Consider the following 51,411-nt stretch of genomic DNA (forward strand, 5'->3'; position numbering starts at 1 on the left):
TGTTCTAATATTTGGGGGGGGGGGGGGGGGGGGGGGGGGGGGGGCTGATGAAACTGACAGAATCAGAGAGTGTTTCTATTGAGAGTGAGAATGAGCGTGTTTCTATTGAGAGTGAGAATGAGAGTGTTTCTATTGAGAGTGAGAATGAGAGCGTTTCTATTGAGAGTGAGAATCAGAGCGTTTCTATTGAGAGTGAGAATGAGAGCGTTTCTATTGAGAGTGAGAATCAGAGAGCGTTTCTATTGAGAGTGAGAATGAGAGCGTTTCTATTGAGTGAGAATCAGAGAGCGTTTCTATTGAGAGTGAGAATCAGAGAGCGTTTCTATTGAGAGTGAGAATGAGAGAGCGTTTCTATTGAGAGTGAGAATCAGAGAGCGTTTCTATTGAGAGTGAGAATGAGAGCGTTTCTATTGAGAGTGAGAATGAGAGCGTTTCTATTGAGAGTGAGAATGAGAGCGTTTCTATTGAGAGTGAGAATCAGAGAGCGTTTCTATTGAGAGTGAGAATGAGAGCGTTTCTATTGAGAGTGAGAATGAGAGCGTATTTCCTGAGTGAGAGAGCGTTTCTGTTGAGAGTGAGAGTGAGAGAGTGCTTGATGCAGGTTAGCAGCACCAGTTTCAGTGCTGCAGCACATCACACTGACAACCTTGCACTGAATCACATTCGTTAATCGCATGGAAAATGATGTATTTCTGGAAGCTAATCTATTTAACTACAATAAAAAATTAAAAAATCTATTCAAAATGAACCTAGAGCCCTAGTAAAATAAGTGACCCTCGCAGTAGCGTGGCACAGCAGCAATCAGATCAGAGCCAGCTCAGTACATCCATCTGAACTAAAGCTGGGTCAGTCCCATCACGTATCACCCTTCATCTGCCCTGCCCCCCCCCCCCCCCCCCCCCTCCGTTTGCCCCAGTCCCCCCACGTATCCCTATGCTGCTTCCCGTACAAAAGTTTCCCATAGCATGGGGGGAACACCGCAGAAATTCAGCGGAAAACGTTTATAAGAATTCAACACAGGGTTAATCCGGACAGTTAACGACTCCTGCGGCTGTTTTGGTTTCCATGGATCATTTCCTCAGCAGGTTGAGCCCAGAAGCTCAATCATGTCCTAATATGGCTGAATGAAACGCAGCAGGCATTTGCACTGAGGATGAATCAACAGAGCGTGGCATATTCAAATTAAACAATCTGATCAAACAAAAAGCTTAAAAAAAGAACTCCTGGAAACGGCTTGCAGTGCTGTGTACTGATCGACTTCGTTGAGTTTCCTCTTTCACTTTAGTTGAAAAACTGGTTTGTTAAACCCGTTGGGACCGGTTCATTTAGTTCAATTCATACAGAGAACTCCAAAGCACTTTTTAATATCTATCCATCTATAATCACACCTTGCTCACCCCCTAAGAGAAAGGGTGCTTCCTCCAGTCCAGGGCAGGCTTGAGGCATGGAGACTGAACTGCTCCCTCACCCCCTAAGAGAAAGGGTGCTCCCTCCAGTCCAGGGCAGGCTTGAGGCATGGAGACTGAACTGCTCCCTCACCCCCTAAGAGAAAGGGTGCTCCCTCCAGTCCAGGGCAGGCTTGAGGCATGGAGACTGAACTGCTCCCTCACCCCCTAAGAGAAAGGGTGCTCCCTCCAGTCCAGGGCAGGCTTGAGGCATGGAGACTGAACTGCTCCCTCACCCCCTAAGAGAAAGGGTGCTCCCTCCAGTCCAGGGCAGGCTTGAGGCATGGAGGCTGTAGGTCAAACCTATTGTTTGTACTATCCATGATCTGTAAATTAAGTGTTGGCAATTCATCACTTTTAATGGGCCTCAAAATACCTTACAAAATGGATATATAGATTGACCGGTTGAGTTAATTACTTAATGTTATTAGAACAGTGGGAGACCTCCTCAGAACCTACATGAAACAGTTACCAGCCATGCTAGAATACATGTTTCAGAAAGCATAGAGGGGTCTTAAATACAATCCTCTGGCGGCACTCATTCTACTAACTCTATAGTTACCCCAGCAAAAACAAGAGAATTCTACACTCAAAATCTCATTCCGGGATCTATAAAAACAATTTCCTTGAACGATTCCCATTACGAATCATCCCAGTACCGAGCAGGGCACCGTTTCTGTATCGCATTGCGCTTAATGGAAACAACATTAAGAAGCTTGAGCTGTGTTGTAGAGCACTGCTTTCTGATCTTAATGCACCGACAGTGTGGCTAACGTACAGTGCTATTCCCTTAATTATTCAGCAGAAGGGCACTTTAGGGAGATCGATACAGCCAGGGGAGAGAGAAAGCAACTCCATATAGTGAACCACACACCAGCCTCCACCTCCTTCTCCTTCTCCTCTCCTGCCACTGCTGCTGTGTGTGTGTAATTTGCTTACCTCCCCCCAGGACCACACCTCGCCTGCTTTGAATACAAGCTTGTAAATCCTTTCTCTTTATTTGCCTGCGAGGTTGCAGTCGGGCAGTGGCAGCGTAACGACTGAAGAAGGGGGCGCACAAAGTTTAGAGCGTGCAAACACATTCAGATATCCCAAGTGCAAGACTGGAGCTCGTCAGACTGCTGTATTAGTTGCTGGGTAGCCTGCTGGATTGCTGGGGATCCTGGTCCCAGGGAACGCACTGGGGGTTTGTGGAAGAGACGCGGTTTTGGAATCCAGACTTGAGGTAGTGTGGTTTTAGCTTGTTTTGTCTTTTTATATTGCTACTCCCGCTTTGCCCGTCACTTCCCATGCACTCCAGCACAGTTTAACACATAAACCTGAAGCTTTGTCTTTGTACCAGAGAATTGAAATGTACCAAAAAAAATAATGGATTTGGCATACAGCAAACTTTCAGAGGATGGCTTTGTTGCTGTTTATTTCGCCTGATCTCCCCCTCCTCCCTCTTCCTTTTCCATTCTTTTAAAGGCAGGACAATCTGCCAAATGTTTCAAGATTTCTCATCTGTGTATTTTTAATCCCCCTTCTTTAATGTTCACAGAGACTGTACCACTCCAGAAATATATCAAGGCAATGCTTCTGTGCTGAGAGAAAGGTGGGCCAACGGAATGATGCCACCATTGGCAGAATGGTACCACTATCAGTGGCAACATGTTTATATAGAGAAACTCCATTGGCTTCACAATGATCTATAAACCCATATTGCTGCCAGACAGACTGTGCGCTACTGTATCAGGGTCTCCGTAGTGTTGGATCCCAATCCATTGCCTTGCTAGTATTGCCGTGGTCTGCTGGTGATTCTGGTCTTGGGGGGTTTTTCAGGGTAATACATCAGGGTTATAATGGGAGTTTTGAAACGTTTCTGTATACAGATTAGTGTAAATTATAAACTGCAGCACCATATTGTGTCTTTGATAAAGGACAGCGAGAATAATCCAGTGTAGCTTGCTGTGTCATTGCCCATCTGATACAAAGTGTCCGATACAAACCAAAGAAATTTCAGACGGCTGTACCTCATCAAAACCAGCCTCCGGCTGTATTATTAGTGGAGCTGGGCGCACGCATGTCGCACTTTGCCAGATATCTAGAAGAGCGCCTGTCCAGTCCTCATGAAACTTACTCTGCACTTGGCTCTTAGATTTCTGTATGCATCAAAAGACATGCTGGTCTAATTGTCACAATGCTAGTGTTGAAGTGAACAAACCCACATTTATATGGTAAAGTGCAATTGTTTTTTACTGATGTTTATCACACTCCACCCCCCCCCCCCAAAATTCCATCCGCTGTACATCGTTACCAGTGTTTATCAGCATGTTTGTTGCTATGAAGATGTATTTGATGTGGTTAAAGATGATTGCCTTTTGTTTTTCATTCTATAGCCCTGGTTGCTTTCCGACATTGCATGCAAATATTGCTTGTAACATGAACCAGATCTTTGCACACATCCAGCCCCTTCACGTGTCCAAATAGTCAGTCATGTGATTTTGTGGACACTGTGTCATCACCTTTGATCCAAAACCAATCCTTTTTTGGTCATTGCTAGACTGCCGCATCACAAATTGGGGTCCCTTACGCATGGATTGTGTCCGTCCGTCCACCTGTCCCTCTGCGCTTGCTGAACACGAACTGCCTTGTTTTTTTTTAATCTTTCATACACTCCTAGCCTCCAGCAGATGTTTCGGATTGCATTTGTCTTTAAACCGATAAACTCTTGATTTTTAAACTTAGTTTAACATTTCCGGCACTGTGCTATTTTTATGCGATTATGAGGATCCTCTGTGTGTGTGTGTGTGCGCGCACGCTGGTTTGAGTCTCCACAAACTGGATATAATTAGATTTCATCAATATTGGCCAAATGTTGTTGTTTTAGTTAGCGAACTGTAATGTAGAAATGACTAATGCATATTGATCATAAGTCAAACTGTGTGAGCGGTGGATGGCAGTGTGTTTTAAGGGATGGGCTTGCGTCTGTACAGTAATGAGTGTGCATTTCTGCAGCTGCTGGTTGCAGTGTACTGTGTACTGGGCGTGTTTCACGCTGCTGCAAACCTCCACTGTCCCGCAGTCTTACTCTGAAACGCACAATCCCTCAGTGTCTCTTCACTCTTCCACAGACTGGTGCGCATTCTGTTTGATCAGGGAAATCAGACTATATCTGTTCCTGGTTTTACTGTGCATTTGAGATGGTTTGAGCTTGTTACCTGTACACCATGGCACAGTGCTGTGCAGCAAGAGTCTGATTTCACTCCCTGTCACCACACCTTAACCAATTTGCCTCAACTTTCTTTATTTACCTTCCCTCAAAGGCGGGTTTTAGCTGCGTGAGTATTTTTATTCAAATTGATGATTTTGTTCAACTGAACACTATAAAAAAAATGCTCTTGTACAATAAAAGGGTTACCAGTGTAGTGGTAGTTTTGCAGTTTTCCTGTTACACTTTGCTGTGTTTTTACTAACGGGTATTCCCGTGATCTCTTACTAACTTGGCTCTCTTTAACGGTTTTGTTTATTCATCTGTTGATTTTGTAGAGATTTCTAGTTTCATCGCTAAAGGCTTCACTTTTCGGTCGTTGCCATGGCGGTCGCATTCAAAGCCATAAACAACACTCCCGGAATCATTATCTGGAGAATCGAGGTAAGTCAAGATCTCTGCAGCTGTCCTCTTCCCACTTTTGGGATAATCGGTATTTTTTTAGGCACGTAACCTTTTCACTGCCAAGCTTGCTGTGCCCTGACGTCAACCAAATTCTGAATATATTTGAAAGAATAAGTAGCTTCATTGTAGCCGTTGTGTCTGGTTCTGATTGCACTGTTATTGCATGTGGTTTTATTTATTTTATGAACGTGCTTTTGCATGAGGTCAGGAGCTGCTACTCGGTTTTAGTTGCCTGCCATAGCCATGCAAGCTGGACTAGATCAGCCAAACAGGCTCTACATTAGTAAGAACCAGCGCCACCTAGTGTTCATCTGTTTCAGATCAAGATCCCTCGATGTCACTGGCAGTTATTTATTATTATTACAGATAATAGCAGTTATAGAATACAATACACTCGCTAGTAACTAAGAGCAAATGAGAAAGTAGATTACAGTAAATAATTACATTTGAGAGCGATTACAATTAAGAGCAGTTAAACTTAAAAAAACAGTTGGTTATAAGACTAAATTACATCACCAGGAATAAGTACAGTAAATGGATAAGAACGGCTTCAGACAAGAGCAATTACAGAAAAGCGTGAACACGGTTACCTTTAAGAGTAAAATCAAGGACAGGATACAGCAAGTATAATGATGATTGAGAGCAGTATTATAATGCAGCAAACTGTGGAGCATGTTAGTGCAGGTGCACGATGATTCCAGTGCTGATGCAGGTTGGTGCCATCTAGTCCAGTATAATGGAGAGTTGTGAGGCTTACAGATGTTAGACCCTTTGGCTGATCTAGCTTGCACGCTTAGCATTGATTCGTTGTCCAGTTCGAGCTTATTGTTAATCTCTTCTTTTTCTCAGAAAATGGATCTCGTCCCAGTGCCACAGAAGGCGTACGGGAGCTTTTTTGAAGGCGACTGCTACATTCTGCTCTCTGTAAGACCCCCAGCCCCCATTTTCTATTTTATTTAAAGTCTCATATAAAATATGACAAGTGGAATCTAACCCTAACCCCTAACCCGTATCCTGCTATCCTGCGATTAAACTGATGCAACTTTCTGATGGATTATTATTTTACATCCAGTGTTGCAGGGGGGACAGGTTAGCAGTTGCGCTCTGGTGTACCAGCTACACTTAGAGGTTAAAGGTGATTCTGATTGTGGTGGTCATAGTAGCTCTTGAAACCTGTTTAAAATATGCCAACTCTAGCAAAAAGAGTACCTCAGTTAACTGTGATTTCATACTTGTACCCCGTTGGTCTTTATAAGTACATGGAAATTACAGTGTGGCTCTGGGTAAAGCTGTGATTGGCACCCTTGGTGTACAGACTCGTTGCCACGGCACCAGGCTAAACTGAACAACTAGCTAACTCTGCAGGTTAACCAGAGGCAATGCAGTGTGTGCTCTTTAATGAGCAGGTCTCCTGAGAGATCTCAATCCCTAATGTAATGAACAGTAAGAAACAGAGCCTGCCTTTTAGCTCCTCCAATCAGTTTTAAGTGGAGTTGGCAGGGGTCAGATTTTAGCCACCACTAAATACAGTAAGCGTTTGGCTCCAGCCCAAAAAACCTAATTGCAGTACTAGACCTCGCAAATCATCTGGTTGAAAAACAGAGCCCATTGGCAGTGTTGGGTACAGCTTCCCTTGCTTTGTATTTTTAACATGTTGCATGCAGTAATTGGGCAGGGAACAAAACGTTGCAGGAAGCTTTAACACTGGGCATTCTGGGTACGTTTACTGGAATTACACTGGTGCTAGGGGTAGCTCGGAAAAAGTGAACTGCTGAACTAATCGCACGCTTTCATTTCAAAGCAGCAGCAGCGTGTGCATTTAAAGTGTAGAGGAGCAGTTTGCAGGAACGGGCAGAAGTGCAGTTGTGGTTTGCAATCCATGTGTCCAAAGCTCCACTCCTGGTCTTTGTTCCAACCCTGTTCTAAATTGTTTAATTGAACCAATCCTGGAGTGGAATAATGGTCCTCCAGGACAGTGATTGGACACCCCTGGTCTACCCCTAGCTGTATTTTAATATTGCTTTCAGTGCTGATGGCTATGTCTCTGTGCATTTAGACAATGAAGTCAGGCAACTCTTTCACCTATGATATTCACTACTGGATCGGTCTGGAGTCCAGTCTGGATGAGCAGGGCTCTGCTGCCATCTACACCACGCAGCTGGACGATCACCTGGGGGGCAGCCCGGTGCAGCACAGGGAGGTCCAGGGACACGAGTCGGACTGCTTCCGAGGCTACTTCAAGCAGGGCATCATGTGAGTGAGCTGCAGGCTCTGCTATCGGAGATTCTTACTCGCCAGGTCTGATTGTGCACTGCCGTGTGATGTACCTTCATAGTGTTCAATATATATATATATATATATATATATATATATATATATATATATATATATATATATATATAATATGCAATTTTACAGTGCATTTAAAATCACGATCGTGGCATCTTCTACTGCTTATATTCAGAATTGCCTTGCAGGAGTATATATCGGCAGGTGTTCGATAAATCAATTCGTTTACGAGTGCATTTCAAAACAAGGAAAGCTCCCCTCCCCTCACGTTTACAATCGAGTACCAGTCGACTGTTCTAGAATATTTTAAAGAATATTTTCCTCTCGCCAGAAGCGCCGATGTATTTTTGCGGCCATGCCGAGGCCAGTAAACGGAGGTTTCGTTTTTTTAACACGATGTTCGTTTTGCAGCTACAAGAAGGGGGGCGTTGCCTCAGGGATGAAGCACGTGGAGACAAACAGCTACGACGTGAAGAGGCTGCTGCACGTGAAGGGGAAGAGGAACGTCACGGCCAAGGAGGTGCGTAAAGAGGCAGCTGTTTTCCTGCCCCTCTGTACGTGCCAATGGGGAGAGATCTTGCCGCGGCAATGCCAGATGAAGAGTTCATCAATGTAAAGCTAGTAACAGGTATAAAAATGTGGTCTGTTTAAAAATGTGGTCTTTGCGAAGTAAGATGTCAAAGCCAATTGCAGGGATGGAAATGAGACTCCTATTGTGTAGCAGCTTCCCCCATTCCAGGTTTGCCAATGGGGAGAGATCTTGCCGCGGCAATGCCAGATGAAGAGTTCATCAATGTAAAGCTAGTAACAGGTATAAAAATGTGGTCTGTTTAAAAATGTGGTCTTTGCGAAGTAAGATGTCAAAGCCAATTGCAGGGATGGAAATGAGACTCCTATTGTGTAGCAGCTTCCCCCATTCCAGGTTTTGTTACACGCTTGATCAGCCACAGTGTGCAGCTCAGATGTGTCATATTAAACTCCTAGTAAAACCAGGAGTGGATCATATTGTTATGCAATGGGAGTTTTCTTCCCATCCCTGCACTGGGTTGCATGCTAAAATACAAACACATTTATTTTTCATCTACTTATGAAATAAAAAAGTATGAGACGAAGATGAATACACTGAGTTGCGTGCAGGGCAGATTTCAGACAATCATTTCTTAGATATGTTTGCTAGGCATGTAAGTTTTCATTTATATGAAACCAATATAAGTCAATAGAGCAGAGTGGCATTGCTATGCAGCTGGATGTGAATAGGTGGTGTTATTTGCATTGCAAAACTGACAAGCCAACACAGGGAAATGTTGTTATTTACATGTGTGACTCCTATTTTAAACCAAACCTAGCCTTGGGATGTATCTGAAATTCACACTCAAATCTATAACATCACGCATTTTTTCTACAAACACTGTTTTTAGGCAGCGATGTGCATTTTCTTGCAGGATCTCAGCAAATGTTTGCTGACTCGAACTGCTGCCATCTGATCATTTCAACTTTAAGAAACAAGGCAGTTTTTACACAGGAAGGCAGCCACTCTGTACAGGAGTGTGGACACAGTACCTGCCACATGTTAATGACAGGACGCTCCATGCAAACTCCTGTGTGCAAAAATAACAACATCTCCTAATGCTCAGGGCCTGCCGCACACCGGCAGTCTAGCCCGCTGTCCTCTCCAGTCAACTCTTCTGCAGGTAAAACTGCAGATTTTTAAGACTTGCAAAGGCATTGGAATATTGTTTGGTTTTACGGCGTGAAGTTGTCATGGCATTTTTGTCAGAGGCTATCCTGATGGCATTCAATGTTTTGAAGCTTATCTGGTTTTGCTAATCATTATGAAATCTTGATCAACCGCCTTGCTCCTATTTTGTAGTTTTTTTTTAGTGGTTTTTGTTGATGACTGCATTCATTCTGACTGACTCTTATTGCAAGGTGTTTGATCTAGCCTAAGGCAATTCAGAATCGCTCTGGCTAATCTCACCTACTGGACATCTATGGCAGCCAACTGGAACCGAAGATCTTGACAATTGCTTAATGCAGACTAATCTTGTCTGCTTGTCTTCTTATCCTGTGACTCCAATGATCGTATCTACTCGTGTATTTAGTTTCCTTCCTGAAACGTGCCTTGGCTTTACATTCTGCGTCGCTGTCTAATCAAATCCTTCATCCAAGAGAGCTGGAGAGACAGACCATGCTGGGCCAGCTGGGTGCTCATGGAAACGGCCGGGACTGAGTTGGGAGCACTTTGAGCTCAGTTTCGGTTGTGTGCTGGCATGGAGGCTCACTGGGCGCTGTGTGTCTGTCCCAGGTGGAGATGTCCTGGTCAAGCTTCAACCTGGGGGACGTCTTCCTGCTGGACATTGGGAAAGCCATCATCCAGTGGAATGGACCGGAGAGCAACAGACAGGAGCGGCTCAAGGTACCCGAATTCAAACTGTGTTAGGATAGACAGCCACCACCACAAGCATCCTGGGCTTGCCATTAGCTTGGTACGGATGCAGTCAGTGTAACTTAGACTTGAAAGATGTCTCGGCAGAGGAATATGCCCTCCCAGCCCAAGCCCTGCTCCTGGCAGTGACAGGTTTATTTACAGTGTTTGCATTGTGATAACGAACAGCTGATGATATGGAAATGAGTGCATTTCCCTATCTTAAATCTCGAAAGCACCTCATTTTCCCTGCTCCTTCATTTGAATGTGTATCACAGCTCATTCTCTTTTGCATCAGAGAGCATTTAAATAAATAAGAGACAAAGAGGGCTTGTCTGTTGTGTTAAAAAGCTAAAAAAAAAAAAAAGCAACACATTCATTGTATGCAGATTTTTTTTTTAAATCAAGCTTACAATTGAAATGTCAATGTTATAAACAGAGCGCTTTATAAATCCTAAGCAATATCGTATATTATACAGATTAGGATGTATTGATTACCTGCATAAAGAAACACAAACTTTGTGAGGAAGCATTTGAGTCTTCAAGTGTCATTTTAATTGCTTTTTTTTTTTTAAACTTCTATATATTTCCCTTGCTATTAGATATTGTTTACAATGACAGTTCTGTTTCTCCAGTATTGAGTTCATTTTTCCTCCTCTTTCTGCTGTGTTGGCTCCTTGCTCTACTATTATAAACAGAGAGAGAAGGTGAGGCAGGCAGAGTTACACAATGCACGCGATAACGATTTTCATTCTGGACTCTCTCTGGCTGAAATGTCTTCCAGGGGATGCAGCTGGCCAAGGATATCCGAGACAGGGAGCGCGGGGGCCGGGCGGAGATCAGAGTGGTGGAGGGAGATGAAGAGGGGAAGTCTGCCGAGCTTATGGCCGCCCTGAACAGCGTTCTGGGGCAGCGTGCTGGAACTTTACCCCCAGGCACTTCAGACGAACAGGCTGACCAGCAACAGAAAGCCAACGTCACACTCTACCAGTGAGTTTGGAGCCTATTAGAAATGCTCAAGAGTTCCCATTGTAATCCCAGAGCGATTCCCTTAGTGTCGTGGGTGCACAGTGGATCTGGTATAAGGGTTTGCGCAGGACAGCAGCACACTCTCTCTCTGGTATTGATTTGGGACAAGCGTACTCTAATGCTTGTCATTACTGGGATTCTGTTGGCACTGGGGTCGTTCCAGGTCAAATTCTTTATTTGTGATCTTTGTTGGTCCGTTTGAGCTGAAATCTTACTCCTTACCTTTTTTTCTGAGGCTTTGTAAATCAGTCTGCTCTAAACGTCTAAAAAATCCCTTTTCTCTGTTGTTTCCTTGTGGGCTTGTGTAGTTTTCTTGCTTCCTGGATTTGAATAATCATGTGCTGATGTGACCTTTCAACTCTGACTCCTCCTCTTTCTGCAAGTGAAGCCAGAGGTTAAAAAGGTCACAATAGCATACCTTTAAAATCAAAAACAAACAAGGTAAAACTACTCCCACAATGCAGTAGAAAGTACTTAGGACTAGGAGCAGTTCCTAAGATGCTGTCAAAAACTCACAGGGAAACTTGGAGACAGGGACCTGATGCTGGGTATCAAGTCAACAGCTTGTTGCCACAGTGAAATGACATTAGAATCTATTGTATAAAAGGGGAAGCGTGTTTTGATTTGATTTTGATTTTGAATCCCCCAGTGTTTCGGACGCCGACGGTCAGATGAAGGTCACAGTGGTCGCTGCCAGGCCACTGGTCCAGGATCTGCTGAATCATGATGTGAGTTCAACAAGGGGTTTGTCTGAGCCCTTTAGAAAGAGGTTCGTCAAGTCACGGACCCCGATGTAGAGCTTGTGTTCCTCTGTCTATCTGTGTGCACCGGGGGAATGTTTTATATGCATTTGAACCTATACGTCAGGTCAAGCACAATTGTAATTGCGCAATTTGCAATTCGTTGCAATTATAATGTGATTGAAACCTGGCACACAATATATTGTAATTGATAGATTACAGTTCAATTCCGATTTTATTTGTCATTTGACACTTCTGGTGACCCCGTTTTGTCCTGCAATCTGTTTCTGTGTCTGTATCTGTGGTTATTGCTAATTGAATATTGTTGCTAATTGTAATTGAATAATTGCACTGTAATTTTAATTTCAGCCAAATATTCTGCTGTAGTTGTAATTTAATGACACTGAGCCCAGCTCTGCTGTATATGATTCCACTCCTGGGTTGCAAGGACCCTCAATACAGTGTGCGTGCACACAGGGGTGGTTAATTTTTTTCTGTCCACATTTTAAATGAACAGTTTGTAATTTGCATTGGTTTCCAGGACTGCTACATCCTGGACCAGGGAGGAGTTAAAATCTTTGTGTGGAAAGGAAAACGAGCCACTAAAGAGGAGAAGCTGACTGCCATGAGACGAGCTCTGGTGAGTGGCTGTCCTCTATCTATCAGAATACGTTGGAGTAGACATGAGGTGTTTAAATGAGGCTTTGATGGATCGATGCATTTCGAGACTGGGCGTGTCGAGTTAGTGAGCCGCTCAGAGCAGCTCAGTGAAAGAAGCCCCTTCACGGCACGCTCAGCACCGCTCCTCCAAGCAGCTCGGTGCTGCAGAGCGGATTCCATCTGTGATCCGAATGAAAGGAAAAATTCTCGCTCTGAACCGCTCACTAATTTAAAAGTAAAAAAGCAATTTAAATGTAGTTGGAAGCTCCTTACTCCGAAGCTAATAAGAGGTACGACTGTAAAGCCCTCCTTCTATTCGATTGGCTGCAGGAGTTCATTAAGCTGAAAGGCTACCCGCGCACCACCAACGTGGAGGCCGTGAACGATGAGGCCGAGTCCGCCTTGTTCAAACAGCTCTTCCAGAAGTGGACAGTGAAGGACCAGGCTGCAGGCTTAGGGAAGACTTACAACGTCGGCAAAGTGGGTAAGCCAGAGTCTCTTCCAAGCGGAGAATGCAGAGAAGGGTGAGAGTTACCTTATCAACCACCGGGATCCCATCGCGGAGAGTCAGGGTGTGGAACTATTTAAGATCATCACCCCTTAAGTTTGACCAGGAGTACGGTAGTCTTAGGTTACCTGGGAAATCCAACCCCAATACCTCAGAAGCTCAGATTTATTTGACAGAAGTTGTAAAGTTAAGCCATTTGTCCCCAGACCTTGCATTAGGATGTAGATGTTGGGATACAATGTCCTATCAGCTTTCTCTCTTTTAAGACTAACCTAGCTACTTTTTGTGAGGTGTATGGAAAATCCAGAGTTTTGGGGGGGCAAATGTAATACCTTACATTTCCAACACACAGAAAATACTTCCCTTTACATGAGCTACTGGTCAAACCTAATTTCAGAGTGCTTCTATTACATTATTCCAAAGACCTGTTCTAGAAAGACACGAAGAAGGATCTTGCAGATCCACAATATTGAGTCTAAGAGAGTGGACTGTTGTATATAACTTGGGTCCTGTTTTATTTATTTTTTAAATAAATGACAGCGGTGTGTTAAAGACTGCTTTGGAATCCGGCCCGTTCTGGTTTACGACTCTGTCGTTTGCATCAGTTTTACAAGAGAATGCACAGCGGTGTAGTCAGCTTCCATCTGACCCCATTTGCGTAACTTGGGGGGGAAAAGTTTGCATAGCTGTGGAATACATTACCAACACAATAAGCCAGTCTGTGAGGTTTCAGTACAGCTGAGTGAGTTAACTCTTTCAACACTGCGGACCTGCACGCATGCAGAGGAAAGAGAACTCCACTCAACACTGCTGACCAGTTCCGCAGGAATGAGAGCGCCACTCTAACCATTTATAAGGGGGCTCTCGTCTCGTATGGGATGCTTTAGTCCCCCGACCCCCTCTTTTGGTGTGCAAAGTTACTGGCGTATCCTGTTAAGAACATATGACAGCAGGTTCGGACATGTGTGCATTGCTACAGGAAGAGCCTGAAGGGTTTTGCTCAGTGTTTTGAGACCCAGTGTTGATCATACAGGCTGTACTGTAGTACTGTTGTCACCACCTACTGGATTTCACATGCTAGTGCAGAGTCTGTACACCACTTGACTCTTCTAGTCTTGATGCGGTCATTCTAGGATCATTCCTTTTTAATCTACAGCTATGACCAAAAATGTTGCATCACCCTGTAGAATTAACTAATTTTGCTTCATGAAGTGGTATGAAACCTGCTGAAGAATGTTACATGAACATTTTGAATTACACACCACTTTGCAGTTTTCCATATACAGTACTTTACTGACAACAAATTGAAGTGTGACATTCCAAAACAGAACATGAAATACTGTACTAGGATAACCGCTTGCAATATCATTTTGTAGTTTCTTTGATTTACATGATGTTAAATAAAAGATCTAAATCATATTGCATATAGTTTTTTTAAAATGATGTCTCAGTCCTAAAATTCTAGGTGATGCAACACTTTTTGCCATAGCCCATGGTCTGGGACTTGGCTTGTAGTGTTTCGAATGTTTAAAATAGCAATCCCGTTCATGAAGGGTTGTCAAACTTGTCTTGAAGGAATGCTCCTGCTTTGATTTCCAGCTAAAATCAGCCAGGAGAAGTTTGACGCGAGTCTCATGCACTCAAAGCCGGAGGTAGCAGCCCAGGAGAGGATGGTGGATGATGGGACGGGCAAGGTTGAGGTGAGTCCTCCTCTCCAATCTGTCATACACGTACAGAGTTCTAGAATTAGGGTTTAATCCAGACTGATTTGTAATATGTGCCAGCTGTGATTTTATTAAACTGGAAGACAATTTTACAGCGATGGCCAAATGTTTTGCAACACCTAGGAAACTATATGAACATAATTTAGATCTTTTGTTTAACATCACGTAATCAAAGAAACTACAAAATGAGATCGCAAAAGTCTACCGGAAGCCATAATAGTTTTACGTGTTAGATTTCGAAATGTCACATTTAATATCTGTATACACCTTCTACCTTCTAAAGCATCCATCTGTGATGGAAATGACTCCTATTGCATAGCAGTTTTACCAATTCCAGATTTTAGTATGAGCTTGATTTAGCTATAGTGTCTAGGGAACAAGCTCAGGTGCGTCTGATTAAACTCCTAGTAAAACCAGGAATGGATCAAACTGCAGTGCAATGGGAGTCTTGTTTCCATACCTGCGCAACTTAAACGCTCACCACAATTCTAAGAAGCTAAGTGAAGGTGTAGAAACGATGGTCCTGCTCTCTCCCTCTCTGACTGCCCCAGTTTCCTGTCTCTCTCCTCAGGTGTGGCGGATTGAGAATCTGGAGCTGGTGCTGGTGGAGCCCCAGTGGCATGGTTTTTTTTACGGAGGAGACTGTTACCTGGTGCTGTACACCTACGAGGTGAACCGCAAGAAGCACTACCTGCTGTACATCTGGCAGGTGAGCCCTGGGCCAACTGCAGATTCATTCAGTTTTGTTAGCTGGTCAAAGTAACCCAAGTCAAAGCTCATTTCAATCGTTGTGCTGGATTTCTTATGGATCATGAAGTTGCAAATGCATGATAGCCTCATACCAGGAAGCTGCCCCCCCCCCCCCCATGTTTATTACATGTCCAGACCAATGTAGCTATTTTCAATATTTCATGAACGAAAGGGTTCAAGGAATGAATCGTACACAACCAAAACATCCCAAATCATCTTGAATCCTTCCCGACCTGCGACCCCTTGACCTCCCCGCAGGGTCGCCACGCCACTCAGGACGAGCTGGCAGCCTCCGCCTTCCAGGCGGTCGCTCTTGACCAGCAGTACGGAGACGAGCCGGTCCAGGTGCGAATCACTATGGGCAAGGAGCCGCGACACTTCATGTCCATGTTCAAGGGAAAGATGGTCATCTTCGAGGTGGGTGGAAGAGAGCGGCAAGAAAGTCAGACAAGCTGGTTTTACAGACCCCGATTAGCACTAACTCTGGGCTGCCAGGCGTCACCTTCGGCAATGCCGTGCTAGGTCTGGTTATAATCAGTGGTCTGTGAGGCAGTTTTGTGATGCTCTGCAGCAATGATCAAAAGTTTTGTATTGACTACAATTTTAAGATTGAGACATAATTAAAAAATATGAACATAATTTAGATTTTCATTTAACATCATGTAGTCAAACCTCAAAAATGATATTATTCAGCAGGCTTCCACTGACTTTACGAAGCGAAACTAGTTCATTCTATAGATGCTAAACTTTAAGTCATAATTGGATCAACCAGCTGGTGCTTACTAATTTTAAATACAATTGGGCTGCTCTAGCTTACACTAATCAGAGAAGGCGTTGAGCGCTACCTGATCCCCGGCTCTCTGACCCGGACTGTCCCTGCAGGGCGGCAGCTCTCGGAAGGGTAACAAGGCCCCCGAGCCCCCAGTGCGGCTCTTCCAGGTGAAGGGGACCGAGCCGTCCAACACCAAGGCCATCGAGGTGCCAGCCTTCTCTGCCTCGCTCAACTCCAACGACGTCTTCATGCTGAAACACCAGGCGGGCTGCTTCGTGTGGTGCGGCAAGGTGAGGGGGGGTGGACAGCAGACTGCAGAACCAGGGAAAGGGAGGGAGCAGAGAGTGGGCTCCCATCATAAATATACGGCGCAACGTAAAGATTTTAAATAAACAACCAAATAAACAACACGCCGTCCTCTAATCTGGCCTCGTGGGGTTTTTGATCTAGTTGGGAAGCTTACATGTTGGGAGAGAGCTATCCGGATTCAGTGGAGATGGCCTTAAAGTAGATACACAATGGCAGTGGTTCATTTGATGTGTTGTTTTTCAGCAATCAACCTAAAACATGTTAGAAATCGCCTTTCTTACAAAGTAAGTTTGTTATGTAGATACTGTAAGCCTCTGACAGTCAGAAACTCTGCAGTTGCTCCAGATTTTTGATCTCCAGTGTTTTCTCCTGGGTCGTACTGACAGTTTGAGATTCGTGTTTATAAACCAGGTGTTGGTAGGTGTACGTTACGAGACACTATGGTGAGCTCCTCTGTGTGTCTCTGCTGCCCAGGGCTCCAGTGGTGACGAGAGGCAGATGGCGAAGCAGATCGCCAGTGTGATCTCGAAGGGGGCGCAGGAGACCATCGCCGAGGGCATGGAGCCTATGGAATTCTGGGACCTCCTCGGAGGGAGAGCACCCTACGCCAACGACAAAAGGTACCTCAAAGAGGGGGTGATGAGGCGGGGGGAATCGATCCCACACAATAATTGAAGGGCTCAGGGCAAGAGAACGCTAACCCACATTTTCATTAAAGTTGAGTTAATACATATCAATCCCACAGCACTTGCATCAGTCTGTTGTCAGTTTGCATCAGCATTGCACAGCCGTTGCTTTGACTTTCATTTTAAAACGCTTTTGCTTGCAGCAGCATAGCTAACCCACAATGCCTCTTATTTATTTAGACAAGCCAGGATGGGTTACCATTTTACTGCTGCAAAAAATGAAGCCCTTTTCCATTTTGTTCTATAGTAACTGGAAGCGCAAACCCATTTTACTGTGATGGGTCAGTGTGCGAGCCTAAACCAACATGCTGGCGCTGTAATTTACTGTTTGGTTTTAGTCTCTATTTGAGGGAATTGATGGCTGTACCAATACGATCCAAACAAATCAGGATTTTCCAGTTATAATTGTCTCAGAACGGCAGCTGTGTGGGTTTCCATTATTTTGCCCCACTCCCTGTGTAACAGTTTTCCGATTGTTTTTGACCGGATCCAGAGCGATTCTCCGTCACAATGTGTTTTTCATTCTTCCCTCCCAATTGGTAGATTGCAACAGGTGGAGCCTGACCACCAGCCCCGCCTCTTTGAGTGCTCCAATAAGACCGGCCGCTTCATCGTTACCGAGGTGACGCAGTTCACCCAGGATGACCTCAGCGAGGACGATGTCATGCTCTTGGACACCTGGGACCAGGTAAAACTCAGCCGGCTTGTTGCCACCTTCATCGGTCCCCACTTTTGAACGACATCATCATAAACTGCCACATGCGTTTATAAAACACATTTGAAATCAGTGCTGGAAATGAGACTCCTATTGCATAGCAGTTTCAACCAGTCCAGGTTTTACTATGAGCTTGATTAGCCACAGTGTGTAGGTAACAAGATCAGGTGTGTCTTATTAAACTCGTAGCAAAACCAGGAATGGATCAAGCTGCTGTGCAAGGGAGTCTTGCTTCCATCCCTTTTGTTATATGGATGTGTGTGAGCGATCAGGGATTGGTAACACTGTTTCTAAAACAGACAGCACAGTTAGTAATGTCTCAGTTTCGAATGCACCGGTGGAACAGTGTCACTGTATCGGGGTGCGTTCTCTTGGGTAATGTTAAGCCAATGTTACCCGTTTGTCTGACGGGCAACTACAGCAGCAACTCCTGAACTTGGGTGAAAGCCCCTTAAGAGACACGAGACGTAAAACCGAGGTCCTATTGTAAGTGACTCTGTAGCAGGAGTTGCTGATGCATAGTTCACCCCCTAGTCCAACTCTGGCCCTCGAGATTTATTCCAGTCCTGGTCTTTATTCCAACCAGGTCCTAAATTAGTTAACTGCCTCTTAACAGCTTCAATTAACTACATCAGAACCTGCTTGGAGTAAAAACCTGGACTGTATTGGATCTCGCAGGGCAGAGTTGAGTACCACTGCCCTAGTCTCCAAGTCGCTTTGGATAACTGCAGTAATTTGAGTTTGAGGCGCTGTAGATATTATTAGTCTTTTTCTCGTCTCAGATCTTCCTATGGATCGGACAGGAGGCGAACGACGTGGAGAAGAAGGCGGCTCTGGTCACCTCTCAGGAGTACCTGAGCACCCACCCCAGCGGCCGGGACCCGGAGACCCCCATCCTCATACTCAAGCAGGGCTTCGAGCCCCCCACCTTCACAGGCTGGTTCCTGGCCTGGGACCCCCAGAAGTGGAGCGTGAGTCTCTCTGCAACCCAACCAGCATTCATTCAACAGATAGACAGACAGAGAGAAACAGAGATATGTATCTGTCTCTCTCTAGATTGATTGAAAGTGCCTATGCATGATAATCAAACCCACGCTGGTATTTTTAGCTACATGTAGAGTCCCGCTTATCCAAATGTGATGAAACTTGGTAAGGACATTCTTTAGCACAATTTGTTGATTATAATAATAAAAATATTATAAACAGTTTCAAGGTGATTTGGCACATGTGTGTTCTATACAGTGCTCTCTGACTTCTAATATACACATTTTTTTATTGCAGGGAGGAAAATCCTACGAACAGCTGAAGAGCGAGCTGGGAGATGCAGCCTCGATTACCCAGCTCACTTCAGTGAGTGTCTGACTATTCTGTTTTTTTTCTGAATATGTGAGAGAAATGAGAGGGAGCACAGTCTTCTCTTAGGGGGGGTGAGGGAGCAGTTCAGTCTCCATGCCACAAGCCTGCCCTGGACTGGAGGGAGCACCCTGTGATGTGGATTACACTGATGGTCTCAGTGTGTGACTTGCTGGACACTTGTTCAAGCCCATGCCTCCAGAGGCGCAAGGCAATACATGCACCCTGACTCCTCTCCTCCTCCTCTCCCTGCAGGACATGAGCAAATCCTCCGTCGCTCCTGCCCCCAGCTCCTATAAGTGCTACCCCCGCGAGAAGCTGGTCAACCGGCAGAAACACGAGCTGCCTGAGGATGTCGACCCCGCCTGCAAGGAGGTAGGGCTGGGATCCAAATCATCTTTCCCTTAAACAAAACCTCCTTTTTATTATTGCACACTGTGTGTATCAGACGTTATAATAATCCTGATGCTTTAGGGGTGTTGGCAGAAGTTAGCAGAGAATTTTGCTGGAAAGTTTAACCTGTTATGCAAGCCAGATATTATTTTTCATATTTGGAAGCGCACAGTATAGGTCTGTTTATTTCCTATTCAGTATTTCTGTACAGTCTCTTCGATTTGCATTTAGATGCTGTGCACATACATGTTTCAGTAATTTGTACAAAGTGATGGATGGTTTCTTATGAAGGCAAGATTACAGCCATTGCCAACCTTGTTAAAGTTTAAAACGTTTCAGAGATCAAATGGAATCTGTAACACCCCCCGCCCCCCTCCTGTGTTTTCCAGAAGTACCTCTCGGACCAGGACTTCGCTGGTGTCTTCGGGCTCTCCCGTGGCGAGTTCTCTGCCATGCCCGGCTGGAAGCAGATCACCCTGAAGAAAAAGCACGGACTGTTTTAACCACGGTGTGACTCCTCGCGATGCCAGCCGCAAAAAATGATTCCCGTGGTTCAATGCAAGTGAACGATACAGTCTGCGTGTTCTGTAAATTTAAGAGCGAGTTTGTATTTAACAGTGTGCATAGAAATTAATAAACTTCCACTTTCTTGCCAGTTTGCGGCTGATTTTGTCGTGCCTGCATACGGGTTTGTCCTGACTCTGTTAGTATAACACAGTATAATTTGAGACTTCTTATTTTCTGTCTTTATAGTCCAGATATTAATAAAGGAAATTAGCCAGTGGATGAGTTTTTTTGTTTTATAGACAACACAGAATCATATATAAATCACATCATACACTTTCTGAAAACCTGATGAGACATTATTACACGCTGTAGCAGTAGGTGTACCTTTAACACATACTTTATCTATAATATTACAGGAATGTAATCCTTTTGATCTCAATTGTGATGAATCTTAATAGATTCAGCTTTTATTAGGAAGCTCCCCTGTACTGCATATGAAAAATTCTGGCTGGATTTAAAAAATAATAATATAGAGGATCACATGACACAGATGGGCATTACAGGGTTAACAAGCGTGGAAAACCCCAGCCCAGGTAATATTACACAGTGAACAGCGGCAGTATTGAGATCCACCGCAGTGTGGATCATTGGAATAGATCACTGAGGTTCGGTATACCTTCAGTAAGGCAACGTCAGCTTGCAGTGGGTGATGCATCTCAGAAGGGGAAGGAGCTGTTAGTACAGCCTGACCTGGTCAACGCTGGGCAGGGCAGGATCCTCTAGTTCTGCTGCTCCGGCTCCACGCTCTCCCCGCACTCGAAGCGGACGAAGTCCAGCACTCTGACCCCTTTCTCCTGGATGTACTGACCCACTGTCCGGCTGGGGTCGGGCAGGAACGACTGCGCCAGCAGCCTGGTCTCCGAGTCTCCGCGGGGCTGGTCGTCCAGGGAGCCCAGGGAGCTGGGGGCCTCGCCCACCACGTGCTGCCCGAGCCGGCGCCCGATCTCCGCCAGCGGCCCCGCCCCGCCGTGGCACACCACCAGAGCGGCGTACTTCCCGAAGGAGGCGCCCGCAAGGGAGGGGTCGTCAGCGGGCAGGGCGCCGTGGACGTAGGAGCCGATATGGCAGTCAGGCGACACCGCCACCAGTGCTGCCCTCTTCAGCGCCATGTTCTCACCCAGCCTGCCTGCAAATCAAGGACAAGATAAACAACATTATTTTACATTTGCTGTACCCTCACTAGTAAGTCATGCCTGATTCAGCACAGTGGAAACTAGCCCCAATGTCAGCATTCCTCACCACAGCTGTATATACAAAATCACAGCCATCACTATCATGAAAAAGGTAGAAATGTCACCATGAGATATGACATGGTGCATGACCGCCACGATTACTTAGAAAACGACAAGACAGGCCGATTTTAATATGCGATGTCTGGTCACTATTCAAACAGAAAATGCAACAAAGGCAACACTGCATATGCTCCAATGGCATGCAGCAAGTGGTTCTTACCGATCGCCAGGGCCACCTGGTCAGACAGCGGACAGCCATCGGACACCGATCTCAGCTGGGACAGCTGCTCTGCACCCAGGATGCTCTGAAATCAGGGAGACAGCAGGTCAGAGAGAGAGAGAGGCTCAGACCCTTGTCAAAGCGCTCAGGCATCGTAACGTGCCTGGTCTCCAGTACCTTGGTGTAGCTGGCTGGGCTGCCCTGCTTATTCTGATGGTGTGCCAACGTGGCCAGGGCTGCCTCCTTCACCAGCTGCTGGAACTTCACATTCCTTGCCACAAAGTCCGTCTCACAGTTCACCTGCCAGCAATAAGGAGATGAATCCAGTAAGACACAAAACTAGCCAGGTGCTGCAGTTCAATTGTCAAGCTGCAACGAGAACCTGTGACCTACAGCACCATGCTGTATTTAAAACACTTTCTGAAATGAAAGGGAGACTCAGAATGTAAAAAGGTTAATAAGAATAAAAGACAGGTAACTTAAATATTTGTACACCACAGCTCTGGCCAAAAGTTTTGCATCACCTAGAATTTTAGAACTGGGACAATTAAATAAAAAAAAAAAAAAACTACAGGAACATAATTTAGATATTTTATTTACCATCATGTATCAAAGAAACTACTAAATGATATTGCAAAATTCTACCGGAAGCCATAACAGGAGTACAGCATTTCATGTTAGATTTTGAAGTGCCACATTTTTCAAATTTGTTTTTTTTTTTTTCCTTAAGTATATGGGAAACCACAAAGCGGTGTGCAATGCCAGTATGCTAACCTAACATTATTCAGCGGGCTTCATTCGACTTTATGAAGCAAAATGAGTTCATTCTATAGGGTGATGCTAAACTGTTGTCCATCGCTGTATATAAAGAGCCCCTTTAGACTGAAGCATTTTTGGGGTGCTCATTCAAACGGGGGGCCCTTATGCACTGTTGCTACAGTGAATCCAGCCACACTACAAAAGCTACTTGCTAGTGTACAGCTGGTGTTAAAAAAATACAAATAGAAATACACAGGATGCATTATGTTGTACTAATCTAACCACCTGCTATACACTGTCAGACACTATCAGGACATGTGAGAGACTGTGAGGACCCCAGCGATGGCAATAAGACTCCTAATGAATAGCAATTTCTCCCGTTCCAGGTTTTAATACAATCCACACAGGGGTGTCTTACTGTACTAAACTCCTAGTAAAACCAGGAATGGCTCAAACTGCAATGGGAGTGTTATTTCCACTCCTGGAACCCTGTCCTACCTCCACCAGGACGGCAGTCTGCTCCCCCAGCAGCAGCCCGATCAGCCCCTCTCTGGTCTTCCTGCCCTGCAGTTTGGAAGCCTTGCTCCAGCCCTCCTTCTGCGCTTGTTCATGCAGCCAGCTTTCCGCCTGCGCCACACACAGCAAAGAGGAAGGAGCGCCATTTAAAAACAGAAGTGAAAGTTTTAACATGTAAACCCCTTAAAACCTGTTAATAATTTGCCTTTTTAATTGCTCTCAACTCCTAAAAAAAACCTGCAGATTTGAAGTTACTCACACAATGTAACAGTTCACTTGAAATCTCCAACAGTTTAAGAATTGAAAGAAATGAAGCAAATTATTAGTGCAATTAAGTGTTTAGTTAAGTGACTGCGAGCTTGGCTGGAACAAACACCAGAAGACACAGGGGTCCCGAGGACTGGGTTTGAGAAGCCCTGAGATAGACCACTTCACGTCTGAAACGTGCTGGGAGTTAAAAGCACGCTTGGTTTCCAGCTACCTCCTTGACGTCGTTGCTGAACTTGTCCAGCGCTGTCTTGCAGTTGATGAAGGAGTAGCCGGTGCTCTTGCGCAGTTTCACCAGCAGGGTCTTGTCAGCAGCCAGGCGCTGGGCGCTGGAGTGGAGAGACTGGGCTGGCTGAGTCAGCAGGACCTGGGACAGGCAGAGAACAGAGAAACAGAAACATTCCACATGCAAGCAGGAGCATCAAGGCTCGTCCCTTTAAGCCAAGGTTTTAAAACCCCTCAGCTGAGATCTAATATGGGCCAGCATGCCTTTGTATATCAAGCATCTCACCCTGGGAACTCATTGCCTTTGAACATAAAAACAGCCTCTTCACACTACCTTTTAAAACCACTCTGAAGTATTTATCTGAAATCGGACCAGGTTTGCAAATGCTGTCCATACTGACTGACCAGGATCAATTGAAATGGTTTTTGTTCTACCTGTGAAACCTGGAGTGGAGTAATGGCCCTCCAGGATCGGGACTAGACACCCGTTTTAAGATGCTTAATCCCACAACTCTGTCTATAGCTGGCTCTTAAAGGATCTCACTGACTCGGGGGCAATGCCACGGCTTGGGAACCCATTCCTGACACGCATCACTCTTGGAAAAGTGCCTCCTATGCCGTGGCCACACTGAGAAACAGCTGCAAAGTAGTCAAATGTACTTAAAACTAGGAAAACTGCACAGGGTTTGATGCACATGGAAATAACAGGAAAAAGTGGCGCTATACAGGTCTGCAACAATCCCCATACCATCGCTCCATTCAAGGTGGCACAACTTCATAGTAAATCTCTCATTTTTGCCCATCACTTTCCCACCTTACAGAGCCTAGTCCTTTGTGTAAAAAGAAGTTAAATACATGTTTTGTTTACTGTTCTGTTGTTTTGCAGGGTGGCCTAGTCTTGATTTAATATCCTATTGTCTGATGCTGTAGGAATGTGTTTTTTTTTTTAAACACGGAAACACCTTCCAACCGAGCACCTACAGTCTGAAGAAGCCTGTGAGGACAGTCGTATTGTCCATTGTCACTGTCTATGGTCTCTATTCACAGAACTGTTAAGGCGTGTTACTTTAGTGACTGTATTTTCAAAAGTGTTTGCAAACATTCAGGTGCTCTGAAAATAACAATACCCGAATAAACCCGCTCTGAAACCAGTCTAAAAGGTTTCAAAAAACAATCTTTAGGATAGCAAATAAATATTGCATTGCCACAAAAAAAAAATTAAGCCGGGAAAATCTGTCAAGTAAGGTCGCTTTGTAAAAGTTTAAACTCTTAGGTAAGGATAATATAGCACTGACAAATTACTGTGCGTCTGTGCAGCAATGTTATCGTGGTTTACCTGAAGCGCTCTCAGCTACGGGGCTGCCACACGGACGTGGAAGCGTCAGATTAAAAACTGGATCGTTTTTAGTTTTAGTGTCCAGGCAGGGCATATTGAAATCCCAGGGACACCCTCCCGAAAACCGGGACGATCTCAGGGAAACCAGGACAGGTGCCAGCGCGTTTAACACAACGCAGTATCATCTGAACACAACGTTGTGTAAGGGAGGGCAGGACTGCTGCACGACCAGGGCAGCGGTGAAGCTTATGAACTGTGAGTCAATAAGGTAAAATCGCAACTCTCTTACCTTGAGGTCGGTCCTCACAAGCCTAAGTGTTGAATACAGTGACATGCCAGGAGTTAGAGAGACACACACACGCCAGCCCGCTAGTGCTCTGCAAGTCACTGACAGGGGAAAACCATGCTGACTACGGCGACTCAGCAAGGTCAAACACGCCTTGCCTAAACGACAAGCAACCGGCAAGAGCACCGTCCTCGCCTGACCGCACCGTGCAACGGGAATTAGTTTACCGCCCCTACCGGTTAAAAACACACATGCGTTCTGCAAACTCCACACCGATTAGTTCTGCACGTTATCATTTTTAACTGGCATTATTATTATTTATTTTTTTTTTCATAGACCCATGTCCTTTTATTAGATGTTTTAGGCGGTCTGAATTTTTATTTTGAAGATAATAAAAGTTAATATTTAATCAAAGATTAACAGCAGTATATATTACCTGTCACGACTCTACAGCTGTGTCAATTTCAGGTTTACACTTGCAGAATATTCCTCACACAGTTACTGAGTGTAGACACCAATATTTTACAAACACACAGTATTAAAAAATAAATAAAAAAAAACAAAAAAAAAAAACAATAGGCACATAAAAACAAAAGAGTTTTATTCCAAATACAGATTAAGCAAAACAGTTAAAAAATTAGATTCGGGCTCTGAATAAAAGAGGCACTTTTTAAAACCCTGGCACTTGCAGTGTACTATATACAATTACCGTTTGCTTGAAATATTATGATTTGGTTAAGTGTGACGCACCGTCAATGCACAGATGGTCTTCTAAACGAGACACGTTGTGATAAAGAAACGGTTTAGAAACTGTGCCGGGCTGGTCCCTCTTGAGATGGCTGATGCGCTTACAATCAGCGCGGTCACCTCAACAACATCTACAGAGATTGAGACAAAATAGAAATGTTCACCCTTACTGTGCCTCCAGCAAATATGAAGGCACTGCGTCAATGCACAGCTGATAGTGCCTAACATTATAAACCCCATCCTATATAGAGTGGGGTGTGCAGACATGATGAAATGCCTGTCCTTCCCTCCCATTTACAATGGGTACTGTTTGTTCTCAGCCTCAGTGTGGTATGGAGAGATGTAAACAAGAGGGAAGGACGGCTTTTCCTGTTTTGAAAATCAACACTTAAAGGCAATTCTGAGCATGAACACACCCCTAACACACACACACACATATATTCCCCACAGCGTCAGGGGAATTACATTTACAAAACGGAATGTGATCTTTAGGTCAAAGCTTTTCCAAGATGCAATCAGCCCTTGTGACCTACAGCGCAGGAAGTGGCTGACCAGGAGACAGCAGGGGTTGGCTAGAGCTAGCGCAAGTTTATCTTTCCTTCGCCTCCCTGAAAGAAGCGTGCGTTTTCTTCGTGCCTCGAAAGATGCTGATGTCTTCGCAGTCGTCTCTGTGCACGAGCCTTGCGTCCAGGTAGCGCGGCAGCTGCTCTTCGTAGAAGGTCACCGCCCCGTGCTCCTGTCGCATTTTGGAGGAGAGGTAGACGACGGTCCCCTCCCCGCAAAGGTGCTCCAGGGTGCGCAGGAGCGCCGGGTAGGTGTCCTGCAGGTACACGATGTCTGCTCCCAGGACCAGGTCGTAATCCGAGGGGAAGTCGTGATGATCTTTCCCCCAAGCAAGGGCTTTGACCCTGGGGAAGTTTAGGCAGTCAGCCGGCATGTTGGAAGAGACATTGAGCTGGATCTGTTTCAGAGCGTGGGGGAGATCTGTGATGGTCACGTCCCCCCCTGCACAGGGAAAAAAAAAAAATACCAAACAGAAAACTTATACTCTATAAACAAAAACAAAAAAAATCAGGGCCTAACGCATGGGTGGCTCTTCCACTCCTGGTCTTCATTTCAACCCTATTCTAAATTGTTTCTTTAAACCCGGACATAGTTCATTATATCATTTTACCTGTTAAACCTGGAGTGGAATAGCCCTCCAGGAATGGGATTGGACAGTAAAGCATATTATCACTGGTATAAAACCAGGCAGCATTGCAGATGCTCTTGTTTAAGTTAACAAGTTATAAGTTAACCATGGCGTGTCACATGGTCTCTCAGTGTATAGATGATGTCATCTCATGCAGTCTGGGCGAGAGGACCACAGAGCTGCATTACAAACCACAGAAAGGAAGATTCAGGAGCTACTATTAAACTATTTTTTTTAGCGATCGGACTGTGCCATGTGTTTCATGCAGGGGATGACATCTGAACCCATACAGGAGTTTTGACAACCCCTTCACAGCGATTGGTTTATTCCTCATGCATGATTTATTATCAGTGCTAGAGTGACAGGGGGCAAAGTATTTTGTCCATGTTTTAGAGAACAGGTGTTTTCTGCAGCCCAGACCCATCAAACTTGTGTTTTCAGTGACTATCTGAATCTGGAAATAATCCAGCTCAACACACATTTACAGGTGCGTGAACACCCCAAAATGTGCCTGACTGACACCAGAGCTGGGTGTAGCCAAATACCTCTTTACAATGAACACGTGTAGACGTTAGATTTCTCAATTGATCTTACTGTAATAGACTGTTCAGTTATTCTACATGGCAGACCAGTGGGACACGTATACGTGTGTGTTTTTCTTGAAGCGCAGGAATGAAATGAATTGTTACCCAGAAGTGCCACCATGATCCCAACTATGCCAGTTCCAGCCCCGAGTTCAAGCACCCGCTTCCCAGTAAAATCAAACTTCCTCTCCTCGAAATACTGGCACAGACTGACAGCCTGGAATAAAGACAATATTATTAGACATCTCAAGAGGACAGAGTTGTAATCATTATTACTACCTTCATGCAAATCAACAACATTTATCATTTTAATACGCAGTTAATCATCATTTTAATGAATGCAGAAACACGGAGGCAACACATGCTCACAGCTTCCCACACTGGAGCGGCGACGCCGAGGTTAGCGCTGAACGTCTGGGTTATTTTCAACTCCTGCCCGCTGAAGCGATATCGGTTCTCCCTGGTGAATGTATCGGCAAACGGCGCATCTTCTATCCGGAAAAGATCGCTCTCCTCCGGCTCGAAATCGAAACTCATAGTGGGATTAAACCACTGTGGGCAAACCAGCTAGCTAAAAAAACATGACGACTGATTTTTATCAGCCGAATGCAGAATTTACCAACAGGAGCGTAATAAACACGTCGCTGCTTCTTTCTCGTTGAAATCCTGCAACGTGTATGCTAACGTGTTCCCATGTCGATGTGGCAGTTACTGTTTTTTTTTCATATTATTTGCCGTATTGTATTGAATCTTTCATGCATGAAATTATTTGAACTATTGTACTATATTTTAAAATTTGCACTCTTAAAACAAACAAACCAATAATAACATTGCTATTGTAGATGGCAGCCACACACGCTCTGAACTAACAGGGGGCTTCCCCCCCTCGATGTAGCCACGTGTCCTTGGGATAAAGTTACATGCTGATGACGTAACTTTTAATGAAACTTTGTTTTTACAACTCCCATTTCTTACAGACGCAGCTCCCAACTAGTTTCACGTTTTGGGGGTGCGCGAAAAGGAGGGTCCCCTAGGGAGAAACGGGTAGTAAAGAAGCACGCCTTGTTTGCAGTCCACTTTGTAGTATGCTGTATAAGGATTGCCACCCAGTAGGTAACTATTAGTATAGCACTGACAACCAATGCACACTGTGCGTCTAGTGCAGTGATAGTAGCATGAATTATTAACTTGTGCTCAAGTTGAGCGATTTGAGCGGCGTTGCTGTAGTAATCTGATATAAATGGACGTGGAAGCGTAAGATTCTGGTACGTTGCGCCTGTCCGGTACCTTTCACAGCAGGACTACACTTACCAGAATGCATAGCGGGGTGTGAGCTGACAAACCGTCCCAAACTGTACTAATATACTACCCTTAGCACTAATACAAAAAAAAAAAAAAAAAAATGAAATAATAATCATTAAAAAAAACACACACTATATTCGAATACAGCTCTCTTCATTAGAATAACTGCAAAACATGGAAAAATATTTAACTTGATATACTCTTTCCGACCAGCAGATGTCACTATTGTCTGTAAAATAAATCTACATTGACAAAAATCCCACTTAACTAGTAAAAACAGCCTTGATGCAAGAGCGGGTAATATTGAATCACCCTTTAAAGTCCACGAGCTACCACTTCCAGTTGGCCGGAGTGCCCTGCTTCATGCACTATTAACTCAAATATTGGGAATCTCATTCCTTGGATTTCTTTCAGAGACCTTCCTCCTGAGCATGCCCTGTCCATGCACGGAGCACACCGCCAACACTCCTGAAACGGAGCCAGCGCTGGGATTATATATCGCAACGATATCGCTGGAAGTGTGGCTGATGCAATATGCAGGGAATGTGTTTTAAAGTATTTTAATGGTATTTTTTAAAGGTTTATTTTGACTGTGTTTGCCATTAGAATTTTTTTTTTATATTTTTTTTATTGCAGTTACTCATTTACTGTCCTTTTTTATAAGGCTGTGTTAAGGTCACCGTTTCATTAAATTATATAGCCTAGGGCAGCATGAGATCCGAGACAGTTTGAGCACCAAGGACCAAGAATCACTCTACACATAGAACTCAGCGCTGTACTGGGGATCTGAGAACTAGCTAATTCCATACAGTCTAGTATAGAGAACTCAGTGCTTTACTGGGGATCTGAGAGCAGCTAATTCAATACAGTCTAGTGTAGAGAACTCAGTGCTGTACTGGGGATCTGAGAGCCAGCTAATTCAATACAGTCTAGTGTAGAGAACTCAGTGCTGTACTGGGGATCTGAGAGCAGCTAATTCAATACAGTCTAGTGTAGAGAACTCAGTGCTGTACTGGGGATCTGAGAGCAGCTAATTCAATACAGTCTAGTGTAGAGAACTCAGTGCTGTACTGGGGATCTGAGAGCAGCTAATTCAATACAGTCTAGTGTAGAGAACTCAGTGCTGTACTGGGGATCTGAGAGCCAGCTAATTCAATACAGTCTAGTGTAGAGAACTCAGCGCTGTACTGGGGATCTGAGAGCAGCTAATTCAACACAGTCTAGTGTAGAGAACTCAGTGCTGTACTGGGGATCTGAGAGCCAGCTAATTCAATACAGTCTAGCATACATAATGAATTCCAGGAATCTGAGAGCCAGCAAATTTAATTTGGTATGGCATGATAAACTCAGTACTGGGAATCTGAGAGACAGTAAATTCAATGCAGTTTAGAATAATGAACTTAAGACTTTGGATTTCCATGCCAGCAAACATGGAACTTGCTGGTTCTTTTTGTGATCATGGCCAGCTTTATCTTTCGTTGTCTTTTGGGCAGTGTCCAGCAACATGACTGTCAAGCGTGTGAGACCGCTGGACACTTGACCGCTGTGTTCTATTTGGCTCCGGGCCCGAATCTGACTGATGCATCTTTGCTTTCTGCCACGTGGAGAGCACTCTGTTTACACAAAATAAATTAAAATAAATCCGGGAAGATCAATGAATTCTGGCTGCAGGATATGTGTGGCATATTTATACCACCTACATTTAGGGAATAGAATTTATTTTTAACTCTTGTATAGCCCCCTTTTAAATATGTTGTTTACTTCCCAACTGAATTTGTTATTATATTTCTCAGTTTACAGCACAGAGAGCAGTTTACAGCACAGGGGAGCAGGGTACAGCACAGGAGAGCAGGGTACACCACAGGGGATCAGGGTACAGCACAGAGGAGCAGGGTACTGCACAGGGGAGCAGGGTACAGCACAGAGGAGCAGGGTACAGCACAGGGGAGCAGGGTACAGCACAGGGGAGCAGGGTACAGCACAGGGGAGCAGGGTACAGCACAGGGGAGCAGGGTACAGCACAGGGGAGCAGGGTACAGCACAGGGGAGCAGGGTACAGCACAGGGGAGCAGGGTACAGCACAGGGGAGCAGGGTACAGCACAGGGGAGCAGGGTACAGCACAGGGGAGCAGGGTACAGCACAGGGGAGCAGGGTACAGCACAGAGGAGCAGGGTACAGCACAGGGGAGCAGGGTACAGCACAGGGGAGCAGGGTACAGCACAGAGGAGCAGGGTACTGCACAGGGGAGCAGGGTACAGCACAGGGGAGCAGGGTACAGCACAGAGGAGCAGGGTACAGCACAGGGGAGATACTTTAAAATACAAGTATATTAATAACATATAAGTTACACTATAGTTACCATTTGCTTAAATTCACTCTGTGCACTTGGCACGTGATCCTGTGAGTCTGAGAAAGGCTGTTCTAGGTATTAAATAATGTAATGTCAATGTACCCGTGGGCTTTATATTTTAGCAGGGTTCTGGGACACTGTAGATTGAACTCCTGGAAAGGTTTTTTTTCAGTACCTTATAAACCAGTATAAACATTGCTTGGTCACCTGTTTTGCTTGGGATATCTGGCAACGACTCACACTGGATTAATCTTTGATGGAGGGTGGGCTGAGGTGTGCAGTGTCCCGGGTTAATACTCCTGAGTCGATCCTGAGCTCTGTGAGGGCTTGAGGTGTCTTTAACCTCTCTTCTTCTTTGCTCAGTACAGGGGATCTGAGAGTCAGCTAATTCAATACAGTCTAGTGTAGAGAACTCAGCGCTGTACTGGGGATCTGAGAGCAGCTAATTCAATACAGTCTAGTGTAGAGAACTCAGCGCTGTACTGGGGATCTGAGAGCAGCTAATTCAATACAGTCTAGTGTAGAGAACTCAGTGCTGTACTGGGGATCTGAGAGCCAGCTAATTCAATACAGTCTAGTGTAGAGAACTCAGCGCTGTACTGGGGATCTGAGAGCAGCTAATTCAATACAGTCTAGTGTAGAGAACTCAGCGCTGTACTGGGGATCTGAGAGCCAGCTAATTCAATACAGTATAATGTAATTAACTTAATGCTATATATTCAAATATTTAACCCTTATCACCAAAAGTGGGAAAAAGAATGAATCGCAAAAAATGCATTTTGTGACTTGATGATTTTTCAATAATCTCTGCATTTCTATGTGTCTGCATTGGCAGCCTGCAATATCCCCTTCATAGAAAACAACCAATTAATTTGATTGATGGAGGAAAGTGTAGAGTACAGATCAAAGGGGGTTCTGATGAGGTTGGATCTCCCACTCTGGGGAGACTGTAGCCATTTAAACCGATCGTTCCAGTGAGTATCCAACCAGGGGCTAAGAGCTACAAAGAGCGAGAGAAACACAAACAAAGCTTAGCGGAGACGCGACTGAAGTTGAGTCCAAAAAAGAGTTGACATTTCAACTGCAAGGACAACCCTCCAGATTATTGGAACAACTATTGCACATTAACCCTGATATACTAATCCACAGAAACTAGCGAGAAAGATGTGCGCAGTTCGAGCTACTGGTCTGTTTGAGAGAAACCTGGGACTGAGCGTTCTGGTCAGAACTGACCTTCCTCTCTGTCCCTCACCTTGCATTAACTCTCTTATATAATTTAAAGGGCATTAAGCTAATTTAAAGGGCATTGCCCCCACTCACACACACACACACACACGCACACACACACAGAGGCTGCTGGTTTTGCAGAAATCCTTGAACTTTGCTGGTATCTGCAGATGTCTCCACTTCCCTTTGGCTTCTTGAATGCCACATTTGTTGCAATGTGGTCAGCCCACCAGGTAGTGTATCCACTGGGGAGATTAGATCAGTGAACTCCCCTTCTATCGAATCTATACAGCACAGAGCACCTGCCCGGATTGCGTTCGGCTCATATAATTGCGTCTGGGTCAACCATTTCCTACCTCTCTTCACCTGCTAATCACCCGACTTCAAATAAAGGTCTATACAGTTTTATAGTCTTCCTTTTGTCTCTCAGTAGTTGCATTTCATTTTTAAATAACAGATCTTATAACCCAAACATATTCTCAAATATATAACTTTAATATTAAGTATGTATCAATCTAAGCCTTTTCAATAAATCCTAGTCTGGGACAGCAGACCAAGTGCCCCCACTTAGCTGCTAACATACACAGCGGCACTGGGTTTCCCTTGGCATTTTCTCATCAAGCGATAACCAGGCCAGCTCTTGCTTAGCTTCAGCTCGAGTGCAGACCAGCGGAGGGTTAAACAGTATTCTGGCTCCTAACATCCTATTCGGAGCCAGATCCCCATGTGTGCCAAAAGAGAGGTCTGCCAGGATAAACACAAACCCTTCAGCTGCTGACTGGCACTGGTACAAACCGTGTTTATGTAATCTTTTTTAAATTGTTTTTTTTTTTTAATAAACAATATTACTGTACACTAATTTCCAAATCCCAAAGAATGACTACATGTTCTTACATAATACATTTCTGCACAGTGCATTCAACTGGGGAAAACTGCACTTGGATCTGTTCTAGCAGCATAGTTTCAGTGAACGACTTGAGGACGCAGTTGGCAATTAAGTGGAGTCATGTTGTTGAGGCAGAAACACTTGACAAAGTTCTGAGATCAATCTAGAATTAACTGAGTACTGGGGACCTGAGAGCCAGCAAATTCTATACACTGATTACAGTATCGTACAGCAAATTCAGTCTTTAATAATAAACTTAGTACGAAGGATCTGAGAGCCTGCACAAGCAATACAGTCTAGTATAGAGAACTCAGCACTGTACTGGGGATCTGAGAGCTGTCTAGTATAGAGAACTCAGCACTGTACTGGGGATCTGAGAGCCTGCACAATCAATACAGTCTAGTATAGAGAACTCAGCACTGTACTGGGGATCTGAGAGCCTGCACAATCAATACAGTCTAGTATAGAGAACTCAGCACTGTACTGGGGATCTGAGAGCCTGCACAATCAATACAGTCTAGTATAGGGAACTTCGTACTGGAGAACAGAGTGACAGCTAATTCAATACAGAATAACATAATGAACTTAGTGCTGGTGAACTAAATATTTAACCCTCATCACCAAACGTGTGAAACAGGAGGACTATCAAGAAAGCACTCAGCTCCTAGGAACCGGATGAGCTTAGATGGGCCTCCTCTCATTCGTGAACTTTCTTGTGTTTAAAAGTGGCCAGGCAGTGTAGAACTATCGACAATGAAATGTGTGGCCATCATCTTTAGTGAAAACACCGTTGCAGCTGCAAAGGTCTTCCAAAATGATCTAGACTGCATTCAGAACTGGGCAGACACATGGCAAATGACATTTAATAGAGAAAAGTGTAAGGGGCTGCACGCAGGCAATAAAAATGTGCATTATAAATATCATATGGGAGATACTGAAATTGAAGAAGGAATATATGAAAACGATCTAGGAGTTTATGTTGACTCAGAAATGTCTTTATCTAGACAATGTGGGGAAGCTATAAAAAAGGCCAACAAGATGCTCAGATATATAGTGAAAAGTGTTGAATTTAAATCAAGGGAAGTAATGTTAAAACTTTACAATGCACTGGTAAGATCTCATCTAGAATACTGGGTTTAGTTCTGGTCACCTCGCTATTAAAAGGACATTGCTGCTCTAGAAAGAGTGCAAAGAAGAGCGACTAGAATTATTCTGGGTTTAAAAGGCATGTCATATGCAGACAGGCTAAAAGAATTGAATCTGTTCAGTCTTGAACAAAGAACACTAAGCGGTGATCTGATTCAAGCTTTCAAAATCCTAAAAGGGATTGACAGTGTCGACCCAGGGGACTTTCTCGAACCTGAAAAAAGAAACAAGGACCAGGGGTCGCAAACGGAGACTAGATAAAGGGGCATTCAGATCAGAAAACAGGAGGCACCTTTTTTACAAAGAGAATTGTCGGAATCTGGAACCAACTCCCCAGTAATGTTTTGAAGCTGACACCCTAGGATCCTTCAAGAAGCTGCTTGATGAGATTCTGGGATCAATAAGCTACTAACAACCCAACGAGCAAGACGGGCCGAATGGCCTCCTCTCGTTTGTAACCTTTCTTATGTTCTTGTCTCTAAATGTAAGTGTGACGCACACTATACTTGTATAACAGACTTTCATTAAGCATGCACTACAGGGTTAACTACAAGACTCTCTTTGCTCCAGTTTGAAGCACTGCAACGTGAAAAAGTTCCCGTAACTTTGTTTTTTGTTTTTCTTCTCACATGGGAGCTGGTTATCGGTTTGGCTGGGGTTTCTGGTTCAGTGGTCGATTACTGGATGTGCGGCCAAGGATGCGTGGGACCGACTGGCAGCCCCTGCCAAGCAATTACTTCACTCTGATTCTCGACCACGCTGTGCAGCGCTGGCAATGCAAACAAACACAGTGTTCCTGAGGACCACCTCCAGCTGCATGCTGTGCACTTTGCCACGGGCTCCGCTCCGAGCTCCACGGGTGTGTGTGCTCCCTGCCAGCAGCACATTCTTGGGCTGCTAAATAGAGGGCAGGTCATGTTGTGCTGGTGGTAATCAACAGGGCTTGTCAGGACACTTTTAAAGACACAGGATAAGGGTTCTGTTGTTTTTAATGGTGTCGGATTAACACGACAGACATTCTGAAGATGGGGACCCCTTCCATAGAGAAATACACTGAAAAGACACACACACACACAGACAGGTGTTTTTGTATTTTTATAAGGTAAAGAAACTGCCCTATTTGAATTATCTAGGTGGTAGTATATAGCCTAGAATTTATAATGGGTGCTGCTTGAACGTAATAGAATTTAGTGATATCGGAATCGAGTCATTTGCTCTTGTTATGGTAGCATAGGCCTGGATCATATTTTTTACATAAAACCACAACCACTGAGTCTATACCATTTTTAAAAAATGTTTTATTAGCGCAATAATAAATAATGTCAAGTAGAAAATGTTTTCACAGTCATGTTATTGATAGATAGTGTTAGGAGGTGAGGGAGCAGTTCAGTCTCTATGCCTCAAGCCTGCCCTGGACTGGAGGGAGCACCCTTTCTCTTAGGGGGTGAGGGAGCAGTTCAGTCTCCATGCCTCAAGCCTGCCCTGGACTGGAGGGAGCACCCTTTCTCTTAGGGGGTGAGGGAGCAGTTCAGTCTCCATGCCTCAAGCCTGCCCTGGACTGGAGGGAGCACCCTTTCTCTTAGGGGGTGAGGGAGCAGTTCAGTCTCCATGCCTCAAGCCTGCCCTGGACTGGAGGGAGCACCCTTTCTCTTAGGGGGTGAGGGAGCAGTTCAGTCTCCATGCCTCAAGCCTGCCCTGGACTGGAGGGAGCACCCTTTCTCTTAGGGGGATGAAATGCATATTCTAGTATTTGTCTGATAACTTATGAAAGTAAAGTCACCTTTTACTTTCTTTTAACACTTGCAGTAAAAAAAGAAAAAATAATCATGTAAAAAGTCACATATAAAAGACGTTTTACAAAACAGAGAAATATAGAAATATTTACATATGTTAAAAAAATAAATAGAAAATAAGACTAATTTAAATACACAGTATATGCATATAAACACACATTATATATATATATATATATATATATATATATATATATATATATATATATATATATATATATATATATATATATATATATATATATATAGAGGCAGGTTTAAAACCTGCTTTATTGATCTCAGAACTAATGCATTAAAAAGTGTCCTGCCACATTTGTGCTTGTTCGTGGCTATATTAGCATTAAACGTGTATAATCTGTTAAATTAATAATCTGCTTTACTCAACAGCCTACACATAACATTCAATCACACGAGTTTTACAGTAGATAGTTTTGTGTTCGTTCAGCCCATTGATGAGCTGCAACCTACATTTCCTCCTATGCTTTTGAAAAATAACAAATTTGTTCAAAAAAAATTGTGGTTTTATAAAATGTGTTTTTTAGAGAGAGAGAGAGAGAGAGATAGAGAGAGCGAGCAATTAGGCCTACAAGGCCTGTGGCTAGAGTTCTGTGGAAGTCTGTGAAGTTCGGTTTGAGAATTTGGGCCTACACATCCTGCTGCTAGAGTGTCATCGGAGCCCAAATGCGAGGTTCCTCCCAACTGACCGGGCTGCACCTTTATTGTCGCGGTAACCAGCTAGGCTCCTCCCTGTCGTGATGTCACCGGTCTATGAACTGGAGGTTGATTTCCTTCTCTGGCACCAGCAGGGTCCTGGTCATGGGTTTCACAACGCTCCCCTCGAACTCCGGTTTCACTTCAAAGCGAGTCAGGATCTGGAAGGGAAGGAAAGCATATTCATCCCGCTCTCTCATCCGGATCTGATCCTTAGATAGCCCACCGCTGCTTTGAAACTGACCTGCGCTGGTAGTTGTTCGGCTGGTCATCCTTTAAGAGACTAATTCTGGTCCATGAAATAGTGCCCCTATCCTGTAAAACCCTACTGTTAATGCTTACATGTGCTTCAGTCCTCAGCTACTTGCTGGTCACACATTTTTGGCCTCTGCAATCAATCGGAGAGTTTATCATCGCCACATTGAAATGGCTCGGACAGAATATAATGGGAGGCGACTGGGACATGCTCTGTATGATGGATGCATTCTAGGTGAACTGGCCACAGCTGTATACTGTGCAAAGGCTACCAGTCTCCCAGCGACAGCTCACTGTATTGCAATTAAAGATGGGGTGTGCAAAGCAGGGCTCCAACTGACGTCTATCGCATGCCCTTTTACAAGCCTGCATGAGGAGCTAGACCCTGACAGCTACGAGGACAGCAGCCCCCCGCTCACCCGAGCCAGCGCCAGGTAGACCTCGAGCTCAGCGATCCGGCGCCCGATGCAGCTCCTCTTCCCGAAGCCGAAGGGGATGGAGGCGTAGGGGTGGTGGCTCTGATCCCGGCTCAGCCAGCGCTGCGGCTGGAAGCTGTCCGGGTTCGAGAACACCTTGGGGTCCCGCGACGTGGCGAAGTGGCACAGCGTGATCAGAGTCTGAGGGGTGGACATGGAGCCAGGTTAGCACACGGTTATGCAAAGCGCTTGCAGAAAAGCCCTCGGGGTTGCCTTTATAATCCCAGTGCGTCACGCAGAAGAAATCCTCGCAAGACCGTAATCAGACCACTGCATTGCCAGCCAAATAACAGCACAATGAAAGGACCATTAATAATGCTGATACACGTTATAATAAAATGCATTTTGACGACTTGGGTTTTAATTCAAATTGGTCCCTTGAGTAAGCAGGTTTGATAAGAACAACAACAATAACAAAACACCTTTTTGGGAATAATGTACCCTCCTACGAGGATGTCTCTGTCTGCAATCACTCTGGCGTTACCGGGAATCACAGGGTACAGCCTGAAAACCAATGGGAAGACAGATTTAGAACCATGTGACATACTGCAAGGATGTAAACTCCTACTGCATAGCAGTTTCACCCATTCCAGGTTTTACTACTAGCCTGATTAGCCTCAGGTGTGTCTTTTTAAACTCCTAGTAAAACTAAGAAACTGCTATGCAAAGGGAGTCTTATTCCATCCCTGTACTTTACTGTACTGTATTGTACTGTACTGTAGTGGACAATGCAAACAAGTCCTGCTTCACAAGCTGCAAAAAAGATGTGCAAACGAATCGGAATTTCTCACCTGAGCACCTCCTTGACCACGGCCTTCATTAGAGGCATCCTGCCCACCTCATTGACTGATGGAACGGGGTTGCCCCGCAGCACTTTCTGAATCTCCCCGTAGAGGGCGTCCTGGATCTCGGGGTGCCTGGAGAGCTCGTACAGAGTCCAAGACATGGTGCTGGAGATCTGGGGTGCAGAATGACAGGCATAAGCACAGTGCCTGGCATACAGTACTGCACAACAGCTGCTTGATGTTGCAAACCTTTTCAGGATGAGGAGCTCAGCCTCAATCACTCAATAAGAACGGTAAGTATCCAGATCTCAATTGTTTAATTTACTGTTTGGCCATGCTGACTGGTCCATGTGCTTGAGGGTACTCTTCAATTCACTGGTTTCAATATTTCACCATCCCGTAAAGACAGCAATACAACAAGGGAACGCTCTTCCACTAAGCGTCTTATGGTGGACTGTTTAAAAAATGCGCGTGGAAATGTGAGGCTAACCCTAAAGCAGACGACCATTTCTAGACGATCAGACTGCTTTCACGCGAAGTGAGCCCCCCAGCTCCGGTTCCTCACCGTGTCCACTCCTGCCAGCAGCAGCTCCGTCACGTTGCTGTATATCGCCTTCATGGGGAGGTTCTGGCGCGACAGGTAGAAGGTGAGGTACCTCCCCTCGACCGCCTCTCCCCGCGACACCTTCTCTGCCACCTCGGCCATGCGCCGGTCAATGTGCCCCTTCGCTGCAGGAGACACAGAGACGCAGTCAGCGAAGCTCCATGTGTCGTGACGGCGCCGCGTTCAAACTGCCTGCAGCCCTGCATCTCGTGTTTTGTTCCCTCCCGCCACTATGAAGATGCATGCTTTCAAATCAATTTAGAAGAACATCTAAACGTTCAAAGGAAACGGTGTGGGCCAGATTTATCAAGAACTTTGCACAAAAACCTGCTAATCTTCCACAAGCAAGCAATGAAAAACTGGTAAGGTTAGCTAAGGACTCAAAGCACTGCTGTTTGTTACCAGTTATGTAAGACTTATTTTATTTTTTTTATTTTAAATGGTGCAAATTGTACTGGCCTATATTTTTCCCTAGAGGCAAATTACAGGCAAATTATCCCCAGAAAAAATTTAGCGAATGTATCACATGGGCAGTAAATCTGGATCTACAGCTCTGGCCCAAAGTGTTGCATCACCCTACAGAATGAACAAATTGGGCTTCATAAAGTCAAATGAAACCTGCTGAACAATGTCACGCTGACATATTGAATTACACACCGCTTGGTCGTTTTCCATACACTTAATGAAAAAGTGACAAAAAAGGAAATACGACATTTTCAAATCTAACATGCAGTACTATTATGCTGTACTGTGACATCATTTTGTAGTTTCATTACATAATGTTAAATAAAAAGTCTAAAATTATATATATATATTTTAAATTATGACTAAGTCCTTTCCTTACCAAATGCAAACATATAGTCCCAGGACTGGCAGAACTTGTGCCAGGGCTTCTTGAAGATGCGGTGAAGCCACTTGGGCATGGCCATGGTCAACAGCGTCATCACAAACATGGTGTTGATGGACTGGATGAACTCCTCTGTCTCTCTGGGGACGCTGGGATCCAGGCAGCCAATTCTGGACTCGAACAGCACAGAGGAGATGCCTGCAGGGGGGAACAGAACATCCCACGATATTAGCCAGGGAGGAGATCCAGAGCGGAGAAACTCGGCACGCTAGAGAAAGAGCTTCAGCTGATCAGCGAGCTGCAAATAGGACTTGCATCAAACACTTGCATTGCAGGCTTCAAATATTATCAACTCGTTTAAATCATTAAGCAATAAGTCTCTGAACTGCAAATGTTTGTGCAACGCGCTCGCACTGCACTTCATTGAGAGCAAACGTGAGCAAAACAAACTTGAAATCAGGAAGGAGTTTGGTTCTTATTTGCTCTCTTTTGCTTGAGAACTTTATCCTGTTAGGCAACTGCAGTGTTAAAGAGGCGCTCAGAAATTCAATTCACAGTCTCTTGATCGATAACAATGTTATCAATAATATAACCTTGAGCATTTCAATCTGTCAGCCAGTGCCGACAGTTTAACGCTGGAGAGTAAAGGTGATAACATTATTAGCTGGTTTCACAGACCCAGATAAGTGCTAATCTTGGACGACCCAGTGCTCGTTTAGGTTAGCGCTAATCGCGGTCTGTGGAACCAGCTTTATAAGACTGATTGATCTGCATTCCCTGTTAATTTAACTCTGGATCACCAGTCGGTTGCGATTGTGAGATTCAGAATGTTTTCGGGACACTGGCGCCCTCTGGTGGAGAATTTGTCTTTGCGTATTCAATTGCTGTACAGCAGAGGTGTCCAGTCCTGGAAGGCTACTCCAGCTTTAACAAGCAAAATTAGATAATGAAATACTTCAGGGACTGGGCTTCAATTAAGAACAGGGTTGGAACAGCGATCAGTAGTGGAAGAGTCAGTTTTGACCGGCCCTGCTATACAATATCACTGCAGAAAATTCAATATTAAGACAGTAATTAGCTTCAAATCGCATTCCTCGATACCACTGCCGTGCGTTTCTCCAGACTGCAGCCAATCCCACAGCTCAAACAGAATTCCAGAGGGGGTGTCGCTGCCATATTCTTTCTAACGGTGACCCCTAAACAGTGTTATTAGAGAAGAGGTCCAGAAGAGGTACCTTCCAGCCCGAACTTGTAGAACTCGTTGGCGACGTCGCTCACCACGTTGGGGCTGCTCTTGCCGCGCTGCTGCAGCAGTTTGCGGAGGAGGTCCGTCACCACGGAGTTCAGGGTGTCTCCGTACGCCTCCACCTCCTTGGGTCTGAGCATGTGCTTCCCCAGCAGGCTGCGGATCGACTGCCACTCCTCCCCCTCCCTGCGGGAAACAAGCAGGGTTCATAATATAGGTCAGTTTGGACTAGCTAGCATCAACTGAACCAGGAATCAACTCACTAGTTTACCAACATAAGGAAATTGCGTCGGTGATTTAAGCAGCACTATTAAGCAATATTTAAAGTATTACAATAAAGCTGTTAAGTCAATAACAAGGCAAATAACAAACCCCTACTATCCACATTGTCCACGTTCTATTCAAATCAATTCGATCCCATTAAACTTTCACAGTAAGTGGAATACCTTCTTCAGCTTTCAGGTTGTCAAGACTGATGCCTGCACCATGAAATCATTGACTGAAGACTAAATAACCAAGAACAACGCTAGAAGATTGTCCTCGCTAACCCACAGGACCATCCGTGTGGCAGCCAGATCGGCAACTTGGAGCCAACTGGATTCGAACCACAGATGCTTGACTGAGTAATGGGTCTACAGTCGGCTATTTGATCAATGTCGTAAGAAAGCTTTGAGGTACACACTACCAATCATACACTAAAGAAAGTCCATTCCATTGCATTGATTAAAGGGTTGCAGCTCGGATGAGACACAGTGACTAAGCTGAGACCCAGGACCAAGACAACATTCGTTCTCCAGTACTGAGAAACAATCGTTACATGGACCTCAATGGAAGACGGTGGGTTTGAGTATCAGCTTAGTCACTGACTCGTGGGACGACAGGCAAGTTGCCAGTCATCTCCTCACCTCTTTTTGACTGTTGTAAATATTTAGGGTTTGTGATTAAGGATACTGAAGAGTTTTTTTAAAACTCTGTATTAACCACTTGACTTTCTCTTAGGGGGTGAGGGAGCAGTTCAGTCTCCATGCCTCAAGCCTGCCCTGGACTGGAGGGAGCACCCTTTCTCTTAGGGGGTGAGGGAGCAGTTCAGTCTCCTCATTTCAAGCCTGCCCTGAACTAGAAGTTCACTTTGATTCTGTATCCTAATTAACAAGACTCCAAAAGGAAAGGCAATAGCTTCTATCAAATATACAGTGATGTGACAGCATGCATGGGCTTCACCAGGACTGGGAATAAGAGGGCTTGTGACACCTTTACAGGGAATTGAATCATTCAGGTTTCTGCACAGCCCTGTTACCTGATTTTCAAACCACAGGATAGTAACTTGCTTTATTGGTATGCAGCCATTGAGTGACTGTGACACTCTGCCCCCTGATAAACAAATAATGCTGGGAGAGATGCTCTTAGTTCCTAGTACAGGATGTTACACTGCTAACCTCATTACAATAAAAAAACGCACTCACTTCCCAAATATTTCATACAGTTTAATACCCACATGACCAAGACTAATCAAGAAGCCTGGCTGCCTGTCACTGAGTCACTCAGTCATTCAGCAATAGTGGATTTTTATTAATTTTTTTCCTGTGAGAATTTCATGCACGCTTTCCAGCAAATCTACTCAATGTGACACTTCTCTTTTAGGAGAATTTCCCTTTTCAAAACAGCTTCCTGTGAGCTTCGTCAAGCCTGGCCCAGGGATGTCACTCGTCTACACAACATCCTGTTAGCGTGTCACTCGAACAGTGATGAGAAGGGTAGACACTCGTGAACTCATGCATGCATTAAATTAAAACAGGAAAGCCCTTTAAGGCAATATCTTAGTTTTAATTTCCCCTAGTGTGCTGCATATAGAAAATGCCTGTTCCCAGTAGGTGACACAATCCATGCATGACATCAGACACTGTATAACTATGAGAGGGACAGAGTCACAAGGTGGTTATGATTTTATTTGCAAATGAACCGGGTTCATCCTGCTCAAAATCAATGCATTTTTCTTTGTAATTTTTTTTTTTTTTGCTTCAACAGCAGTGGTTACCCAAAATGCATCAAGTGTGCAATGCTTTGATTCGATTTGTTTGTTGAAAACGAGCGGAACACAGCTTCACTTTCTATCAGTATGAAAATATAGGTTTGCCTCCTGTCCAGACTTGAGGAATGTAGACTGAACTGCTCCCTCACCCCCTAAGAGAAAGGGTGCTCCCTCCAGTCCAGGGCAGGCTTGAGGCATGGAGACTGAACTGCTCCCTCACCCCCTAAGAGAAAGGGTGCTCCCTCCAGTCCAGGGCAGGCTTGAGGCATGGAGACTGAACTGCTCCCTCACCCCCTAGGAGAAAGCGCAGTCCCTTCACACCAGCGAGTGTGAGGACTGTGTGTGTGTGTGCTGTACTCACGCTGTCAGCAGCCCGTAGCCGTGCCCCCGGCAATCTCGGTAGTCCTTCCAGGAGGACAGGTCTGATCGGATCGGGTGTTGCCCCTCCTGCCTCAGCACCTGCTCAATGAGGGCCGGCTCGGCCACGTGCACGGTCAGGATTGGTCCGAAGCTCGCCTTCCACATGGGGCCATACTTGGCCTTGCCCTCCAGCTGGGGAGTGAAGCCATTGTTTAGAGAAAAGGTAACGCGTCTCTTGAAGGAATACTCTAAGATCCACTCGTCCGCTTTTTATTAACAGAACCGCTGGACTCTTTGATTGGTTTGCTGTGATTTCCCACGTTTGTTAATAAGCTTTACCACACCTCTCTGGGCTTTACCATGCCTTCACTATTGCTTTTAATATGGTAAACTTTTACAAGGGGGAGAGCCATATAAACCTTGTGAAACTTCACCTCCATATTAAAAACATGCATGGCCACTGGACAACCTTCTTCTTGTCCTTCAGATCAGCCTATGCATTTAACACATGCCAAGCACATGCCCTGACTAACACTACGTGATTAAGAGTCAATCCAGTGACTCCAACAAAGGAAAGTGCATCAGCTTTAAGACTTATTACTCACTATGCCATAAGCATCATGAAAGATACATTGCATACATTGATAAGAGCAAGTTCTGCATCTTATCGTGACTCCACTGCGTTGCATTGCTTTCTATAGTGTCTATATGCCACTCTTAACTGTCTATTACTACCCCCTGCCATTGCGTTACTACAAGTGCCATTCCCGGGCAGAGCACCAATGAAATGTATTGGTAGTTATGTAAAGCCTGGGCTTTACTGGTGTGCAGCCATTGGTTGGCTCCAGCTGGCCAATCAGGCGTTACTGTACCAGCATGGTTCATGCATGGTTTCAGACACTATAGGTGATTTCCATGATGTAGCCTTGAGGGGATTAGCTTCTAGTGGAGGGTGTTTTATCAAAATTGGAGGGATGGTTCTCAACACGTGATGACTCATATAACCAGGCACACCAGCTTCAGATGACACTGAAATGTACGGGAATGCAATGTCATCAAATCTCTGTTGAATAAACGATGGCCGCATGTATAGGTTCTCACTACGTCTCCGCCTCTTGTCTCCAGCGACAAAGACGCCTGAATTAGACCACAGCCGCTGTCCTAAACTGGACGAATCAAAACAGGACCTCCTAGACCAACGATCTCCAGTTTAGCCTTATTGACTCATCCGTTCAACATTTTCTATGATCGAGCAAAATCGACCAAAAGACCTTTCGGACGGCTTAGTCTTTTTTTTGAAACCAGTCAACCACATTAACCTGTAAAACATATTTTAAAAATGGGGAATTGTAAAAACAAACGTAGTTTATTCACGAATGCAGGTACATCTCAATGGTGCAAGCACTAATACAAAGAGAGACGTAGACCTCAGTCAATAAAATATTTGTCAAATAGAGTGGGACTGGAATACAGCATTGTAGCACGTCAACTTCTACGTGAAGAGTTATTCTTCAATATAGCGAGGAAGAGAACCTCGCAGAGTGTCACCAGATTGACGAAAATAATAAAGTGTGAAAATTATGACAACCAACCCCGGCCTCCCCTACCGACTGCCTGAGGCATTCATGAAGACACTATTCGGTTTTTATCAGCCCCTATAGCAAGTAATGCAGCGCATGTTCAACGACAGTTTGTATTAGAAGTATTTCTTTTTACAATAAAACGTCTCTAAAATAGAGTAACATTGATTAGTTTAGTTATGTAGCACCCAATATTGAATCACAAGTTCACTCGAGGTATAGTATTTAACTATATAAGAAATGTACTGGTATTTTAATAAGATAAGAAACGATATCATGAACGTTTTCTATGTGAAAAACACGGGAGGAATGCTTATTTCAGTTTGAATATTCTGTAGCACCAGTTTGCTGCAATGTACCGCAAGTGTTATTGCAATTAGCAGGCTTGTGTAAAATAAATAATATAGGTTTATTTTTTTTATTGCATACATGTGGGTGCATTGGATGCTAAATAACCAGTAATACATTGAGTATATAAATAAATCTCACCTTATAAAAGCACAGCAAAGTGTAATACAACACAGTGAAAGCCTGGTAAAGCACAGGCAGGTATTGTAAAGCCCGGAGGGAAAGGTGCAAAATTACCGTGGAAAAAGAAATCAGTTGACACCGACCTGCAACTCGTGTAGTCTTGACAAGCCTCTCCTGCCGAATAAATCATACACAAAGCTGAGGAAACTGGGTCCGGGCATGTCCTCTAGCGTTTTCACCACTTTCTCGTTACTTCTGAGTAACGCCTTGGCTTCTCCTCCGAGCTCTAACCACCTTACCAGGGAGCTGGAGAGCTTGACAGGTTGTCTGAGCGCCTGAAGCATCTTTCTGAGCAACGGCATGAGCTACCAAACGAAGAACCTGGCTTGCTGAAGAAGTTCCTCATCTTGAATCGGTCAATCACAGGATGCTGTATTTATATTGTAACAGGCATGGAACGGGCTCAGCACACCCTCATTAGCAACCCTCGCTTCATCTCATTATTTAGTTTAGACCAATGACAGCGCCGCCCCCTTTTTCAGAAGAGATTTCCACAAGCACGGAGTTATGTTAATGAGGGGAGGTGTGTCGCCCTCGCAGAGTGAGGCTTGACCAATTAGACGCGAAAGAACGCTCGTCGCCGTCCAATCGGGGTGTCCGCAATGTGAACGGTGCAGCCGGGGGGCGCGGCTCTTTCCACGTGTTCAGCTAGTGATCAGCTGGCAGTTCTGCAGATGCAAGAGCCAGCGAGCGTTACAGAATTAACACTGTTTACCGTGGCAGGTAAATGTTCTGTAAACAATACAAACAAGTCAAACAGTCTGTCCAGCAGTTTATTTTTTCCAGCCAATTACGTAGCGTGCAACCTTGTAATTCATGCATGTATGTCAATTATATTTAAGTAAACGGAAGTGTTTATTTACAAAGAAAACGCTTTGCAATCTATTTACTGGTTATGCGTTATATTTAGTCATCTACACTGTATTAAAAATAGACTGTATACAGCAAAGCAGTAACAACACGTGTGTTTTCAATTGCAGCGAAGTTACAAAATAGGTTATTCGAGAATAGTGCTGTATGTAACGAATCGCCCATACCTGCAACGTGCGATAGGGTTTCACGTAGGAATACGAAACTATAGTAACTCCACACTGTTATTAAAAATACAAGCAATTGCATACGTTTTTAAATTATATTCAGTACGGTTGAAAATTCGTAATGTTCCAACTGAAAACACGTAAGACAATGTCATTTTCACTGACACACTGGCAGTGTTTTCTGTGAAGAGTTAATTACAGTAGCTGTTTGAAAAAAAAAAATCTTCGCTGACTCATGAAGAAGCGCTCAGTGTTACCCTACTTATAGATTTATTACCTGGCACCCTTCCCACTCAACCGGTAGAGGACACCGTTCTCAAAACTGACCTTTTTGTATTTTACTGTGTTTATATTTATCGTTTAAGCCTTTAAGCTAGAAGGGACACGCGTGCCATACAAAACAATGACGATAACAGCGTTTAAAATGTACTGACAGGCTGGATCTGGTCGTCCAAATCGTCAGTTTCCTCCTGGTGATACTTGAGTCACTCTTAAAAGGGTATAGCGGGGCTCCCAAAAATACAGCATTACATGTCCCCACGTGTTGTTACAACCGTGTTTCAAAGCCTGTTTCAAAGGTCTTTTCAAAACGCCCGCTCTAGTGCGCTGATGATAGCGTTAGCATTGTTGCCCACATTGTCAAACGGGACAGCAAAAACAGAGCGCCTTTGTTTTTGTTTGTTTTTAATCGCTCTTCCTGCGTTGATTTAGAGGGCAGATCTCAAACCCCAGTGCGCTGATGAACAGTTATAAGGGTAAAAAGTTGTCAGGACGTAAACAATGAAAAAAAAAAAACACAGGTCTGTTATTTAAACAGTTGTAGCAGCACCTGGGGATGTGTAAATATGTATTTTTCGCAACCTCGTAACTTACTCTAAGGGGTTAAAATCTGTGGGGGGGACTCAAAGTTTCAATACATATTTAAAAAATGCACACAACTTATGCAGCAAGTTTATCATATCAGCTAATAATGGACTTGCACATGTCTGTATTGTAGAGGTACACTTGGAGAATGGAAACTAACTGGACTACCAACCAAACACACTTTCTAAACAAAACATGCTTGGGAACAATCTGATACGTGACGAGACACAGACTTTATATCTGCCCTGTGTCCATAATTTCTTCTTCAACGGTCGGATGGGAATTTTTAAAACACTTTTAAATCTGGAGGAAAGTTCTCTCTTTTTAAAAAGAATGTAGTTTGAAGGTCAAGTGCCTGCTGGGGAGGTTTCCCTGCCAGGAGAGTAACTATCCATACTGTCAGCATTCACAGGCTGGGCCAGACTGTCTACATTTGGAACTACAGTCACAGCTCTCCTCTTACTGACACCATCATAGTTATTATCACAGTGACACGACCCGGAGAGCCAACAGGGACAAGGTCTGTACGTCGAGTGGATCACCCACCCAAAGCAGGGCGGCAAAAAACTCCAGTCGACTTAAGACTATTTGTATGACACAGTTAAAAGCTCTGAGCTTTCTGATCTCAAAGAACGAAGAGGAATATAGAGTTAGCAGTTCTTGGAGACAGGATGGCCCTAATCAACGAAGGACCTTATAAGTTGTTACGGCAAAGACCAGTTGCATTATGGCAAAGCCTGAGTTTAGTGACTGGTTTTGCAAAGGATTTACAATAATCAAGACGAGAGGTATGCAAAGCCGAATTTATGTTAAAAAAACGAAGGATTCTCATTGCAATACAAGGGGCGGCCAGTATTATTGGTAATGCAGCTAATAAAAGAGGCAAGAACAAGGACTGGATAGCACTCCTTTAAAGAGTAAAGCCCTTATCACACTGCTGACCTGCTGCAGTAACCTTGGAGATAGTGTGAGGCTTTTCTGGTTACCTTTGACCCACTTCCCATCAGCCTGGCCCTTAGATAATGACGGAAGTCTGGGGAAACAAATAATGATAGCTGGTAAGCACGGCTGATGGCAAATGCCTGCCAACGTGCAGTAAAGCCTATGCATGGCACTGCGCAGTAAACGCACAGTATGGGAGAAAAAAAAAGGCAAATATACTGTGGTACTCTTTTGCAAAATGAACAGGTCCTCAATAACGACAACTCAAACAGCGCACACAAGTTAAAACACAGAGCACTTCCATTGTAAACATTTCATTTTTGACCGTCTCTTGCAGGCAAAATTCCCATTCTGCAGATCACTCCCCCTCTCCCTTGCTACTGCTAGACAAGCAAGCTGATTTTCAAGCCTTGGTTAGCTTTTGACATACTGGATTTGCCAGGTGGACCAAAGTTCATGACTGCAGTTAAAGCAATGTCAATCTGGAAAAAAACATGTCAATACCTGTGCAGGCAGTAGCTATGTGTCAGCACTCCTGAGTGAGGGGGTTATTTTAAGGGTGCGCTCAGCGGTTTTCTAAATGGGGTACAGATTCCTGGACAATGACGGGGAGTATTTTAAAAGCTGTGATACACAGTGCAGCCCTCGTCACCTTTCCCCCAATTCCAAAACTTCAACTCAACCCTGAACAGCATAGGTATCCATTATAAGAGGTTACAAACAGTCTGTAAGCACGTTATTAGTTATGGTATTAGCAATTATAAAACACGATTATACATAATCAGACTATTATACGCTTTTGCCGTTGTTTGTAATCAGCTGCATTGAGTCTTTTCAGATTTGTTTGTCTTTATAAGTGTCTCACCACTTGGACGGGGCTGCTTTGTTTTTGCAATGCAGTTCTACACACTTGCCTTTTTTTTTTTGCGCTGCTGTTTATAATCGCTTATAACGGATTGATAAAGTGTTACCTCTGAACCTACCGGCTTATTTATGTGTCGTGTGTTCTGCTAACATGCCACAGTGACAGGGGAGTGCATGCATTCCGTGTGACAAATTACAGTCCATTAGGACTCTTAGGTAATGCTGCCAAACAACGATTAAAATGAACACAAACAAGCAAAGCACGCAGAGGCCTTCGGATTAACTGTGACAGTGTCAAGTAGCTTTGTGTGACACTTCCATAGTTTACAGCATTTCTCATTGCCTGCTATAAATAAAGGAAGCATTGGCTAGATCAGACAAAATCTCTTTATAGGAGACCCACCTAATGATCTGTCCCTTTGGCTCAAGTGTCAGTATGCTGCTGAGCACTAGATGGTGCTGGCGCTGATATAAAAGCACTTCTGATGATCTGCCCTTCACTGTGGAGCCCGAACACGTCTACCTGTTTGGATATTAAGGACTGAATGAATCCCCCAGTGTAGAGTCTGTGCTGTGACAAGGCTGTGATTAGGGCAAGCAGTGCGCCTACAACAGCCTTGCCCAAATTCAAGGGCAAAAACACAGCAGCAGAGAAACTGCAATAAAAACCAAAACTGAAATGTAGTTTGAAGTAATAACACACGAACCGAGGACAGACTACTGGGCTGAGGCACAAGATCACATTTTTGGACACAATAATTTTGTCAGGGTCAACTAAACAAATTGACAGTCTGAAAATAGATACAAACAGACAGACTCAACTGTACACATGAAGAGACACAATGTTCTGTACCAAATTGTCCCAATGCCTCAACTGGTTGGCAGCGAGACGGAATAGAGCAGAGGTCTAAAATGTATACAGGACTGTGTATTACCTCTTTCCCACACACTGCTTTGAGGCTGGCACAGGCCGGGTACATTGTTTGTTATCGAAGGAGCCACACACTCAAGGGCTTGCGCAACTGTACTGTCACTCTTTCAGCTGGCATGACTTCCTTTCGTGAGTAATGCCAACAGGTGGCTATGAGGTCACTTCCTGTTTAACGGGGAGTGTTGTCACTGCAGACTTTTGAGCCACCACTTACAATTTGGATGTTATGGTGCAAGGCAGTGCTTTGCATTATTGTTTTTATTATCTTAAAAAAAATACAAAAAAAAACCCCTTAATAAATTCAATGTCACCGTTTTATTGATTACAGTTTATTGATAGACACATCAGTCTTTTCTTCGGGAGAGTCAGCGGGCCATCTTTTCAAAGCGTTTACTCCAGTCTTTAATGAACTTTTTTGTTGTTTTTTTTTTTTAAATCGGCAAATCGTCCGTTAGTTTTCCAAAACTAGAACCAAAGTTATATGTCTCAAAAGTTCTCTCAAGTGCACTCTGGGTGTTTCGCTTCTTACTTTTGTAACAGGATTTATTTTTCTCCTTTCAAAAAAATGGGAGTGAAAATAAGATCCAGTAGCTTCTTATACCCTTGCATGATGCTTGCAGTCACTCTCAGTGGTTCTTACACCAACTACTCAAATACTGTGGGGTAAGACTGTGTTAAGATGCTTTCTCCAGGTTTCAGGAGCTCTCTTCAGTTGCAGTTTCCTGCCACAGACGTACACTGTCCACCATTAGGACTTACACCTAATATCAGGTTTGGCCGCTGTTTGCCCTGATCGCAGCTTGACACGATGATGCGTAGACTCCACAAGCTGCTGGAAGGTGTCTCCAGCCTGCCACTAATGAACATTTCACTCAACTGCTGCGTGATCATGATGAATGTGTGGTTCAAGAACTTGTGTGGCTGTAGAGGGTGCCTGGAGTCTCTCTCACGCTCCTCAAAGCATTCCTTCAGCAATCCGGCAAAGTGCATGGGTGCATTATTATCTTGAACGCAGTCAACACCGTCAGGGGACAGCATTATTGAGCGGACTTGATCCGCAACGATGCTTACAGAGTTAGTGGCGGAAAATCTAGCGTTCCACGCCCCCACGTGTTGCTACAACTGTTTAAATAACACACCTGTCAAATTTCTTTTCATTGTTAACATCCTGACAGCTTTTTACACTTCTAACCTTAAAGTCTGTTTCAAAGCTCTTTTCAAAATGTCCGCTCTAGTGCACTGATAGTGTAAGGATTTTAT

At 44.4% G+C, this 51,411-nt stretch overlaps 4 protein-coding genes across 7 annotated transcripts; 1 reads left to right on the forward strand and 3 right to left on the reverse strand.

Annotated features, from left to right (window-relative positions):
• Nucleotides 1–1,708: 1,708 nt before the first annotated feature.
• On the forward strand, nucleotides 1,709–20,108 carry avil (advillin). Of its 2 annotated transcripts, none has more exons than XM_041241720.1 (20): nucleotides 1,709–4,765; nucleotides 4,974–5,079; nucleotides 5,950–6,024; nucleotides 7,157–7,353; nucleotides 7,801–7,909; nucleotides 9,695–9,805; nucleotides 10,599–10,804; nucleotides 11,493–11,571; nucleotides 12,125–12,223; nucleotides 12,574–12,727; nucleotides 14,351–14,451; nucleotides 15,047–15,184; nucleotides 15,484–15,642; nucleotides 16,108–16,287; nucleotides 16,781–16,926; nucleotides 17,536–17,680; nucleotides 18,490–18,678; nucleotides 18,989–19,057; nucleotides 19,316–19,435; nucleotides 19,843–20,108. In XM_041241720.1, exons 2-20 carry the CDS (start codon nucleotides 5,020–5,022, stop codon nucleotides 19,954–19,956), a joined length of 2,451 nt encoding a protein of 816 aa, XP_041097654.1. In that variant the 5' UTR covers nucleotides 1,709–4,765; nucleotides 4,974–5,019; the 3' UTR covers nucleotides 19,957–20,108. The 2 variants fall into 2 exon arrangements, with proteins under 2 accessions (XP_041097654.1, XP_041097653.1); XM_041241719.1 differs by having other exon boundaries at nucleotides 1,709–2,670.
• On the reverse strand, nucleotides 19,849–25,012 carry tsfm (Ts translation elongation factor, mitochondrial). 3 transcript variants are annotated; one of them, XM_041241722.1, is made up of 7 exons: nucleotides 24,865–25,012; nucleotides 23,229–23,381; nucleotides 22,730–22,858; nucleotides 21,650–21,772; nucleotides 21,473–21,557; nucleotides 20,711–21,146; nucleotides 19,849–19,929 (listed from the first exon to the last, which is right to left on the reverse strand). In XM_041241722.1, the coding sequence occupies exons 1-6, from the start codon at nucleotides 24,907–24,909 to the stop codon at nucleotides 20,740–20,742; spliced, it is 942 nt and encodes a 313-aa protein (XP_041097656.1). In that variant the 5' UTR covers nucleotides 24,910–25,012; the 3' UTR covers nucleotides 19,849–19,929; nucleotides 20,711–20,739. The 3 variants fall into 3 exon arrangements, 2 of the variants coding, with proteins under 2 accessions (XP_041097656.1, XP_041097655.1); XR_005948586.1 differs by having other exon boundaries at nucleotides 19,850–19,929; nucleotides 20,637–21,146; XM_041241721.1 differs by lacking the exon at nucleotides 19,849–19,929 and having other exon boundaries at nucleotides 20,323–21,146.
• A 433-nt stretch (nucleotides 25,013–25,445) lies between these two features.
• LOC121308966 (EEF1A lysine methyltransferase 3-like) lies at nucleotides 25,446–28,288 on the reverse strand. Its single transcript, XM_041241723.1, has 3 exons — nucleotides 27,754–28,288; nucleotides 27,490–27,601; nucleotides 25,446–26,613 (listed from the first exon to the last, which is right to left on the reverse strand). Exons 1-3 carry the CDS (start codon nucleotides 27,919–27,921, stop codon nucleotides 26,198–26,200), a joined length of 696 nt encoding a protein of 231 aa, XP_041097657.1. The 5' UTR covers nucleotides 27,922–28,288; the 3' UTR covers nucleotides 25,446–26,197.
• An 8,051-nt stretch (nucleotides 28,289–36,339) lies between these two features.
• LOC121308962 (25-hydroxyvitamin D-1 alpha hydroxylase, mitochondrial) lies at nucleotides 36,340–46,311 on the reverse strand. Its single transcript, XM_041241718.1, has 9 exons — nucleotides 45,597–46,311; nucleotides 43,404–43,594; nucleotides 41,003–41,199; nucleotides 39,765–39,965; nucleotides 38,882–39,045; nucleotides 38,323–38,489; nucleotides 37,954–38,035; nucleotides 37,475–37,672; nucleotides 36,340–36,961 (listed from the first exon to the last, which is right to left on the reverse strand). The coding sequence occupies exons 1-9, from the start codon at nucleotides 45,813–45,815 to the stop codon at nucleotides 36,848–36,850; spliced, it is 1,533 nt and encodes a 510-aa protein (XP_041097652.1). The 5' UTR covers nucleotides 45,816–46,311; the 3' UTR covers nucleotides 36,340–36,847.
• Between the last annotated feature and the right edge of the window lie 5,100 nt (nucleotides 46,312–51,411).

The sequence above is a fragment of the Polyodon spathula genome, unplaced genomic scaffold (assembly GCF_017654505.1).
Source record: "Polyodon spathula isolate WHYD16114869_AA unplaced genomic scaffold, ASM1765450v1 scaffolds_811, whole genome shotgun sequence".
Taxonomy (NCBI): domain Eukaryota; kingdom Metazoa; phylum Chordata; class Actinopteri; order Acipenseriformes; family Polyodontidae; genus Polyodon; species Polyodon spathula.

Excerpts from the sequence above, each read along its gene's own strand:
- avil (XM_041241720.1), top strand. The coding sequence starts at position 5,020 with ATGGCGGTCGCATTCAAAGCCATAAACAACACTCCCGGAATCATTATC. Across the intron at positions 12,224-12,573 it reads CTGCCATGAGACGAGCTCTG|GAGTTCATTAAGCTGAAAGG; the intron begins GTGAGTGGCTGT and ends GATTGGCTGCAG. Across the intron at positions 16,927-17,535 it reads CCCTACGCCAACGACAAAAG|ATTGCAACAGGTGGAGCCTG; the intron begins GTACCTCAAAGA and ends CCCAATTGGTAG.
- LOC121308966 (XM_041241723.1), bottom strand. The coding sequence starts at position 27,921 with ATGAGTTTCGATTTCGAGCCGGAGGAGAGCGATCTTTTCCGGATAGAA. Across the intron at positions 27,602-27,753 it reads CCGCTCCAGTGTGGGAAGCT|GCTGTCAGTCTGTGCCAGTA; the intron begins GTGAGCATGTGT and ends TCTTTATTCCAG. Across the intron at positions 26,614-27,489 it reads GATCATGGTGGCACTTCTGG|GGGGGGACGTGACCATCACA; the intron begins GTAACAATTCAT and ends TTCCCTGTGCAG.
- tsfm (XM_041241722.1), bottom strand. The coding sequence starts at position 24,909 with ATGTCACTGTATTCAACACTTAGGCTTGTGAGGACCGACCTCAAG. Across the intron at positions 22,859-23,228 it reads TCAGCAACGACGTCAAGGAG|GCGGAAAGCTGGCTGCATGA; the intron begins GTAGCTGGAAAC and ends TGTGTGGCGCAG. Across the intron at positions 21,147-21,472 it reads CCAGGTGGCCCTGGCGATCG|GCAGGCTGGGTGAGAACATG; the intron begins GTAAGAACCACT and ends CTTGATTTGCAG.
- LOC121308962 (XM_041241718.1), bottom strand. The coding sequence starts at position 45,815 with ATGCCGTTGCTCAGAAAGATGCTTCAGGCGCTCAGACAACCTGTCAAG. Across the intron at positions 38,036-38,322 it reads GTGGTCAAGGAGGTGCTCAG|GCTGTACCCTGTGATTCCCG; the intron begins GTGAGAAATTCC and ends ATTGGTTTTCAG. Across the intron at positions 36,962-37,474 it reads TCTACCTGGCGCTGGCTCGG|ATCCTGACTCGCTTTGAAGT; the intron begins GTGAGCGGGGGG and ends CTTCCCTTCCAG.